Here is a 57,932-nt window from a genome sequence, read left to right on the forward strand (position 1 = left end):
CCAAACCGATCCAAATTAAACCGCTCATCCAATCCAATCCAAACCAAAATTCGATTAAAACCGCACTAATTCGGATTTGATTGGATTCTATTTTTTACAAACCACTGGATCGGATCGGATTTCGGATCTACTTTTCATAATCGATCCAATCCAATCCAAACCGCACAATGTACTATACTATTATTATTTTATTATTATATTTACAATTATACTTATAACATGTTCAATTTGTTATACATTTTTATATTATTCAGTATTATTATTATTTAATAAATATTTTATGTTCAAAATGTTATTTATTTATTTATTTTAACTAACCTATAATTTTATTTCTATTGTTATGTTATCGTTGGTTTTTAAAAATATTGTTGAGACTTGTTATGTTATTGTTGATTATTTAAAATTTGGTGTTAAGACTTGTTATATGTATTTAATTTTTTTAATTTACAAAATCGCAAATTCAATCAAATCCAAACGGCTTGAAATTGGATCGGATCGGATCGAATTTTTTTTAAAGTCATCTAATCCAAACCGCACTACAAGCAAAATTAGTGTTCGAATCGGATGAATTTTTGACTCAAAACCGACCCGAACCGCACCGCGAACACCCCTAATTTTGAGTAATATAATCAAAATAATATTTAATTTACTACAATTTATTTTAATATAAAAATTATTAAATATAAATAATATTAATACTAACTCACTCTTAATCAAAATTAATATATAAAATTATTTTTATATAAACTCTTATTTATAAATTTTAATCCAAACAAACATTGTGTTCTCTCTTACTTTGGGAAGGAGGAACACTATTTCAGGTACAAATTTGCATACAAAGTTTCAATTTCCAAACCCAAGAATAAGAATATCCTAAATTCCATACCATATATAAGAAGAGACCATCAATGAACTGATACCGTACAAGTTATAAAGCGCAAACACTTTTTTTTTTAATTGTGGTATTTGTATCTTGAATACATTTCAAATACATACTTATCAATATTTGTTGTGTCATGCGTGTCTTTTATCCAACTGTATTTTAATAAAAAATAAATTTTTTTTAGATATATTTAGACATACTTAAATATCATCATGTATTAATATATTCAATCTTATTTTTAATATATATTTTTAAATAAGTTTAAAAATAATATATATTAATTATTATAATAAAAAATATTTTAAATATTTTAAATAATTAAAAAATATTAAAAATAATAAAAAATTAATTTATATTTTAATATAAAAATATAAAAATATCATTATAATTTATTTAAAAAATATTTTATATTTTATATATATATCGAATATTATAAAAATTATAAATTGATGTCCATGTATTTTATATTGTGTTTGTCCTAAATTTATATCTGTATTTATATATCATAGAGTACAAGATATTGAAATATAAATACTGAAATTAACTAAAGAAGAAGAAGAAAGTGAAAGTGAAAAAACAAAAAGAAAAGAGTCGCCCTTAAAATTAATAATAATAACAACTATTCTTGCACTATTTAATTTCCATAGTCAACAATCTTTTAGGTGATTACTCTAATTAATAAAAGACAATTGTTTTTCTTTGGATATAAAGGGGTGATAATAATTATCTCTTGCATTTATATGTGCGGTAAAATACTGCTAAAGGATAAAGCAATGTGCCAGACCACATAAAACAAATAAAACAATAAAATAGGATTTATAGATGAAGGTCTCAATAACATTTGTTAAGAAAGTTAAGGTATAAAGTGATAAAATAAGCTGTTTTTTTTAGAGAAAATTTTATTCCTATTCTTTTAGAGAGGTTAAAATAATATTTTTTTTTATTTATAAAATATACTTTTTTTTTATAACTTTAAAAAAATTTTTTTTTAATCAATTTTAAAATTTTTTTAATCTATTTTACTTACCAAAATATCCTTTAATAAATTATTTTTTTAAGATTCTCTTCAATAATTTTTTAATTATTAAATTGTGAATTTACTAAAATTTTTGTTAACAATTATTTTTATATTTTATATTAATTTTTCGATATCAATATATATTATTTTAACATTAAATAAAAAAATCTTATCCCTATTAATATGTATAACAATTAATATATATTGATATCGAAAAATAATCTTACCAAGATTTTTTTTATTTAATGTTAAAATAGTATATATTGATATCGAAAAATTAATAGTAAAATATAACTATAATTGTTATAAAAATTTTGGTAAAGTCACAATTTAATAATTAAAAAACTATTGAAGGGTATCTTAGAAAAAATAATTTAATTATTAAATTTTAAAAAAATATTTTGGTAAAAATATAATTTAATCAATAAAAAATAATTTATTAAAGGATATTTTGGTAAGCAAAATTTAATGACAACAAAATAAAATTTTTGCTAAAGAATATTTTTATAAAAAATAATTTATTTTTTCTTGAAAAATAGATAAAGTTAACATTAGTTAACACAAAAAATTTAAAATGGATTAAAGAGGAAATTTTTTAAAAGTTATAAAAGAAGAAAATATACATTTTACAAATAGAAGAGAGAAGAGTATCATTTTAATATCTTTAAAAAGATGGGTGTGAAATTTTCTCTTTTTTTTAATTGTTGACTTTTGCGCAAATATTTATTTTCCATGAATACATATTAAATAGTAGTTACTATTAGTCACTTATTAATTATTATTGGATTATAGATTGACCTCTTAATTTTAATAATACAGTGAAAAAAAAATACAGAGTACCTTTATGGAGTTATGCATAGTAATTGATCAATGGCCAAATAAAAAACAAAAATGCTCTATCAATATTATAAATTAAGTATTTATTCGTATAGATTTATATGTACTTTTTTTTTTATTTTTATAGATTGATCAAACTATTAATCAACACAATGATATTATTACATAGATGGTGTGAATAATCATTTAAAAAAAATAGGCATAATTAAATAATTTTATAAAATATTTTATATTATTAATATATTAAAATTAAATTTTAATAAAATAATCAAAAAGTTCATTAGCACGAAAAAACTAACTATCTATGCAAATTTTTTTGTATTTTTATTTGTGTTTCTATTATAAATTTGAATTCGGTTTTATTATATTATTTATAAAATTTAATTATAAATTTGAATCAAGTTTAATTATATTGCTTATAAAACTTAAGAAATTAGATTATAAATGTGAATGTAGGACTATTTGGTAGTTCTATATAAATGATTAATTAATTGATAGTTGAATTTTATTATTCATATAATAAAATTGCAAATTAAATGTGCATGAGCTATTTTTTTTTTTTTCATTTCTTTTAGGGGATCTAAGTTTAAATTATTTTAATATTTTAACACACACTCGTATCGATGTGAAGTGAGTGCCTACTTAAAAAAAAAGTAATTCAAAAATTAATGTCTATTTAAAAAATCAGTGGCATAACATTTTTTTTTTCAATTATACACTTAGGACTTATTTAAGTGAGTTTTTAAGAAAAGATTTTTTTAAATTATTTTTTTAAAAGATTTTATAAAATAAAAATAATTTTATATTTAGATAACTCATGTAAAAAAATTTTTTTATTTATCAATTTTATATTTGTGTATAACCATATAAAAGTATTTATTTATTTATTTATTACGTGAAAAATATTTTTTAAGAAAAAAATATTTTAAAAAAAATATAAATTACAACTTCTCAAAATTTTTTTTTTCAATTTTATTAGTACTTTTACTTTTATTATTAGAATTTACCAAACACGCTAAAAAATAAAAAAATTTTTTTTTTTCATTGAAAAAGATATTTTTTTATCAACTTAAGACTTATTTGGGTGATTTTCTAAAAAAAGATCTTATAAAAAAGATCTTATAAAACGATAAAAGTAATTTTAAGTTTGAATAACTCATATTAAAAAAAATTTATTTATCAATTATGTTTAGATATAAATATATAAAAGTATTTTTTTTGTTTGTTTATTACGTGAAAAATAATTTTTTAAAAAAATATTTTAAAAAATAATGTAAATTGTAATTTTTTAAAAAAAGATATTTTTTTTATTATTTTTATTTTTACTATTAAAATTTATCAAATACTTTAAAAATAAAATTTTTATTGAATTTTTTTATTAATTTAATAATAATCAAACAAATATTTAATAGCGTCTAAACAAAAACACAGTGAACTAATGAATAAAGAAGGATAAAAATAGTAAAATAATTCAAAAAGAAGTAATTAATGCTATTAGACTATTAATCCGCTTTTTAACTTATCCTCTAATTAAAAGAATTTTGGTTTCAAATTTTAGAAATAATAACATATAATTAAGAATAATTTTTTTTTTGGTGACTATAATTAAGAATAATTTGTAACTCAATTTTTAATTTCTACAACTTCAATGTATTTTTAATAATTTTTTTAATCGACATAAAATATCAAAAGTATACACTTATTTTAAAAATGAAATTGTAACCAAAAAAAAATAAAAAAATAAATTGGTAACTAATAGCCATACTGCTTAGAACTTTGAAGCCATAAAAAGTGATTTGACAATTCCCATCTCATCTCAGTTAATAATAATTTTGAAGAAGTAAATGAATCTTGATTCTTGAATCCCCAGCAATTTTTACACACAGCTAAAAAAAAAAAAAAAAAAAACAGAAGCGTCACGCTCACACACTACCCTCTTCTCTCGTGCCCCTTCCTCTTCTTCTCTTCTCTTCTGAACGAAACAAAATAAATAAAACTCCTTAGGGTTCCTCTGTTCTTCTTCTTCGCCCCAAAAAAACCACGCTACGCGAAAACCAAAATTAGGGCACAGATTGAAAAACCACATATATACCTACCATTATTCGCCATTGCAGAAGCTCAAATCCCTCGGCATTCTCAACAACCCTCATTTTCCTTTTTCGCTCTCTAAACAGAGCTCAGAGGACCTTCTCGCATGGCGAAAACGAGACCAGGGAAAAGAGACTTGGACTCGTACACCATCAGAGGCACCAACAAGATCGTAAGAGGTAACCAAGAAAAAAAAAATCTCTACCCTTTCACCTACCTAGTAGCGTTAACTCTTTCAAAATCGTTCCTTTTAGGGGTTAGACTCAACTGAACGGTACAATATAGTCTTGGTATTTCTTCGATTGCTGAAAGGTTTCGATTTTTGTATCTCTTTTTATTTATTATGTTTTTGTTTTTTGTGTGTGCTTCGTTTTCGTTTTGTTAGTTGGTGACTGCGTTTTGATGCGTCCTTCGGACACATCGAAGCCACCGTACGTGGCGAGAGTGGAGAAGATCGAGTCCGATAGTAGGAACAACGTGAAGGTTCGTGTGAGATGGTACTATAGGCCTGAAGAGTCCATTGGTGGAAGGAGACAGTTCCATGGGGCAAAGGAGCTTTTCTTATCTGATCATTATGACATTCAGAGTGCTCACACCATTGAAGGGAAGTGTGTTGTTCACTCCTTCAAGAACTACACAAAGCTTGAGAATGTGGGTGCCGAAGATTACTACTGTAGGTTCGAGTACAAGGCTGCTACTGGAGCTTTTACACCCGACCGCGTCGCTGTGTGAGTTTTTGTTTCATTATTGGAGATTGGTGGTGATGGTGTCTTTTTAGTGTTTGAAATGTGGGGGGTTTGTGTTGTTGATTTTGTTTTTTTGTGTGTTTTGTAGGTATTGCAAGTGTGAGATGCCTTATAACCCGGATGACCTCATGGTGCAGTGTGAGGGATGCAAGGATTGGTAAAACAAGTGTATTTGGCTTTACTTTGTTTATTTTTCACTCAATTTGTGTGTGTTTGTATTTTGTCACTTTTTGATTCTAATTTGTGGATGAGTTGTTATTTCGGCTTGGATTTAAGACTAGCACCTGCAGAGGCAGTCTAAAGTTTGTTGACCATAAACGGAAAGGAGAACGATTGAGAGAATAGAAAGACTTCAAGAAGCATATGGATATGTTTTTGCTAAGTTTTATGAACTAGTTAAGTTTTTGTTATCTAAACTCTGCCTTGGCCTGAGCACCGATTCTGCATGTTATTCTTGACAACTGCTTCTATTTGCCAAGAGGAATTAAAAAAGATAGAAATAAGTGCAGAAAATACGGAAGACATAAGGGATTTATTGGGTTTGTCAAGTAGCTGCTCTTGCTAAACAATTTGAAAATTCAACAGCACATGCATTTTGGAGGGACTTTTAAACTGCTGATATCCTACTGCAGCCATTCCTTTGGCATAAATTTGCAATCTTGGATTTGTAATATCGTTTCTTCAATGTATTTATTTTTGGTAGCTTTTTCTTCAATGTATGTATGTCAGCTTATATATTCGAATATATAATTGTTAACATTTTATGCATCTGGCTCTGACCTAATTTGGATCACATTCTCAAATTGATTGTTAAAATTTTAACAATGCCCCAGAAACTACTCAACCTTAAATATTTTGAAAGAATCATATTTCAATTTTATGAGTTTGTTGTAGGTACCATCCTGCATGTGTGGGAATGACTATTGAAGAAGCAAAGAAGTTGGATCACTTTGTATGTTCTGAATGTTCATCTGATGATGACATGAAGAAACCCCAGGCTACATTTCCAGTGTCACCAGGATCTGATGGCAAGGTGAGATTTTTTTATTCTTTTTCCTACGAAGTTTCAATGCACTCTTACTTTTGTTCCTATTAATTTTTTCCCCAGCACATTTATGAGACATACTATTCCCACAATAGAGGGGGTAGGTAATGGGCACATGATAGACAGTGTTTGGAGAGTGATGCTATAGTGTGTTATTTTCGTCCAAAAAGATGGATGTATTCTTTGAAGCTAGGCTTGAAATTGGCAATGTTATGTTGCAGTTTGTGTGTATATTGGTTAGCATGGAAGAATGCTTGTTTAGAAAGTGAAATTCCATGTACGGGTGATATAATTGAGACATAAAAAATTAACAGACTGCAGACTATGTCATATGCTAATAAGAGTTTTATTTATTTATTTGATGGTATGTGTTAATTGTTTTTCTTGTCTGACAATCAATGAAGACTAGCATTTACTTTTAATATGTATTTGTATTTGAAAGGATTAATTGCTGAAATTATTGTTTTCATGTAAATATCTTTGAATAATGTTCCTTAACTTGGTTAACTTGTGCTGGTGAAGTAGCTTCTCCTCAAGCTCGTACTTTTATCTTTGTTCCAGTTATGAGCATGAAGTTATTGAAAGTTGTAATCTCAATCATTTTCTATATTTTTTTGGTACCGCTGTATATAATCATATGGAGGGATTCTTGGTCTGGATGGGTTTATATAAAAGATGCAAGTACACATTTTAGTTCTAACTGTTTTTAGTTGTGCTTTGGGGTATTTATGAAATAAGGATTGCACTTATAAAAACTTGTCATCCATGTTCATCTGTATTCATCTGTGTAACTTCTGTAGAAAATTTAGTTCTACTTGTTGAATTGGCTTAATTTTCCTATGCTTTTTTCATACATAGTCTTCTTATGAATGTTGTGTAGGACTTTTCTTTTTCTCCTTTTCAGACAAAAATATCCCCTCCGTTTCAAAACAAATGTCATTTATGACAAAATTAGTACATTGGAAAATTAATGTTTCAGGATGTAATTGTGTCTAAATATGTTAATTTTTCCCTTTACCGATTTAGTTAAAATGACATTTACTTTCAAAACGTATGGAGTATTTATTTTATGGTGTGGGGTTTTGTAAAGATTTCTGGAGATATCCAATATGTAGTGTCCACTTGGTTTCTGATTGATTTTCGTTTTGGTTAAATGTATTGTGCAAAGTGTGACCTGTTTTATTGTAGCTGTCATCCTCATTATAATAGGGGATGGATACTGTTGTCTGTTTACACAGCAACACAACTGATTAGTTTTCTTTTTTTCTTTTTTTTTTGTTTTTTTTTTTTGGGGGGGGGGGGGTGTGGGGATTCGTGGCCATGTTAGAACTGGAAAAAATAATTATATGGTGAATTGATAGCTTGTATTTTCTTGTCTGAGCATGTTCTCATTGGTTACATCGCGTTTCACATTGTCCCATATTTTGCTTTTTATGATGACAGATGAATGAATATTTTCAGGTGGAGCCGAAGCGACGGAAGAGATGACCATCAAGGTAGAGGATTTAGCGTGAGACGTGGCTTTTGCTGAACTTTGGCTGTGGTTTGTGTGGTAGTAGTTGGTGTGTTTGTACAGCTTCGACCAGAGGCTATAAAACATTTGATGTATTTGACTCAGCTTATGTATCTATTGGTGCTAGTTTTATGACTTATCAGTTTCTCCTTTTGCTGTCCAGAAAGAGTTAGCTCCGGTCTCAAGTGTTAATGTCTCTGAGATAACATCAAAACCTCAAACTATGGAGTAAAAAGAAATTATCATTAGTTTTCTAAAATCTTGGTTCATTATATGTATAATTCTAGGCTATTGTGTTTCTGGTAACTATGGTTGGATGGGAAAAGTACTTTCCTTTGTTTCTTTCCACTGGAACTGGGTAATTGTGTTCACATTGTTTATCTATAAATATTTGAATGATTAGTGTGGTTGGTTGAAACTGCTAGGTACTTCAAAAATTATCAAGTTTCAGTTTATATATGGGAACTTAAGAGATGGTTGAACTGGGGTTTAGTGGATGCTTGATAGTGATGGTTTAGGGAGAAAAATTAAAAAAGATTGACTATATTTGATTGGGAATTTGTTATATATTATCCACCATAACAGGCCATTTGCATTGTGAGTGGAGTTTTGGAGCGAAAATGAGAGAAAAAAAAAAGACTTAAATAATATTATGGGTTTTATGCTCTGATGCACGGAAAAGACATAATATGGGGGATACGAGGGCACACGAGTTATATATATTATATATAATGATATTTTGTTATTTTATTAATATTAAAATATATTTTTAATAATTTTTAATATTTTTTAATTATATAAAGTATTTAAAGTATTTTTTATTTTAATAAATAATAATATATATTATTTTTAAATTTATTTTAAGAATATATGATAAGAATAAGATTATATATGTTAATATGCAATAATATTTAAGTATGTCTAAATGTGTTTAGAGAAGAATTTTTTATTTTTTATTATGAAGGTTGGATATAGCAAACACTCATGTCGAATGAATGTTAATAAATATTATGTCCGAAATATATCTGACATATAGTTAGAATAACTCAGCGAAGTATGCTAGTAGGTTTTATGTTTTAAATTATTCTTTTTCCTTTTGTATTTCTAGTATACAATCAAACATACATAAAATGTTGCTCCTTAAAAAGAAAAAGAAAATTTTAAACATTGTTTAGCCAAATAAATGTGACTTGTCGTAATTTTTCTTTTAAAAATTGTAATTTATGATTTTTGAAGATGATGTAGCGGATCTTATTTTTGTTATTCAAGATTTTTAATGAGGATGTAGCGCTCTTTATAATGTTATTTCATGCATAATTTTTTTATTATATATTTGTACAAATTTGTAAAAAAAAAAAAAAAACTATTATCAAAATAACGATGACAATATCCATTCTCTTATTTTTAAGATGTGAAATAATAATTGATGCGAGATTAGTCAAAAGGACAAGTTCTTTAATCTCATAGATAGTTGCCTACGACTACGAGTGATTTGTTTTTCAATAAAAAGACCAAAACATGAGAAGAGACCAATTCAAATATCTCAATTCTCATTAAACAATTATTTTGAATCAAACGCAATAAAAATGTTTCATAAGTTTAGTTTTATCTTTTGATTTTTCACATACATTTGTTATTTTCTTATATTTTCTAAAATTTTTTATATTTTTTTTATACACGGATTAATTTAATTAGGTTAATGCATTCAATACTTTTAACGTATGCTTGCATCCGTTAATCTTGAGGCATAGAGACAACAGGAAGAGAGAAAGAGTGCCATGCATGCACGCCTGACGTAAAATGAACAATCCTAATAATCATCATCATCATGATGGTCATCATCTTGCATGATCATTATAAGGAAGCAACTAATGTGTAACGTTGAAAAATAAATCCTAATTGTCTCGTATAATTTATATCTTGCTTCAAAATAAAAGGTTATGGTCACAGCTACCACGTGTTATAGATAAAAGAAAATGCATACCTATATTTGGTGACTGATGGTATATATTACTACCATACAACTTAATCAGCAGGGAAAAATCTCCCACCACACCATTATCATCATCATTATTACCAGGTAGGTTTCCTTTGACTTTTTCGCACACCACCACTTAATCCCAAAGAAAATATTTGTACTATTATTAACTTATGTTACCGTTGAAAAATATCATATGCATATGCTAGCTCAACATATTCATTTTATCATTATTCAAAACTAGACTTCTCCTTTAATGTAAAATAGAAAAAAGATCTTTTAAAATAACAATATTAGTTAAAAAAAGTCCTAGCTCAGCATATTTTGTAATTTGTAGCTATTAATTAGTTATTATTAGTATTTTTAATGATGTGATATTACATTTAATGATGTAGAATTATTTACTTTTCTTTTGATGATTAAGTGCTGACCAAATTTTAATAAAAATACTAGTTCGTTAGACTTTTTCTTAGTAAAATAATAAAATAATATTTTAATTACTTTTAAATTTGTAATATTTATTATTTATGAGCTTCACTATCTTAATCCAAAAGTAATTTATAGTGTAAATTAACTCACTTTCTTTTTTAAAATGACTACATAACTTTAGAAGAACCGAATCCCTAAATAATATTCTAGCCAGCTATACCCACTAGACATGTATGATTATGAACACTACACACACTGGTACAGTTCTTGCGTGCATGAAAAGCATGATGCACATGCAAACAAAGCACGTAAGTTGTTTTCCATATGCTGAGTGCGTTTGTTATATTTATATCCACCCTTATTATTCCAGTTTTTGGGGATATATATACCGCAGCTTTTTTCGGGTGCAAAATTAAATAACTTGGTGATAGAACTATGTACTCTCTATTTGTTTTATCTACTTGTTATCTGTTTAAGTTTCGAAATTGAATTTGACACTAACAACTTTGCAATGCAAAATTATATGATATGATTTATTTCAAAAATGTTTGGGAGCTATATAAATAAACTTAAAATCATCCAAAGTGTTTTTGTTTTGTGTTTACTAATTACGGTTAAAATAATTAAATAATATTAAATATAATAATTATGTAATTATAATTGTTTTACAGAATAAATTCTTGTTAATAATTAACTTAGTTCAAATCAAATCGATTAGTTTTGAGAAACAACACAAAGATAAAACATATTTATAGAATTTTATTTATAAAAATGTTATTTATATATTAAATTTAACTATTAAAATAATTATTATATTTATGTATAAATATATATGTTGTTAAAGTTATTTTTAGTAATATATATTTTATAGAGGAGTGTTAGGGAGCTACGAGATTTTGTAATTTGTAGTAATTAATTAGTCATCATTAATATTTTTAATGGTGTGAGGTTATATCTAATAGTATGAGATTATTTATTTTTTTTACTGGTTAAATACTGGCCAAATTTTAATAAAAATAATGGTTCCTTAAAATTTTTTTATTTTATATTAATAATTAATTTTAATGTCTGATTTTATTGTACATGTGCACTTAACATAGTTGGTTAATTTAGTACCTTTTAAAATAGATAACAAAAGAGAAGAGAAGCAAAGAAGAAATAGAGAAGATATATAGGGATGAAATGATAATTTTAAATATTTAATATATAACCGCAGCTTTGTTCTTACGAATTTACCATTATGATGAATGCTTTGATTTGTAGGTGGGATTAATTTGAGGTTTTATTTTCAATGTATTTTTCCTAAAGAAAGTGTGTAAGAGATAAGGAAAGCAGTTAGCATCTCATCCTAACTAATAAGAAAAGCACAACAGTATAACTACCGTAACAGAAAATAAAGTAGTTAATGCAGTTATTTCCTAAAACAGAATTGTAATTGAGTAGCTGATGAAAATCATGAGGATGCATATAGCATAGGCACTATGAGGCATAAAATCCAAGTTTACTTGAAAGGTTGTTATGATTCATCTCCCGATTATGATACTAGTTTGGCCTTTTACAAGCCTACTAATACCAGGAGATAGGTAGAATTTTTAACTAGAGATTCATTTGAAGATGCTATGTTTTTCTCACAGAAGCAATATAAAAAAGTCGTCAAGTACCGTCGGATTTATTGACAATTTTTTAGATAAATTCGACGGTAACAAATTTATTGTTAGATTTAACGGTGGAATAAATATGACGGTATAAATTTTACCAGAAAATATTTATCGGCGGATTTTAGAGTTTGACGCTAATTTTCGTCGAATTTAGTGACAGAATATATAACATAATCTGTTAAAAGTTACCGTCGGATAAATCCGACTGTAACGTTGGTGCCATATTATAAGTATCTGCGCTATTTTACCGTCGGATTAATTCGACGGAAATACTGACAGAAAGTTTTATGAATTTTTTTTTTCTAAAAAATACTATCAATAAAATTTTGATAGTAATGTCGACGGAAGTTTTTTTTTTTTTTTAAAATAGTCATTTTCCGTCCATTTTTATCGTTAATATGTAACAAGCATAATTGAAACAGTGCTTTAAACATGAAGTGAAATATCAAGCATACAACGTAAAATTACGAAATGATAGTAATTGATATATCTGAAACAATGTTAATTACATTACATGCTTCTCAAAGTTTGGTAAAGAAATATACATATCATAGAACTATATTTACATGAACCATATTCAGATTCATCATCTTCTTCCTCTGATTCACCGTCCTCGTCTTCTGAGATAGTTTCCTGATCATCGAACTCGTCTTCCTCTTCTTTGTCCACATCGACCTCTTCTTCTTCTTGAAGATCATCGTCCTGTTGTCCATTGAGGACGAGCTAAGGGTAATCACCTCACCGATATCAAACACCGTTTTCGAAGGAGTTGTGTCATCAATCTGGCAAGGTTCTTGACCTTCTGTCCTATCATCAAACTCAATCCGGCCTCTTGCCTTTATCTTAACCACAACAACCCAACTAGACTTGCATGAATCCGGATAAGGGAAAAAGTACACCTATCGTATATTTTGAGGTAGAATAAAGGGATCGTAGTACCTATATTTCATGGTTACATTAACTTTAGTGATATCGTAGTCCTTGTGCTTTCGTGTTCTTTGTCGCGAACTTGGATCATACCATTCACATTTAAACACGCACACCTTGTACGTAGTGCGACAGAAATACTCTAATTCAATTATGTTGTGTAACACACCAAACCAATTAGAGTGACCCCTGCTTGAATCTCCACGAACCCAAACTTCAGTGTTATCTGTTTTCTTTCCAATCGACCACTGTAAGGTATGGAACTGATATCCATTAATAGTGTACATCGAGTAGCTAGTGCCCTTATTCATTGATCCCCGACTAAGTGCAACTAGTTCCGAATCCGTTGTGTCAGTTAGCTGCACGCTGATGTATTCTCTAAACCAACGTGGAAAGTTGTTCAATGAGGTATTAGGATTTGCCTCTTGGAATAACCTATATGATGGAATAGGATAAAGAAGTTTTGATTAGATTAAGAAGTTAGAATGTTACTGATTGTAATACTCACATGAGGTACGGTGAAATCTGGTCACAGTTAAGCAGCACATGCAGATGCACAATATCGATTTTCTTCTGCTCTAACCAATAGTCACTGTCCATACCCATTGTAGCTCATTTCGGAGCAAAGATTGGGTATGCTGTTCCACCCGACGATGATTCTCCCCTCTCATCGTTCCTTGCAACCCTTGTTCTACGTAACTCAACATGAGTTTGAAAATAGAATTAGCAAAATGTGGATGTTTGCTTAGCTAGGAATGCTTCGCAGATGTTGCCCTCAATTCGAGCCTTATTCTTCACGATATGCTTGAATGAACCAATCATCCTTCAAACGGGTAAATCCACCAAAATTGGACCAGCCCACATAGTAGTGCTTTGAATGGTAGGTGGACTGCTAAGTGTTCCATAACGTCAAAAAAGGATGAAAAGAATATCCTCTATAGCTTACAAAGTATTATGCGTATGTTCTTGTCTATGACTGTGAGATCATTAATGCTAAGTTTGGTTGCACATAACTCCCTAAAGAATTCACTTATTTTGTGAGAGGTTTCCACATAGTAATGCAGAAGTTGCACATAACGTGACCAGAAGCAAAGACTCTAAGAAAACGTGACAATCGTGGATCTTCAACTTAGCAAGCCTACCTTGTGACTTGTTTACACACCTGTTCAAGTAAGAGGCGTAACCATCACGAAACCTCAATCCCCTAATCCACCTACAAACATTTTGCCTCTGTTCATTTGTTAAAGCGAACAACTTCTTTGGTTTATCCCACCGTCCGTTATCAAGTCTCTTTAATTACATATATGGTCGCCTGCAAATGTCCATCAAGTCTAATCGTGCCTTATCGTTATCCTTTTTTCGCTCATCGTCTATTACTGTGTGCATGCATGATATTATCGAACACGTTTTTCTCAATGTGCATCACATCAAGACAATGTCGAACCAAGTTGTCTCTCAAATAAGGCAACTCCTAAAATATACTCTGTTTAGTCTAATTATGCTCTATGCCATATCCCAGAGGTCTCAAATCTGTCCCGTTTTCGACGATTGTTGGGATTCTACTAACGCGATTCCAAACTTGTCTACCATTCAACTTTGCTGGGTGCCTCTTCGTGTTCAGTTGTATTCTTTTTGAACGAGTCGCTATTGCGCCGAAAAGGATGATTAAAGTCAAGGAATCTTCGATGGCAATCAAACCATGAATTCTTATTGCCACTCAGCAACCAAAATGCCTTCGTATCCTCCATGAAAATGAGGCATATCATTTTGCCTTGAGTGAACCAACCTGACAACATGCCATATGCAGGAAAATCATTAATGTCCACATCAATGCATCCTGCAGTTGGAAGTTTGTCTTCGTCGAAATATCATACGTTTTTACACCATCAATCCACAACTCCTTAAGCTCATCCACCAAGGACCACAAGAAGACATCTATTTTCGCATTTAGATTGCTGGAACCAGGTATGATGCAAGTTAGAAACATGTATGGGTCCTTCATGCACATTTCGAGACTCATGTTATACGGTGTCACGACTACAGGCTAACAAGAGTACACGTTATCAAAATTAGAATTCAGTGCAAATTCGTCAGAGCACAAAGCTAGTCTAACATTTCTCGACTCGCTCGCAAATGTAGGATGCACCCGATCAAAATGCTTCCAGGCTTTTCTATGTGACAGGTTCATCATGATTTTATCATCCCTCTTATTGTTACTATGCTAGGTCATGTGAGGAGCCGAACTCATCGATGCATACAATTGTTTCAGCCTAGGGATCAAGGGCAAGTAGTGCATTCATTTCATCAGAACCTTTCTTTAACTGACATTTACCAATCTGTTCTCTCTCCACTTGGAATCTCGGTGATTTACAAAATCTGCATTCAGTTAGGTCTGCATCCCTCTTGTAATACGACATACACCCATTCAAACAACAATTAATTTTCAATGAATTTAGACCTAATTTTGAAACTGCCTTCTTTGCTTCGTAGTGGTTTTGGGGGATGGCAGAGGTCCTGACAGGTACTAGTTCGTTGCAATGGGTGGCCCATGGTGCACAAAATTGTGATCTCAACGGCGCCAAAAATATGGTACGCGCTTTCATAATCTCAATTCTTTTTCACAACTCCGCACAACTAACCAGCAAGTGCACTGGGTCGTCCAAGTAATAAACTTTACGTGAGTAAGGGTCGATCCCACGGAGATTGTCGGCTTGAAGTAAGCTATGGTCATTGATGAGCGGGTATTTTATACGCTTTTTGGGGTTAATTTCATATAGATTTTAGTTAGTTTTTAGTTTATTCTCATTAGTTTCTAGGCAAAATTCATATTTCTGGACTTTACTATGAGTTTGTGTATTTTTCTGTAATTTCAGGTATTTTCTGGCTAAAATTGAGGGAGCTGAGCAAAAATCTGATTCAGGCTGAAAAAGGACTGCTGATGTTGTTGGATTCTGACCTCTCTGCACTCAAAATGGAATTTCTGGAGCTACAGGAGTCCAAATGGCACGCTTCCAATTGAGTTGGAAAGTAGATATCCAGGGCTTTCCAGCAATATATAATAGTCTATACTTTGCTCAAGGATAGACGACGTAAACTGGCATTCGACGCCAGTTCCATGCTGTAGTCTGGCGTCCAGCGCCAGAAACAAGTCAAAAGTTGGAGTTCAACGCCAGAAATGGATCCAAAGCTGGCGTTGAACGCCCAAAACAGCCCTATGCACGTGATTAGCTTAAGTCTCAGCCCCAGCACACACCAAGTGGGCCCCAGAAGTGGATTTCTGCACCATCTATCATAGTTTACTCATTTTCTGTAAACCTAGGTTACTAGTTTAGTATTTAAACAACTTTTAGAGATTTATTTTGTATCTCATGACATTTTAGATCTGAAATTTGTACCTTTTGATGACATGAGTCTCTAAACTCCATTGTTGGGGGTGAGGAGCTCTGCTGTGTCTCAATGAATTAATGCAAGTAATTCTGTTTTCCATTCAAACATGCGTGTTCCTATCTAAGATATCCATTCGCACTTCAATGTGAATATGATGAACGTGACAATCATCATCATTCCCCCACGAACGCGTGCCTGACAACCACTTCCGTTCCACTATAGAATGAATGAATATCTCTTGGATCTCTTAATCAGAATCCTCGTGGTATAAGCTAGATTGATGGCAGCATTCAAGAGAATCTGGAAAGTCTAAACCTTGTCTGTGGTATTCTGAGTAGGATTCAGGGATTGAATGACTGTGACGAGCTTCAAACTCGAGAGTGCTGGGCGTAGTGACAGACGCAAAAGGATAGTAAATCCTATTCCGGTACGATTGAGAACTTGCAGATGATTAGCCGTGCGGTGACAGCGCATTTGGACCCTTATCACTGGAAGGATGGATGGTAACCATTGACAACGGTGATCCACCAACACACAGTTTGCCATAGGAGGACGTGCGTGCGTGAATCAGAAAACAGAGGAAAGCAGAATTCCAGAAGACAAAGCATCTCCAAAACTCCAACATATTCTCCACCAGTGCATACAAGTATAATTTGTGTTCTGCCCCTTTTATTCCTTGCAATCAAAATTGATAAGTGAATTATTTTATTGTTTTCCTGACTAAGAGTTACAAGATAACCATAGATTGCTTCAAGCCAACAATCTCCGTGGGATCGACCCTTACTCACGTAAGGTATTACTTGGACGACCTAGTGCACTTGCTGGTTAGTGGTACGAGTTGTAAAAAGTGTGATTTACAATTCGTGCACCAAGTTTTTGGCGCCGTTGCTGGGGATTGTTTGAGTTTGGACAACTGACGGTTTATTTTGTTGCTTAGATTAGGAAAAAATTTTCTTTTTGGTTTAGAGTCTTTTATTATTTATACATTGTTAAAACACTTTAAATTTATAGCTCAATTAGTTAGAGCGTGGTGCTTATGTTCTTGGTAATTGGCTATCCTATTTTTAAAATCTTTTTCAAAAATAATTTTTCTTTGAATAAATCTTGTGCCAAACTCTAAGTTTGGTGTTTTTTGGTTGATTTTTCTTTGTTTTTCGAAAATTTTAGTTTGGTTTTCTAAAAATTTTAAGTTTGGTGTTCCTTCTTCATGTTCTTGTGTTCTTGTGAGTCTTCAAAGTGTTCTTGAGTTTTCCTTGAGTCTTGATCTTAAAATTTTTAAGTTTGGTGTTCTTTGGTGTTTTCCCTCCAAAATTTTTGAAAACAAGGAGCATTAGATCTAAAAATTTTAAATCTTGTTCTATTTTATTATTTTTCTCTTTCCTCACTAAATTAAAAAATATCTTTTCTCTCTATTTTTAAAACAAATTTTCGAAAATTATTTTTAAAAATTCAGATTTTTTTTCAAAAATTTAAAATCTTTTTCAAATCATATCTTTTTCAAAACTTCCTGATCACTTTCTCTCTCCTCATTTTTTCGAAAAATCTTCACCTATTTTTATTTATTTTATTTTAATTTATTTTATTTTCGAAATAATTAAATAAATAAATAAATAAATAAAAATAAAATTTTTATTTTACATCATCTCCCTTTCTCCATCATGGATCTAAGTGGAAATGAACAGTCCAGGAGGACTCTGGGGTCATATGCTAACCCCTCTACTGCTTCATATGGGAGTAGTATCTGCATACCCTCCATTGGAGTCAGTAGCTTTGAGTTGAATCCTCAGCTCATTATCATGGTACAGCAAAGCTGCCAGTATTCCGGTCTTCCACAGGAAGAACCTACAGAGTTTCTGGCACAGTTTTTACAAATTGCTGACACAGTACATGATAAGGAAGTAGATCAGGATGTCTACAGATTATTACTGTTTCCATTTGCTGTAAAAGACCAAGCCAAGAGATGGTTAAATAACCAACCTAAGGCTAGCATAAGGACATGGAAACAGCTGACAGAAAAATTCCTGAATCAATACTTTCCTCCAAAACGGATGACACAGCTAAGGCTGGACATCCAAGGCTTTAAACAAGGAGATAATGAATCTCTTTATGATGCCTGGGAGAGATACAGAGAGATGCTACGAAAATGCCCCTCTGAAATGTTTTCAGAGTGGGTTCAGTTAGACATCTTCTATTATGGGCTTACAGAAAGAGCTCAGATCTCTTTAGATTGCTCAGCTGGTGGATCTATCCACATGAGAAAGACAATTGAAGAAGCTCAAGAGCTCATTGATACAGTTGCCAGAAATCAGCATCTGTACCTAAGCAGTGACTCTTCCATGAAAGAAGAGGCTAAAACAGTAACTGCTGAACTCAGTCCTGCAGAGGAAGCTGCTGAATTCAATCAGCAATTGGATTTTCTAACAAAGCAGTTAGCTGAATTCAAGGATAAACTACAAGAGACAAGGATGGCTAATATAAACATGGAAGTACAATTAAAGCAAACAAGGCAGCAGCTGTCAAAATAAATAACAGAAGAATGCCAAGCAGTTCAACTAAGAAGTGGAAAAGCACTAACTACCCCACTTCAAAGCAGCAGGAAACCAAGAAATGAGCAAACCACCCAAAATCCATCTGAGGACAGTAAGAGTCCAGGGAAAAATAATTCTGGCACTAAAACGCCAGAAGTTGGGTGGAAGGCTGGCGCTGAACGCCCAGACCATGCTCAGAACTGGCGTTCAACGCCAGAAACAAGCAAGGATCTGGCGTTGAACACCTAGAAGAAGCACAGTTCTAGCGTTCAAATGCCAAGAACAGATGAGGAGCTGGCGTCTAACGTCACTCCAGCTTCTACTTCTGGCACTCAATTGCCAGTGAGGGATCAGACACACACAAGTGCTGATAACAACCCATCTAAAAAGGCTTCTTCAACCACTTCTGTGGGAAATAAACTTACAGCAACTAAGGTTGAAGAATATAAAGCCAAGATACCTTATCCTCAAAAACTCCGCCAAGAGGAGTAGGATAAGCAATTTGCTCGCTTTGCAGACTATCTCAGGACTCTTGAAATAAAGATTCCATTTGCAGAGGCACTTGAGCAAATACCTTCTTATGCCAAGTTCATGAAAGAGATCTTGAGTCATAAGAAGGATTGGAGAGAAACTGAAAGAGTTCTCCTCACTGAAGAATGTAGTGCAGTCATTCTGAAAAGCTTTCCTGAAAAGCTTAAAGACCCTGGGAGTTTTCTGATACCATGCACATTAGAAGGTAATTGCACCAAGACAGCTTTATGTGATCTTGGGGCAAGCATCAACCTAATACCTGCATCCACTATCAGAAAGCTTGGTTTAACTGAAGAAGTTAAACCAACCCGGATATGTCTCCAACTTGCTGATGGCTCCATTAAATACCCATCAGGCGTGATTGAAGACATGATTGTCAGAGTTGGGCCATTTGCCTTTCTCACTAACTTTGTAGTGCTGGAAATGGAGGAGCACAAGAGTGCCACTCTCATTCTAGGAAGACCCTTCCTAGCAACTGGATGAACTCTCATTGATGTCCAACAGGGGAAATAACCCTGAGAATCAATGATGATGAGTTTAAGTTGAATGCTGTCAAAGCCATGCAGCATCCAGACACATCAAAAGACTGCATGAAAGTTGATCTTATTGACTCTTTGGTGGAAGAGATCAACATGGCTGTGAGTCTCGAATCAGAGTTGGAAGACATCTTCAAAGATGTTCAGCCTGATTTGGAGGATTCAGAGGAAATGAAAGAGCCTCTGAAATTTCCTCTGGAAGAGGAAAAACCTCCTAAACCCGAGCTCAAACCATTACCACCATCCCTGAAATATGCATTTCTGGGAGAAGGTGACACTTTTCCAGTGATCATAAGCTCTGATTTAAAGCCACAGGAAGAGGAAGCACTTATTCAAGTGCTAAGGACACACAAGACAGCTCTTGGGTGGTCCATAGGTGACCTTAAGGGCATAAGCCCAGCTAGATGCATGCACAAAATCTTATTGGAGGATAATGCTAAACCAGTGGTTCAACCACAGAGGCGGCTAAATCCAGCCATGAAGGAAGTGGTGCAGAAAGAGGTCACCAAATTACTGGAGGCTGGGATTATTTATCCTATTTCTGATAGCCCCTGGGTGAGCCCTGTTCAAGTTGTCCCCAAAAAAGGAGGCATGATAGTGGTTCATAATGAAAAGAATGAACTGGTTCTTACAAGAACAGTTACAGGGTGGCGCATGTGTATTGACTACAGAAGGCTCAATACAGCCACCAGAAAGGATCATTTTCCTTTACCATTCATAGACCAGATGCTAGAAAGACTGGCAGGTCATGATTATTACTGCTTTTTGGATGGCTACTCAGGCTATAACCAGATTGCAGTAGATCCCCAGGATCAAGAGAAAAAAGTATTCACATGTCCATCTGGAGTGTTTGCTTATAAAAGGATGCCATTTGGGCCGTGTAATGCGCCTGTAACCTTCCAGAGATGCATGCTCTCTATTTTCTCTGATATGGTGGAAAAATTTCTGGAAGTCTTCATGGATGACTTCTCAGTATATGGAGACTCATTCAGCTCCTGTCTTGATCACCTGAAACTAGTTCTGAAAAGATGCCAAGAGACCAACCTGGTTTTAAACTGGAAAAAATGTCACTTTATGGTGACTGAAGGGATTGTCCTTGTGCATAAAATTTCAAACAAGGGAATAGAGGTGGATCAAGCAAAAATAGAGGTAATTGAAAAATTACCACCACCTGCCAATATTAAGGCAATCAGAAGCTTTCTGGGGCATGCAGGATTCTATAGGAGGTTTATAAAGGATTTTTCAAAAATCACAAAATTTCTGAGCAATCTGCTAGCTGCTGACACGCCATTTATGTTTGACACAGAGTGTCTGCAGGCGTTTGAAATGCTGAAAGCCAAGCTGGTCACAGCACCAGTTATTTCTGCACCAGACTGGACATTACCATTTGAGCTAATGTGTGATGCCAGTGATCACGCCATTAGTGCAGTGCTGGGGTAGAGGCATGACAAGCTTCTGCACGTCATTTATTATGCTAGCCGCGTTTTAAATGATGCCCAAAAAAATTACACAACCCCAGAAAAAGAATTTCTTGCAGTGGTTTATGCCATTGACAAGTTTAGATCATACTTGGTAGGATCAAAGGTGATTGTGTATACTGACCATGCTGCTCTCAAATATCTACTCACAAAGTAGGATTCAAAACCCAGGCTCATAAGATGGGTGTTGCTTCTGCAAGAGTTTGATATAGAAATAAAAGACAGAAAAAGGACAGAGAACCAAGTGGCTGATCATCTGTCCCGGATAGAGCCAGTAGAAAGGACGTCCCTCCCCTCTCCTGAGATCTCTGAGACTTTTCCAGATGAGCATTTATTTGCTATTCAGGAAACACGATGGTTTGCAGACATTGCAAACTATAAAGCTGTAAGGTTCATACCCAAAGAGTACAACAGGCAACAAAAGAAAAAATTAGTTACTGATGCAAAGTACTACTTGTGGGATGAACCCTATCTCTTTAAGAGATGTGCAGACGGAATAATCCAGAGATGTGTGCCTAGAGAAGAAGCACAGAGGATCCTATGGCATTGCCATGGATCACAATATGGAGGCCATTTCGGAGGTGAGCGAACAGCCACCAAGGTCCTCCAATGTGGCTTCTATTGGCCCACACTCTATAAAGATTCCCGAGAGTTCGTACGTAACTGTGACAGTTGCCAAAGAGCTGGTAATCTGCCTCATGGTTACGCCATGCCTCAACAAGGAATCTTGGAGATTGAGTTGTTTGACGTATGGGGAATTGACTTCATGGGACCTTTTCCACCATCATACTCAAACACTTATATTCTGGTGGCTGTTGACTACGTATCAAAATGGGTAGAGGCCGTTGCCACACCCACCAATGATACTAAAACAGTGCTGAAGTTCCTCCAAAAATATATCTTCAGCAGGTTTGGGGTCCCTAGAGTACTAATCAGTGATGGGGGCACTCACTTCTGCAACAAACAGCTTTACTCTGCCATGGTCCGGTATGGGATTCGCCACAAGGTGGCGACTCCATATCATCCACAGACTAATGGACAAGCTGAAGTCTCTAACAGAGAGCTAAAAAGAATCCTAGAACGGACTGTAAGTACCCGTAGAAAGGATTGGGCAAGAAGCTTGGATGATGCTCTGTGGGCATACAGAACAGCATTCAAGACTCCTATAGGGACCTCTCCATACCAACTTGTGTATGGTAAGGCATGTCACCTGCCCGTGGAACTGGAACATAAAGCCTACTGGGCAACCAGATTCCTAAACTTTGATGCCAAATTAGTTGGAAAAAAAAGATTGCTCCAGCTAAATGAACTAGAGGAATTCAGATTCACTGCTTTCGAAAATGCCAAGCTTTATAAAGAAAAATAAAAAAAAATGGCATGACAGGAAGCTGTCATCTAGAATCTTTGAACCAGGACAAAAGGTTCTGTTGTTTAACTCTAGACTCAGGCTATTCCCCGGGAAACTGAAGTCCCGGTGGAGGGGACCATATGTGATTACAAGTGTATCACCATATGGTTATGTGGAGCTTCAAGATATTGATTCTGATAAGAAGTTCATTGTTAATGGACAGAGAATCAAGCACTATCTTGAAGGCAATGTTGAGCAAGAGTGCTCAAGGCTGAAGCTAGATTAAAAGCTCAGCAAGGTCCAGCTAAAGACAATAAAGAAGCGCTTGTTGGGAGGCAACCCAGCCATGGGGCATCACTTCCTCTAAGCATTTTGCCCTATTCTTGATTTTATTTGTTTATATAAAGTTCATTGATCCTAAGGGAAAGAGTCAATTGTATAAGTTCATAGGGTTACAGAAGGATTCTGCACGCAAAACAGAGAAAAAGAGCTCACTGGCAAGAAAACGCCAGTAAGGATAGCCATCTGGGCGTTTAATGCCAGATTTACAGCGTTCTGGGTGTTCAGAAAAACGCCCAGTAACAAAGGACTTCTTGGCGTTCAACGCCAGAAATAAGCAGCAGCTGGGCGTTGAACGCCCAGGAGAAGCAGTATTTGGGCGTTCAAACGCCAGGATGGTGGGAAGGAGGTAAATTCGTTTTTTCTTCATATTTTTCATTTTAATCCTAATTTTCATGTTTCAATTCATGATTTCTTGCATAAACATGTTAAGAACCCTGATTTCTAAAATCCCTAATTTCTAAAAACCCTTCTTTAAAAATATTAAATGTATCTTAATCCATAAGCACAAATCCTTTTTTTTTTTCAATCCAACTCAACTCTTTTTCAAAATTTTCAAAACAAATCTCTCTCTTTTCATTCAAAAATCTTTTCAACTAAGCAATATCTTTTTCAAATCTCCATACTATCTTTTTCAAAATTCCAAATCTATCTTTTTCAAATATCTTTCATATCTTTTCAATTTTAAATCATATCTTTTCTTATCATATTTTTTTCTAAAAATCATATCTTCTATCTTATCTTTCTCCCTATTTTTCGAAAACCACCCCCTCTCCCTTTAAATATGGGTTCGGCCTCCCTCCCCTCCCATCCACCATTGCACCTAGCTCTCCTTCTCTCCCTCTCCTTTCTTTTCTTTTTGCTTGAGTACAAGCAAACCTCTAAGTTTGGTGTGCTTATCCGTGATCACTAAGATCATGGCTCCTAAAGGAAAACAACCCACTCCAAGAGGCAAGAAAGAAAGCGTTTCAAAACCACTTTGGAATCAAGAGAAGTTCTTAACTAAAGAACATTCAGACCATTATTACAAAATAACGGGTCTAAGATCAGTGATCCCGGAAGTCAGATTCGATCTGAAAGAAGACGAATATCCGGAGATCCAGGAGCAAATTCGAATCAGGAACTGGGAGATCCTAGCCAATCCTGAAACGAAAGTGGGAAGGAATATGGTCCAGGAGTTCTATGCTAATATGTGGCATATAGACAGGCAAAGACTATCTGGATCTGCTATCTATGACTATCGGACCTTGGTCAGAGGAAAGATTGTTCATACCCACCTTGACAAGATCAGGGAGATCTTAAAGCTACCTCAGCTGAAAGATGATCCAGACTCCTTCAATAGGAGAATGATGAGAACAGACAAGGGCCTGGATAAGATTCTAGAGGACATATGCATCCCTGGAGCCAGGTGGACCACCAGCACGAAGGGTGTTCCAAATCAACTCAAAAGAGAAGATCTCAAACCAGTCGCCAGAGGATAGCTGGATTTCATTGGGCATTCTCTGCTGCCCACTAGCAACCGTTCTGAAGTCACTATTAGAAGAGCAGTGATGATCCATTGCATCATGATGGGAAAAGAAGTGGAAGTTCATCAACTGATTTCAACTGAATTTTACAAAATTGCAAACAAAAATTCCAAAGATGCCAGGTTGGCTTATCCAAGCTTGATTTCTATGCTCTGCAAGGACGCTGGAGTAAGGATTGGAATAACTGAGTATATCTCAATTGAGCGACCAATCATCAAAGCATCAATGGAAAAACAACAAGCACAGGATGACCCCATCAAGAAGAAAACACAGGAATTTCTCCCAGAAATCCCTCAATCTGAATACTGGGAGTATCTTGAAACATCAGTTACCAAGATGCAAGAAGCTATGGAACAAATAATGAAAGAACAGAAGGAACAAAGTAGCATTCTTTGCTATTTGATTAAAGAACAGGAGGAGCAAGGGCGCGACTTAAGGGAATTGAAGCGCCAGAAATTATCTCTTGAAGGACCAAGCACCCCGCAGATTAGAGGAACATCCACTCCCTAGAACAAAGGTTGTTAAATTCCAATCTTAGCCTTAACTCTGTGATAACTGTTCTTATTCTAGTTTTACCTTAGGAGTCATATAGTAGTAATTAGTATCTATATTTTTGATTTTATCTCCAATTAAGCTATAATTTAATTTTCTCATCATCATCAAATATGAATAAAATAGAAGAATTTCTTTAGAATAAGAGGCAATAATTTTCGAGTTTTTAATAAGAACATTCTAATTATTTATATGTGGTGGCAATGCTTTCTGTCTTCTGAATGAATGCTTGAACAGTGCATATGTCTTTTGAATTTGATGTTTAAGACTGTTAAATATGTTGGCTCTTGAAAGAATGATGAACATGAGACATGTTATTGATAATCTGAAAAATCATAAAAATGATTCTTGAAGCAAGAAAAAGCAGCAAAGAACAAAAGCTTGCAGAAAAAAAAAAAGCAAGCAGAAAAAGCCAAAGCTCTTAAAACCAAAAGGTAAGAGCAAAAAGCCAATAGTCCTTAAAACCAAAAGGCAAGGGTAATAAAAAGGATCCAAGGCTTTGAGCATCAGTGGATAGGAGGGCCTAAAGGAATAAAATCCTGGTCTTAGCGGCTGAACCAAGCTGTCCCTAACCATGTGCTTGTGGCGTGAAGGTGTCAAGTGAAAACTTGAGACTTAGCGGTTAAAGTCAAGGTCCAAAGCAAAAAGAAGAGTGTGCTTAAGAACTCTGGACACCTCTAATTGGGGACTTTAGCAAAGCTGAGTCACAATCTGAAAAGGTTCACCCAATTATGTGTCTGTGGCATTTATGTATCCGGTGGTAATACTGGAAAACAAAGTACTTAGGGCCACGGCCAAGACTCATAAAGTAGCTGTGTTCAAGAATCATCATACTGAAATAGGAGAATCAATAACACTATCTGAATTCTAAGTTCCTATAGATGCCAATCACTCTGAGCTTCAATGGATAAAGCGAGATGCCAAAACTGTTCGGAAGCAAAAAGCTACTAGCCCCGCTCATCTAATTAGAATCTGAGCTTCACTCAAAAACTCTGAGATATTATTGTTTCTTGACTCATTTGTATTCTATTTTATTTATCTAGTTTCTTGAGGACAAGCAACAGTTTAAGTTTGGTGTTGTGATGAGCGGGTATTTTATACGCTTTTTGGGGTTAATTTCATATAGATTTTAGTATATTTTAGTTAGTTTTTAGTTTATTCTCATTAGTTTCTAGGCAAAATTCATATTTCTGGACTTTATTATGAGTTTGTGTGTTTTTCTGTAATTTCAGGTATTTTCTGGCTGAAATTGAGGGAGCTGAGCAAAAATCTGATTCAGGCTGAAAAAGGACTGCTGATGTTGGATTCTGACCTCTTTGCACTCAAAATGGAATTTCTGGAGCTACAAAAGTCCAAATGGCGTGCTTCCAATTGAGTTAGAAAGTATACATCTAGGGCTTTCCAGCAATATATAATAGTCCATACTTTGCTCAAGGATAGACGACGTAAATTGGCGTTCAACGCCAGTTCTATGCTGCAGTCTGGCGTCCAGCGCCAGAAACAAGTCAAAAGTTGGAGTTCAACGCCAGAAATGGATCCAAAGCTGGTGTTGAACGCCCAAAACAGCCTTATGCACGTGATTAGCTTAAGTCTCAGCCCCAGCACACACCAAGTGGGCCCCAGAAGTGGATTTCTGCACCATCTATCATAGTTTACTCATTTTCTATAAACCTAGGTTACTAGTTTAGTATTTAAACAACTTTTAGAGATTTATTTTGTATCTCATGACATTTTAGATCTGAACTTTGTACCTTTTGACAGCATGAGTCTCTAAACTCCATTGTTGGGGGGTGAGGAGCTCTGCTGTGTCTCAATGAATTAATGCAAGTAATTCTGTTTTCCATTCAAACATGCGTGTTCCTATCTAAGATATCCATTCGCACTTCAATGTGAATATGATGAACGTGACAATCATCATCATTCCCCCATGAACGCGTGCCTGACAACCACTTCCGTTCCACTATAGAATGAATGAATATCTCTTGGATCTCTTAATCAAAATCCTCGTGGTATAAGCTAGATTGATGGTAGCATTCAAGAGAATCTGGAAAGTCTAAACCTTGTCTGTGGTATTCCGAGTAGGATTCAGAGATTGAATGACTGTAACGAGCTTCAAACTCGAGAGTGCTGGGCATAGTGACAGACGCAAAAGGATAGTAAATCCTATTCTGGTACGATTGAGAACTTGCAGATGATTAGCCGTGCGGTGACAGCGCATTTGGACCCTTATCACTGGAAGGATGGATGGTAGCCATTGATAACGGTGATCCACCAACACACAGTTTGCCATAGGAGGACGTGCGTGCGTGAATCAGAAAATAGAGGAAAGCAGAATTCCAGAAGACAAAGCATCTCCAAAACTCCAACATATTCTCCACCAGTGCATACAAGTATAATTTGTGTTCTGCCCCTTTTATTCCTTGCAATCAAAATTGATAAGTGAATTATTTTATTGTTTTCCTGACTAAGAGTTACAAGATAACCATAGATTGCTTCAAGCCAACAATCTCCGTGGGATCGACCCTTACTCACGTAAGGTATTACTTGGACGACCCAGTGCACTTGCTGGTTAGTGGTACGAGTTGTAAAAAGTGTGATTTACAATTCGTGCACCAGTCATCCTTGTAAATCTCAGTCAAACAGATTCAAATGGTTATGAGGTTTTGATAATTAAAATATAAATAAAATATAAAATAAGATAGAAATACTTATGTAATTCATTGGTGAGAATTTCAGATAAGCGTATGGAGATGCTTTGCTCCTTCTGAATCTCTGCTTTCCTACTGCCTTCATTCAATCATTCATACCCCTTTCCATGGCAAGCTGTATGTTGGAGGATCACCGTTGTCAATGGCTACCGTCCGTCCTCTCAGTGAAAATGGTCCAAGTGCGCTGTCACCGCACGGCTAAACGTGATCAATGATCAAAAAGTGATACAAAGATAGTCTCCAAATGATCAAAAGATGTGAAATAAATTACTAAAAGTAGTTTTTATACTAAACTAGTAGCTAGGGTTACAGAAAATAAGTAAATGATGCAGAAATCCACTTTTGGGGCCCACTTGGTGTGTGCTTGGGCTGAGCATTGAGCTTTACACGTGTAGAGACTTCTCTTGTAGTTAAACGCCAGGTTGCAGCCTGTTTGTGGCATTTAACTCTGGTTTGTAACCTGTTTCTGGCGTTTAACTTCAGAATAGGGCAGGAAGTTGGTGTTTGAACGCCAGTTTGCATCGTCAAAACTCGGGCAAAGTCTGAACTATTATATATTTATGAAAGCCCTGGATGTCTTCTTTCCAACGCAATTGAGAGCGCGCCAATTGGGTTTCTGTAGCTCTAGAAAATCCATTTCGAGTCCAGGGAGGTTAGAATCCAACAGCATCTGCAGTCCTTTTTCAGCCTCTGAATCAGATTTTTGCTCAGGTTCCTCAATTTCAGCCAGAAAATACCTGAAATCACAGAAACACACACAAACTCATAGTAAAATCCAGAAATGTGAATTTTGCTTGAAAACTAATAAAAATATACTAAAAAGCAGCTAAATCATACTAAAAACTACCTAAAAACAATGCCAAAAAGCGTATAAATTATCCGCTCATCACAACACCAAACTTAAATTGTTGCTTGTCCCCAAGCAACTGAAAATCAAATAGGATAAAAAGAAGAGAATATACTATAAATTCCAAAATATCAATGAAACTTAGCTCCAATTAGATGAGCGGGACTAGTAGCTTTTTGCCTCTGAACAGTTTTGGCATCTCACTTTATCCTTTGAAGTTCAGAATGATTGGCATCTATAGGAACTCAGAATTTAGATAGTGTTATTGATTCTCCTAGTTCAGTATGTTGATTCTTGAACACAGCTACTTTATGAGTCTTGGCCGTGGCCCTAAGCACTTTGTTTTCCAGTATTACCACCGGATACATAAATGCCACAGACACATAAATGGGTGAACCTTTTCAGATTGTGACTCAGCTTTGCTAGAGTCCCCAATTAGAGGTGTCCAGGGTTCTTAAGCACACTCTTTTTGCTTTGGATCACGACTTTAACCGCTCAGTCTCAAGCTTTTGGCTTGACACCTTCACGCCACAAGCACATGGTTAGGGACAGCTTGGTTTAGCCGCTTAGGCCAGGATTTTATCCCTTTGGGCCTCCTATCCATTAATGCTCAAAGCCTTGAATCCTTTTTATTTTACCCTTACCTTTTGGTTTAAAGGGTTACTGGCTTTTTGCTCTTGCCTTTTGGTTTAAAGAGCTCTTGGCTTTTTCTGCTTGCTTTTTCTTTTTCTTTCTTTTTCTTTTATTTTTGCCATTTTTTTCGCAAGCTTTGTTCTTCACTGCTTTTTCTTGCTTCAAGAATCAATTTTATGATTTTTCAGATTATCAATAACATTTCTCCTTTTTCATCATTCTTTCAAGAGCCAACAATTTTAACATTCATAAACAACATTCATTCAGAAAATAAAAAGTATTGTCACCACATCAAAATAATTAAACTAATTTCAAGGATGAATTCGAAATCATGTACTTCTTGTTCTTTTGTAATTAAAAACATTTTTCATTTAAGAAAGGTGATGGATTAATAGGACATTCATAGCTTTAAGACATAGACACTTAAATACTAATGATCATGTAATAATACACAAACATAAATAAACATAAAGCATAGTAAATGAAAAACAGAAAGATAAGAGCAAGGAGATTAAGGAACGGGTCCACCTTAGTGATGGCGGCTAGTTCTTCCTCTTGAAGATCCAATGGAATGCTTGAACTCCTCTATGTCTCTTCCTTGCCTTTGTTGCTCATCCCTCATGACTCTTTGATCTTCTCTAATCTCATGGAGAATGATGGAGTGCTCTTGGTGCTCCACCCTTAGTTGTCCCATGTTGTAACTTAATTCTCCTAGGGAGGTGTTAATTTGCTCCCAATAGATTTGTAGAGGAAAGTGCATCCCTTGAGGCATCTCAGGGATTTCATGATGAGAAATTTTCTCATGCTCTTGTTGAGGTCCATGAGTGGGCTTTCTTATTTGCTCCATCCTCTTTTTAATGATGGGCTTGTCCTCTTTAATGAGGATGTCTCCCTCTATGACAATCCCAGCCGAATTGTAGAGGTGACAAATGAGGTGAGGAAAGGCAAACCTTGCCAAAGTGGAGGACTTGTCAGCCACCTTGTAGAGTTCTTGAGGTATAATCTCATGAACTTCCACTTCCTCCCCAATCATGATACTATGGATCATGATGGCTCAATCCACAGTTACTTTGGATCGGTTGCTAGTAGGAATGATAGAGCGTTGGATGAACTCCAACCATCCTCTAGCCACAGGCTTAAGGTCATGCCTTCTCAATTGAACCGGCTTGCCTCTTGAGTCAATTTTCCATTGAGCTCCTTCCTCACATATGTCCATGAGGACTTGGTCCAACCTTTGATCAAAGTTGACCCTTCTAGTGTAGGGGCGTACGTTTTCTTGCATCATTGGCAAGTTGAATGCCAACCTTACATTTTCCGGACTGAAATCTAAGTATTTTTCCCGAACCATTGTAAGCCAATTCTTTGGATTCGGGTTCATACTTTGATCATGGTTCTTAGTGATCCATGCGTTTGCATAGAACTCTTGAACCATTAAGATTCCGACTTGTTGAATAGGATTGGAGAGAACTTCCCATCCTCTTATTCTAATCTCATGTCGGATCTCCAGATACTCACTCCTTTTGAGTTTGAAAGGGACCTCAGGGATTACCTTCTTCTTGGCCACAACTTCATAGAAGTGGTCTTGATGGACCTTTGAGATGAATCTCTCCATCTTCCATGACTCACAGGTGGAAGCAATTGCCTTCCCTTTCCTCTTTCTTGAGGTTTCTCTGGCCTTAGGTGCCATTAATGGTTATGAAAAAACAAAAAGCAATACTTTTACCATACCAAACTTAAAAGGTTTGCTCGTCCTCGAGCAAAAGAAGAAAGAAAGTAGTAGAAGAAGAAGAAAATGAAGGAGATGGAGGGAGATATGTGGTTCGGCCAAGGGGTAGAAGTAGTGATTGTAATGTGTGAAAATGAAGGAGTGGTGAGGGGTTTATATAGGGGTGGGGGGAGGGTTAGGTTTCGTGTATTAGGGCTGGGTTTGGGAGGGAAAGAATTTTGAATTTGGAGGTAGGTGGGGTTTTTGGGGAAGAGTGAATGAGGTGATTGGTGAAGGGTATTTGGGAAAGAGTATTATGAAAAGGTGTGAAGAAGAGAGAGAGTGAGTTGAGATAGGTGGGGATCCTGTGGGTCCACAGATCTTGAGGGGTCAAGAACTTATCATCCTTGCTCCATTTAGGCGTGTAAAACGCCCTTAGAGTGCACTTCTGGCGTTAAACGCCAGATTGCTGCTTGTTTCTGGCGTTTAACGCCAGCTTTTCTCCCTTTATTGGCGTTTAATGCCAAGTTGATTCTTGTTTCTGGCGTTAAACACCAGACTGTAGCTTGTTTCTGGTGTTTAACGCCAGCTTGATGCTTAGTTCTGGCGTTAAACGCCAGTCTGATGCTTCTTACTGGCATTTAAACGCCAGTAAGCTCTTCCTCCAGGGTGAGCTGTTTTTAATGCTATTTTTCATTCTATTTTTGATTTTTCAGTTGTTTTTGTGACTTCACATGATCATCAACATAAAGAAAATATAAAATAGCAATGGAAAATAAATATATATAATTAAATAACATTGGGTTGCCTCCCAATAAGCGCTTCTTTAATGTCAATAGCTTGACAGTGAGCTCTCATGGAGCCTCACAGATAATCAGAGCAAGGTTGGGGCCTCTCAACACCAAACTTAGAGTTTGGTTGTGGCCTCCAAACACCAAACTTAGAGTTTAAATGTGGGGGTTTTGTTTGACTCTGTATTGAGAGAAGCTTTTCATGCTTCCTCTCCATGGTTACAGAAGGAGAACCTTGAGTCTTAAATACAAGGTAGTCCTCATTCAACTGAAGGACCAACTCTCCTCTGTCAACATCAATCACAGCTTTTGCTGTGGCTAGGAAGGGTCTGCCAAGGATGATGGATTCATCCTCATCCTTCCCAGTGTCTAGGATTATGAAATCATCAGGGATGTAAAGGCCTTCAACCTTTACTAGCACGTCCTCTACTAGTCCATAAGCCTGCTTCATTGATTTGTCTGCCATCTCCAGTGAGATTCTTGCAGCTTGTACCTCAAAGATTCCCAGTTTCTCTATTACAGAGAGGGGCATGAGGTTTATCCCTGATCCCAGGTCACACAGAGCCTTCTCAAAGGTCATGGTGCCTATGGTACAAGGTATGAAGAATTTTTTGGGATCCGGTTTCTTCTGAGGTAATGTCTGCCTCATTAATGCATTCAGTTCATTGGTGAACAATGGGGGTTCATCCTCCTAAGTCTCATTACCAAATAACTTGGCATTCAGCTTCATGATTTCTCCTAGATACTTAGCAACTTGCTCTTCAGTGATGTCTTCATCCTCTTCAGAGGAAGAATATTCATCAGAGCTCATGAATGGCAGAAGGAAGTTCAATGGAATCTCTATGGTCTCTGTATGAGCCTCAGATTCCCTTGGTTCCTCAAAGGGAAACTCCTTTTTGTCCAGAGGACGTCCCATGAGGCTTTTCTCACTGGGACTCACGTCCTCTTCACTCTCTCCAGGTTCGGCCATGTTGGTCATGGTTATGGCCTTGCACTCTCTCTTAGGATTTTCTTCTGTGTTGCTTGGGAGAGTACTGGGAGGAGTTTCAGTAATCTTCTTACTCAACTGACCCACCTGTGCCTCCAAATTTCTAATGGAGGACCTTGTTTCATTCATGAAACTTAGTGTGGTCTTGGATAGATCAGAGACTATGGTTGCCAGGCCAGAATGGCTCTATTCAGAATTCTCTGTCTGTTGTTGAGAAGATGATGGAAAAGGCTTGCTATTGCTAAACCTATTTCTTCAACCATTATTATTGAAGCCTTGTTGAAGCTTCTGTTGGTCCTTCCGTGAGAAATTTGGATGATTTCTCCATGAAGGATTATAGGTGTTTCCATAGGGTTCTCCCATGTAATTCACCTCTGCCATTGTAGGGTTCTCAGGATCATAAGCTTATTCTTCAGAATATGCTTCTTTAGTACTGTTGGATGCAGCTTGCAATCCATTCAGACTCTGAGAAATCATATTGACTTGCTGAGTCAATATTTTGTTCTGAGCCAATATGGCATTCAGAGTATCAATTTCAATAACTCCCTTCTTCTGAGGCGTCCCATTGTTCACAGAACTCCTCTCAGAGGTGTACATGAACTGGTTATTTGCAACCATTTCAATGAGTTTCTAAGCTTCTGCAGGGGTTTTCAGATGAAGAGATTCTCCTGCAGAATGGTCCAATGACATTTTTGACAACTCAGACAGACCATCATAGAATATATACATATGATGCTCCATTCTGGAAGCATGTCAATAGGACACCTTTTGATCAATTGCTTATATCTTTCCCAAGCTTCATAGAGGGACTCACCTTCCTTCTGTCTGAAGGTTTGGATTTCCACTCTAAGCTTGCTCATCTTTTGAGGTGGAAAGAATTTGGCTAGGAAAGCACTGACCAGCTTTTCCCAAGAGTTCAGGCTTTCCTTAGGTTGTGAATCCAACCATGTTCTAGCTTTGTCTCTTATAGCAAAAGGGAAAAGGATAAGCCTGTAGACCTCGGGATCAACTCTATTGGTCTTGATAGTGTCACAGATTTGCAAGAATTCAGCCAAGAACTGATAAGGATCTTCCAATGGAAGTCCATGAAACTTGCAATTCTGTTGCATTAGAGAAACTAATTGAGGCTTAAGCTCAAAGTTGTTTGCTCCAATGGCAGAAATTGAGATGCTTCTTCCATAGAAGTTAGAAGAGGGTGCAATAAAGTCACCAAGCATCTTCCTTGCATCTCCACCATTGTTATTTGGTTCGGTCATGTCTCCTTCTTTTTCGAAAATTTCTGTCAGGTCCTCTCCAGAGGGTTGTGCTTTAGCTTCTCTCAGTTTCCTCTTAAGAGTCCTTTTAGGTTCAGGATCAGCTTCAATAAGAATGTCTTTATCTCTGTTCCTACTCATATGAAAAATAAGAGAACAGAAAAGAAGAGGAATCCTCTATGTCACAGTATAGAGATTCCTTTATGTGAGTAGAAGAAGAGAAGAATGGAAGAAAGAGAAGAGAAAAATTCGAGCACAGAGAAAAAGAGGGGGTTCGAATTATGAGTAGAAGAGGAGTGTTAGTAAATAAACAAAATAAATAGAAAGAGATGAGAGAAAGAGAGAATTCGAATTTTTAAATTAAAATAAAAGGAAAATATTTTTGTTTTTATTTTAATTATTGGTTAATATTCGAAATTTAAAAAGAGAGATAAAATGAAATTAATTGAAAATTAAATAAATTAATTAATTAAAAAGATTTTTGAAAAAGGGGATAGTAGTTTTCGAAAATTGGAGAGAGAAAAGTAGTTAGGTGGTTTTGAAAAAGATATGATTGAAATAGAAAACTTTTAAAATCAAACAAAAAGTCAAGTAGTTAATTGAAAAGGATTTGAAAATCAATTTTGAAAAGATAAGCAGTTAGAAAAGATTTTGAAATTAAGTTTTGAAAAAGATTTGAAAAGGAAATTAAAAAAAAAAGATTTGATTTTTGAAATTAAAGTTGATTATTTGACTAACAAAAAACTAAAAGATATGATTTTTAAAATTCAAAGATTGAACCTTTCTTAATAGGCAAGTAACAACTTGAAAAATTGTTGAATTAAAACATTAAATGTTAGTGAGATTTTCGAAAATATGAAGTAAGAATAAGAAAAAGATTTTGAAAATCAATTTGAAATTTTCAAAAATATGAAAGAAAAAACGAAAAAGATTTGATTTTTTGAAAAAGATTTGAAAAAGATAGAATTTTTAAATTGAAAATTTGACTTGACCCATAAGAAACAATTAAATTTTAAAATTTTTTACTAAATCAATTCAAATTTTCAAAATTTATGAGAAGAATAAGGGAAAGATAATTTTTTTGGATTTTTGAATTTTCAATGAAGAAAGAGAAAAACAACAAAATGACTCAAAACATAAAAATTATGAATCAAAACAAGAAAAATATGCAAGAACACTTTGAATGTCAAGATGAACACCAAGAACACTTTGAAGATCATGATGAACATCAAGAACATATTTTTGAAAATTTTTAAGAAAATAAAGACATGCAAGACACCAAACTTAAAAAATTTTTATTCTTTAGACACTAACAAATTGAAAATGCATATGAAAAACAAGAAAAGACACAAAACATGAAAATGCAAAGATCAAATAAAGAAGATCATCAAGAACAACTTGAAGATCATGAAGAACATATGATGAATTTTCGAAAATTAAAGAAAATTATAAAAGCATGCAATTGACACCAAACTTACAATTTGACATTAGACTCAAACAAGAAACACAAAATTATTTTTTTGTTTTATGATTTTATTAATTTTTTTTGGATTTTTCGAAAATTAATTTGAAAAAGAAAAATAAGGATTTCAAAATTTTTAATAAGAATTCCAGGAATCATGCAATGTTAGTCTAAAGCTTCGGTCCAAAATTTTAGACATGGCTTAATAGCCAGCCAAGCTTTATGTGAAAGCTTCGGTCCAAAAATTTAGACATGGCCAATGGCCAGCCAAGCTTCAGTAGAACATTACATACAACAGCTAAATTGCTGAGAAAGAAAAAGAAGTTCTTCTAAGGATAAGTGAAACTTCAGTCCAAAAGATTAGACATGGCTTAACAGCCAGCCAGGATTCAACATATCTCATGAAACTCTAGAATTCATTCTTAAAAATTCTGAAGAACATATAATAATTTATTTATATATTTTTTTCAAAAATAAAGTAAAAAATAAAAGCTTAAAATAAAATAAAATTACGTAATCTGAGCAACAAGATGAACCGTCAGTTGTCCAAACTCAAACAATCCTCGGCAATGGCGCCAAATACTTGGTGCACGAAATTGTGATCTCAACGGCGCCAAAAACTTGGTACGCACTTTCATAATCTCAATTCTTTTTCACAACTCCGCACAACTAACCAACAAGTGCACTGGGTCGTCCAAGTAATAAACCTTACGTGAGTAAGGGTCGATCCCACGGAGATTGTCGGCTTGAAGCAAGCTATGGTCATCCTTGTAAATCTCAATTAGGCAGATTCAAATGGTATGAGGTTTTGATAATTAAAATATAAATAAAATATAAAATAAGATAGAAATACTTATGTAATTCATTGGTGAGAATTTCAGATAAGCGTATGGAGATGCTTTGCTCCTTCTGAATATCTGCTTTCCTACTGCCTTCATTCAATCATTCATACGCCTTTCCATGGCAAGCTGTATGTTGGGGATCACCGTTGTCAATGGCTACCGTCCGTCCTCTCAGTGAAAATGGTCCAAGTGCGCTGTCACTGCACGGATAATCATCTGTCGGTTCTCGATCATGTTGGTATAGGATCCATTGATCCTTTTGCGTCTGTCACTACGCCTAACACTCGCGAGTTTGAAGCTCGTCACAGTCATCCCATCACAGATCCTACTCGGAATACCACAGACAAGGTTTAGACTTTCTGGATCTCAAGTAGGGGTGCACATGGGCCGGGTGAAGCCGGGTTTGATGTGACCCAGACCCGGCCCGAAATATACACCGAGTCTATTTATTAGACCCGAACCCGGCCCTAGACCCGATGAAACCAATACACTTTCGGGCCACAATTATACCAGGTGAAAACCGGGCCGTTAACATTACATTACGTTGATACCTTCTTGTAAGCTAACATGTAAAAATATCCAAATTTTTAAGACTCCAACCATTAGTTAACATAGTAAAATTCACTTAAAAAAATATAACAAGAACCAACCCTTCTTCAAAATTAAAGTATAACCACAATCAATACTAATATTGTCTAATAATACCAAATATTTAAATCAATACAAATAACACAATCTTATGTATTAGTCTAAAGTCTTATGCATTCTAAATATAAAACATTAACTTATAGTCTTATAATGACCAATAACACAAAATATTAAGGTTTACAATACTTATATTCCACATAAGAATAGTCATGATCCATCACTAATAACACAAAATATTAATTGTGTATGATGACCGGGCCACCGGGCCGACTTCGGGTGACCCGAGCTATGGCCCGGATCCGACCCGAAATAATGACCGGGTCTATTTTTGAGACCCGTACCCGACCCTAAACCCGATGAAATAACACCAAATTAGTCCCTAAAGTGTTCGGGACCGGGCCGGGCCTTCGGGCCGGGCCGGGTATGTGCACCCCTAATCTCAAGAATGCTGCCAATTGATTCTAGCTTATACCATGAAGACTCCAATCTTTCGGAATGGAGGCTAAGAGATACACGCTCAAGCTATTGCAGATAGAACGGAAGTAGTTGTCAGGCACGCGTTCATAGGTGAGAATGATGATGAATGTCACGGATCATCACATTCATCAGGTTGAAGTGCGAGTGAATATCTTGGAATAAGAATAAGCTTGAATTGAATAGAAAAACAATAGTACTTCGCATTAATTCATGAGGAACAGCAGAGCTCCACACCTTAATCTATGGTGTGTAGAAACTCCACCGTTGAAAATACATAAGTGATAATGGTCCAGGCATGGCCGAATGGCTGATAAACCCATATTTTATGATATATTTTGTGCTTAATCTGAGTGATTTATTCAATCCTTCACCCACTTATTCATATTAATTGCATGGTTTTACTTTTCCTTCCTTATTATGTGATGTATGTGAAAAACATGTTTCCTATGCTTTAAAATTAATTATTTTAATTACCTTTATTTCCATTCGATACCGTGATTAGTGTGTTGTGTAGTTTCAGATCTTCTAAGGCAGGAATGACTCAAAGGATGGAAAGGAAACATACAAAAATGGAAGGAAAGCACAAAACGGAGTCCTTGAAGAAACTGGCATCCACGCGATCGCATGGACGACGCGATCGCATGCCAAGCGCGAAGAAGCGGCGACGCGGCCGCATGACTGATGCAACCGCGCGCCTTAAGCACAACACATATGACGCGGCCGCATGACTGACGTGACCGCGTGACAAGAAAAGCTCCGAATGACGCGACTGCTTGATCCACGCGGACGCGTGACAGAGGCCACGCACCAGAAATTGCAGAAAACGCTTATAGTGAATTCTGAAGCCCTTTTTGGCCCAAATCCAAGTCCAGAAGGCATAGGCCAGAGGTTATGAAGTGAGGGAATGCATCCATTCAAAGAGAGCTCTCACCAATTTTTACTTCCCATGAATTAGAATTAGTTTTGAGGGAGGCTCTCTCCTCTCTCTTTAGGATTAGGATTTAGACTTAGGATTTTTATTCGCTTTCAGGATTATCTCTTTTGATCAAGTTCAATATTCCTTTTATTTACTTTTGCAAGTTACTTTATGAATCCTTTCATATTACGGATTACTCTTTTATTAATGTTATTTGAGGTATTTCAGTTTAATATTGATTTCTTTTATTTATGCTATTGTTGTTTTTACTCTGAAGATATTTTTATTCCAGTAGATTTACTTCTCCTTTTGATTTTGGTTAAGAAATCAGTAACTCTGGAGTTATCAAACTCAAACATGATTGATAATTGTTATCTTTGTTAATTAAATTGAACTTCAATAATCCCAATCTTTTCTTAGGAAACAAATAGGATCCGAAGATCAACCCAATTAATCTCTTGACCTTCCTTTATATTAGTAAAGGCTAACGAAGTAATTATTATCATCATTGATAAGGATAGCCAGGATAGGACCTCTAATTTCTCATACCTTACCAAAAATTTATTTTACAGTTATTTATTTATTTTTAATTGCCATTTAAATTATTTGTCATATTCGTTCCTCATCTTGAAATCCCAAATCTACAATCTCCATAACCAATAATAAGAACATACTTCCCTGCAGTTCCTTGAGAAGACGACCCGAGGTTTGAATACTTCGGTTATCAATTTATTTAAGGGGTTTGTTACTTGTGACAACCAAAACGTTTGTATGAAAGGACTTTTGAAGGTTTAGAGACTATACTTGCAATGAGGATTTATCCGCAAATTTCTAGACCACGCAAAAGTTCCTCTCGTCAATGGCCAGCCCCCTAAACGTGATCAATGATCAAAAGTGATACAAAGATAGTCTCCAAATGATCAAAAGATGTGAAATAAATCACTAAAAGTAGTTTTTATACTAAACTAGTAGCTAGGGTTACAGAAAATAAGGAAATGATGCAGAAATCCACTTCCGGGCCCACTTGGTGTGAGCTTGGACTGAGCATTGAGCTTTACACGTGTAGAGACTTCTCTTGGAATTAAACGCCAGGTTGCAGCCTGTTTGTGGCGTTTAACTCTGGTTTGTAACCTGTTTCTGGCATTTAACTTCAGAATAGGGCAGGAAGTTGGCGTTTGAACGCCAGTTTGCATCGTCAAAACTCAGGCAAAGTATGGACTATTATATATTTTTGGAAAGATCTGGATGTCTTCTTTCCAACGCAATTAAGAGTGCACCAATTGGGTTTCTGTATCTCCAGAAAATCTATTTTGAGTGCAGGGAGGTCAGAATCCAACAGCATCTGCAGTCCTTTTTCAGCCTCTGAATCAGTTTTTTGCTCAGGTCCCTCAATTTCAGACAGAAAATACCTGAAATCATAGAAAAACACACAAACTCATAGTAAAGTCCAGCAATGTGAATTTGCTTGAAAACTAATAAAAATATACTAAAAAGTAGCTAAATCATACTAAAAATTACCTAAAAACAATGCCAAAAAGCGTATAAATTATCCGCTCATCAGCCCACTTATCTAAAGAATCTTGCGTATGATTTGACTCCGACTTAATAGTCATCATTCTAACAACTACAGACAACTCCGAATGAATGCAACCCTTAAACAATGGTCACGCAACAGATTCTAATAGATGATAAAATATCCTTGCCTCTGGGTTAGGCTCTTCTTCAACCTCTTCCAATTCTGTAACACTTGTTGCATCAAACACCATCTCTTTATATCTTTCTTGGTTACTGTTCATGCCCTGGGTCGAGCTGTACGACCCGGGCTGACTGAAGACAAGTCGACCAGCCTGTGCAGACCAGGACTACTTGACCTCTTTAAGAAAGTGGTCGGCCAAAACCGCTTCAGAGGCCCAAGAAGGCCCAAATAGAGGAACACGACCCAAATCTAAAGGCAGCCCAAGCCTAGAAGGATAAGGGCGGTTCCTTTAAAGATAAGATGACTTCACTCAAAGATAAGATAAGATAACTATCTTATCTCAAAAGAAGATCACTCCACACCATTATAAATACACTGGAGCACCCAGGTATAACTCATACTCTGATTCTACTAAATACCTGCTTAATACCCTTGCTAACTTAAGCATCGGAGTCCCTTGCAGGTACCACCACCCTCCGGTGACAAAGGATCAGCAGCATTGTCAGTCCAACAAGTCGGACGCGACAGCTCCGGCCACCATCCACAAGCCGGACACGTCATCTCCGACCAGCACAGAAGATCTCGTCCGAGATCGACCTACAGTTTTAGGTAACCCTCAGAACAGTTATCCTCCCAAGTCATGTCTTACATGTTTAGATCTCTTTCCATCTGAACCCTCCTTGACCGACAGTCAGACCTATTCAAATTAGATGCAGACCTGTTAATTCCTTATTCGTCAACTTCTTCGTGTTCCGTCCACATCCAATATCCATCATTGAACTCGATACAGTAAAGGCGAAGCATTATATCCATAGGTTCTAACCACTTAGTCATCCGACACTTTTCACATGGACACTTAGATACCCCTTCATACCTAAACGGTTTTATGCTGATCACATGCTCGACAAATGCGTCAACCCCCTCAAAGAACTCAGGTTTTAATCCCTCTGTCTACCGTTATCCCTATTATATATCCATAGGCAATGACTTGGAATCATATTAAATCATACACCCTAGAATTTAATGAATAAAACAAAACTATTAAATTCTTTTACAAAATCCGGTAGAGCATACTGATGCGTGAGCATCTCTCCTATCTTTTCCTAGTGAATTTACATCTAATTTGTTGAGTTTAATCAAGAATTAATTATCTTTTAGCCACTATGGATGTTACTTTGAGTCGTGTGCAATTCTGTTTATTTTAGATAGCATTTGGCTGGATTTGATGGAGTTTCCACAGAAAAAGAGAAGAAGGCGAACGATGCTGTCAACCCTGACCTCTCTGCACTTAAACCTGAATAACTCAAGCTACAGAGGTCCAATGGACGTGATTTTAGTGGCGTTGGAAAGTTAACTTTCAGAGTTTTCCAATGATATATAATAGTCCACACTTCTCTCCCACCAATTTGGCCAAGGCTGCGCCTAACTTGAGATTTCTCAAGTTAGGCACAAGACACCTCAACAACACGCATCAATTAGCAAGACTCCAAGTAAGGCGCAGGAACCCTTGAGTTAGGCGCAACCTCACTCACTCAAACTCCAATCCATGCGGCCATGATCAAGTAAGGCACATGATAACTCAAGTTAGGCGCATGATCTAACAATTCAAGTGGTCCCAGCATCCAAGTTGAGGCTGTTCGAAGATTTAATTAATTCTGATTTAAAATTTAATTTTTATTTTAAAAAAACAGGGAAAGATATTATTTAGTTTTTAAAAATTATAATTTAAATTAATTAGGATTAGATATAAAAGGAAAAAAGAAACTTCTCTTCGGGGATTATTTCACCTCATTCCAAATTTACAGTTTAAGAGAATCCTAGTTTCCACTCTGAACCATGAGCAACTAAACCTCCACTATTAAGGTTAGGAGCTCTGTCTATTGTATGGATTGATTCTATTATTTTTCTATTTTAATTCATGTATTTATTCATATAATTCAAGAATTATTTTCGTTCTTTATTTTATAAAATTGGGTGGAACGGAAGTATGACCCTCTTTCTAATTGAGTTCTTGTATAACTTGGAAAAGCTCTTTACTTGAACAACAGCTTGAAAACATAGATTTAACGGGATACGTTACATATAATCCTCTTATATTTGGGTAATTAGGATTTCTGTGGCATATAACTAGAATTGAACTTCACCCTCTAATTGGAATTAAGTGACCAAGGAATTGGCAGTTGATGAAAGTTAGAGTAGACTAAGAAGGTCTAAGGAATTAGGGCTTAGTCATATATAGTTTGTCATGAGTTAAATCTTGCATGATTAAAATAGTTAGTAAGAAAAGTCAATCTGGAAAATAGATATCTCTGAAACCTTAACTGTTTCTCTATATATTATTCACAACTCCATTACTGCTTGCTTTCTAATATACTGAATTTACTGTTGATGCAATTGAACTCTCAAACACCATTTTCTGCTTGTCTAACTAAGTAAATCACTTAACCATTGTTGCTTGATCTATCAATCCTCGTGGGATCGACCCTCATTCACCTGAGGTACTACTTGGTACGACCCAGTGCACTTGCCGGTTAGTTTGTGATTTTAAATTCCGCACCAAGTTTTTGGCGCTGTTGCCGGAGATTGATAGTGATTAACAACTATTAGTTGTTTGATTGCTTAGATTAGGCGCTTTAGTTTTAATTTTATTTAAATTTTGCTTTAGTATTTTCGAAAAAAATAAATAAATAAATAAATAGCACTAATATTTTTCTTAATTTCTGAAATTAAGTTTGGTGTTCCCTAGTTAGTCTTATTTTAATTTTTCTTATTTAATTTGCCTAATAATTTTGAAATTTTTTGTCTTAATTTTAATAGTAATTTTTGAATTTTAGTGTTTATTTTATTTAGTATTTTTTATTTTATCTCTTTACACAGGTTACCTCACTGGGAATTCTCTGCACTCTGACGCAGAGAGTTCCATCTTTTCTTGTCTTCTGTCTATTTATGTGCAGGAACAGAGACAAGGAACTTCTCTTAGACTTTGATCCTGAACCTGAAAGGACTTTCAGGCGGCGTTTGCAACAAGCAAGACTTTACAAGGCTGCAGAATCCACTATGGATCATAATAATGCTGCTAATGCCAATATGGAAAATCCGAATGGGAATGAGCAACCCACGAGAGTGATTGGCTCTTACTCTGCTCCTACTGCAGATCTTTATGGAAAAAGCATTGTGGTGCCTCCTATAGCTGCAAACAACTTTGAGTTGAAGCCACAATTGGTCACCCTGGTGCAACAAAACTGCCAGTATCATGGTCTTCCCCAAGAAGACCCAAATCAATTTATTTCTAATTTTCTGCAAATTTGTGATACTGTGAAGACAAATGGAGTGAACCTTGAGGTGTACAAACTCATGCTTTTCCTGTTTGCTCTGAGGGATAGAGCAAAGCTATGGCTAGATTCCTAACCCAAGGAGAGTTTGGATACTTGGGACAAGGTTGTTGCTGGGTTTCTTACTAAATTTTTCCTACCAAAGAAGATGACTAAGCTTAGGGTGGAAGTTCAGACTTTTAGGCAGAAGGATGGTGAAACTCTTTATGAAGCTTAGGAGAGATACAAGCAACTGACAAGGCAATGCCCTCCGGACATGTTCTCCAAATGGACCCAACTAGATATCTTTTATGAAGGCTTGGGTGAAATGTCCAAGATGTGCTTAGATAATTCTGCAGGTTGTTCATTGCACAAGAAGAAGACACCGGAGGAGACTATTGAGCTTATTGAATTGGTTTTTAGCAACCAGTATTTATACTCATCTAACAGGAATCCTGTGAACTCTGAGACTCCTCAGAAGAAGAGTGTTACGGAAGTAGAAGCTCTTAATGCTATTCTTGCTCAGAACAAGCTTATGTCTCAGCAAATAAATCTACTTACTCAACAGATGGGTGGCATACAAGTCTCAGCTATCAACACCCAAAATTCACCTCAAGAGGTCTCCTATGACATGACAGGTAATTTTGTGCAAAATGATAATTATGATTATGCTCAATCCTTTTCTGAACAGGTCAATTACATGGGGAGTGGTCCTAGCAATCCTAATAATGATCCATATTCTAAGACATACAATCAGGGGTGGAGAAATCACCTAAATTTTGGGTGGAGGGACCAACCTCAGAGACCTCAGAATTTCAACAATAATTCTAAGGGTGGCTTCCAATAGAACAATCACAATAACCACCAGTTTCAGTCATCTCAGCAAGCAACTTCTCAGCCCCAGCAGAACAATGATTTGGAAGCAATACTGGCAAGTTTTAGACAGGAAACCAGAGCATTAATCAAGAATTTGGAGATTCAGATGGGTCAATTAGCCACAAAAGTTAATGAAATTGATCAGAGGACCACTAATAGCCTTCCTGGTAACACCATTCCAAATCCAAGAGAGGAATGCAAGGCTATCACCTTGATAAGTGGACAAGTGGCAAGTATGGAAGCACAAGTTAATGAGGAGCCAGTTGAAAAAGAAGCTCCAGAAGAGAAGAAGGAAGAAGTAGAGCATGTCCCTCCAAAGCGTGCAGACAACCCATTCCTAGACTCTCTTGACACTTATCCTACATTGCCAAAGGCTCCTGAGTACAAGCCTAAAATGCCATATCCGCAAAGACTTCAAAAGGAGATCAAGGACAAGCAGTTTTCAAAGTTCTTGGAAGTCTTCAGAAAGTTGCAAATCAATATTCCTTTTGTTGAGGTTTTGGAACAAATACCTTTCTATGTCAAATTCATGAAGGAGTTGTTGTCAAAGAAGAAGCCTTTAAAGGGAGATGAGATAGTGGTCCTGACTAAGGAATGTAGTGCCATTATTCAGAATAACTTGCCAAGGAAGATGCCAGATCCAGGGAGCTTTCAAATTCCATGCACCATTGGGAGCACAACCTTTGAGAAAGCACTATGTGATCTGGGAGTAAGCATCAATTTAATGCCCTTGTCTGTGATGAAGAAGTTGCAAATCCAAGAGGCACAACCCACAAGGATAGCATTACAGATGGCAGACAAGTCTATAAAGCCTGCATATGGATTAGTGGAAAATATCTTGGTCAAAGTGGGTAAGTTCTTCCTCACAGCAGATTTTGTGATTCTTGACACGGGGAGGATGAGAATGCCTCTGTAATTCTAGGAAGACCATTCTTAGCCACTGGAAGAGCTCTGATTGATGTGAAAGAAGGTGAATTAGTGCTTAGAGTGCATAATGAGTAACTAGTCTTTCATGTCTTCAAAGATATACATTCAGCAGGTGAAGAAGAGAGGTGCATGCAAACTGAGCTTATTGATCCAAATCTTCAAGAACTCCCTGATGATAATACACAACAGAAATTGCAACTCAAACCTCCTTTGGTGACAACCAATAAAATTCCTCCTGATATCAAACCTAAGTTTGGTGTCGGGAATGCATCATCCACCAAGGCGGAGGTTCCCAAAAAGAAGAAAGTACCCAGGGGATGGAGAAACAAAAAGATTCCCACTGAAGACTTCTCCCCAGGAATGAAGGTGGTGTTGACTAACAATCCAGTGTTCACTTATACAGTAAATAGAATCCTCTCTCTGGAGCATATTGAGCTACTTTATGAGGACACAGGGAGAAGATTCACAGTGAGGGGAGAAGAGCTAAGCCCCTATGATCCTCCTCCCTAGAGGAGCTAACCGTCAAGCTAGTGACGGTAAAGAAGCGCTTGTCGGGAGGCAACCTGATGTTTTCGTATCCTTTAGTTGATTTCTGTTGGTTTAATTTTGTTATTTATTTAGTTTTAGTTGAGTTTTTACTGTTTTTTCTTTGTTTTACGTGTGTTTAGATCATGCAGAGTTATTAAAACAGAAACAGGTTCCTGAATACAGCGTTTCGGACACCCGAGAATATATTGAGTCGGATGAGGTAACGCCTAACTTGAAAATCTCAAGTTAGGTGCCACATGCGACGTGCAAAGAAGCATTCTTCTCGGGATGGTTGGCGCCTAACTTGAAGTTTCTCAAGTTAGGCGCCACAATGAAGCGTACAACGAATATTGTTGTCTGCCTAGTCTGCGCCTAACTTGAGAATTTCAAATTAGGCGCAAGGTGTGAAGACCCAACACAAGTCAGGCGTAGGGAGAAGCAAGTTAGGCGCCGAGGCAGCTAGCACACTGGGGAGTCCTCAAGTTAGGCGCACCATTACATCAAGTTAGGCGCTGTATGTGTGGAATAAGCCATCAAGTTAGGCACACAAATACACAAGTTAGGCGCACCAATTATCCCCCCTCCCAAATAATTCCAAAACTATGACCCCACCCCATTCCTTCTACACCTGGAAAACCCCACACCCCCCCCCCAAAATTCCTTATACATACATTAACCCCCACTCCATTATATATATATATATATATATATTATCCCCCTCCCATACTATATATTTATATACCTATATAATCCGTCCCCCTCCCCCCTTATATATATAAATAAATAAATCAATAAATAAATACCTATATATAGAAAAAAACGTAAAATAAAATAAAAAACCTAAAAATAAAAATTAATACAATACAAAAAAAAGAATATATATATTTTTTAATTATATTAATCTCTCTTATCCTTTTATCATTTTATTCTTCTTTTGCACTAATATTTGTTTTTACTTCTCCGTATGTCTTTTTATGTCCCTTCCTATTTTCAGTTTTTCTTTGCTTGAGGACAAGCAAACTTTTAAGTTTGGTGTTGTCGCTTCACTTGTGGCTTTTTTGTTTACTTTAATGGCACCAAAGGGAGGCGAATAATCTTCACGGAGGAGCACAGCTTGAAGAATGAGACGGCCACTAGGATAACTGAGGTGGTTGAGTTCCTTTCATTCTATATTTCCTCTCATTCTTATTATGTTATATTCCTATTTTCTGCTGTTTTACTTGGTTTTTGCATGATCCTTTGTTATTTCAATTCCTAGGTTCCAGTTTATTTTGCTATTTTTTTCTGTTATTTACTCTTAATACTGAAAAGTGTCTCATGTATTGCTCGCTGAATTTGAATTCAAAAGAAAAAGAAGAAAAAGATGTATTGTATGAGAAATAGAGTTTATAATAAAGAATAGTCTTATTTACTTAATTGTGGTGGTATTTTCTGTGATTTTGAATGCATGACATGAACAGTGCATATTTAAATTTGAATCAAAGAATGTTGCTGTACAAAGAACAGGAATTTAGAGAACTATTATGAATTCTCTGCAATAAGTGAAAGTTTAATCCTTGAAGTAGAAGAAATAGCAAACGAAAAATAAAAGCAAGGTCCAAGGCTCTGAGCATCAATGACTAGGGAGGTTAGACATGATTAAAAGCTCAAAGAGTTATTTCCCTGGTCACATGCTTGTGGTGTGGTTGTGTCAAGTAATCCTTGAGACAGAACACTAAGAGTCGAGATCAAATGCATTTAACAAAGTATGCCAAAGGTTTTGAGTACCACTATCTGGGAGTAACTGAAAGGAAAATCAGAACTTAAAGAGAGTTCCCCAGTTAAGTGCTTGTGGTGTTTTTGTGTCAAGTGAAGCTTGAGACAAAACATTTAAAGTCATGACTAGGCTCAAGGTACAAAGCACCAAAGAAAAGAGAATCAAAGGAAATTTGCTGCGTTCAAGGATTAAATTGAAGTACAAAAGATTAGAGAATTCATAATAGAGTAAAGTATCGTTTTTGTCCCCAACATTTGGGGTAAGTCCTATTTGTGTCCCTAACGTTTAAATCGTCCTATTTCTATCCTTAACGTTTATAAAAGTGATTCAATGTTATCATACTATCAATTATACTAACAAATCATATTATATTTTTCAATTATTCTCACTTGGATGTGGTCGATGTTAATATTATACCCACTATTTGTGTTTAGATTAAATTATGTCCCTAGAAAAGTGAATTATGTAAATGTTATAGGAATTAGTTTTAACATTTGATGAACTATTTTTCGGAGTAGATCATCGATTCTATCCCAGACATTTGTATTCTAACTTCAAGAAGAGATTTTTAAAACTCAAACTAAAGCGCTCATGATGTGTAATTGACGGCAGGATAACATTGAATCACTTTTACAAACGTTAGGGATACAAATAGGACGATTTAAACATTAGGGACACAAATAGGATTTACCCCAAACGTTAGGGACAAAAACAATATTTTACTCTTCATAATATTATCCGGATTCTAATTCCGAATGACAATGACATCCTTCTAATTCAAAGGAGAATGGGATGCCAGAACTATTCAGGATTGCAGTTGTAAACTCCACTATAAGAAGAGACATGAGCTTAATCGAACTCTCATTCTCATGCAAATTCACATCCTAAGCCTATATTAGTTTGGTTGCTTGAGGACAAATAACAATTCAAGTTTGGTGTTGTGATGCGTGAGCATCTTTCCTATCTTTTCCTAGTGAATTTGTATTTAATTTGTTGAGTTTAATCAAGAATTAATTATATTTTAGCCACTATGGATGTTACTTTGAGTCGTGTGCAATTTTGTTTATTTTAGGTAGCATTTGGATGGATTTGATGGAGTTTCCGCAGAAAAAGAGAAGAAGGCGAATGATGCTGTCAACCCTGACCTCTCTGCACTTAAACCTGAATAACTCGAGCTACAGAGGTCCAATGGACGTGATTCCAGTGGCGTTGGAAAGCTAACTTCCAGAGATTTCCAATGATATATAATAGTCCACACTTCTCTCCCACCAATTCGGCCAAGGCTGCGCCTAACTTGAGATTTCTCAAGTTAGGCGTAAGACACCTCAACAACACGCATCAATTAGCTAGACTCCAAGTAAGGCGCAGGAACCCTTGAGTTAGGCGCAACCTCACTCACTCAAACTCCAATCCATGTGGCCATGATCAAGTAAGGCGCATGATAACTCAAGTTAGGCGCATGATCTTCCAATTCAAGTGGTCCCAGCGTCCAAGTTGAGGCTGTTCAAAGATTTAATTAATGCTGATTTAAACTTTAATTTTTATTTTTAAAAAATAGGAAAAGATACTATTTAGTTTTTAAAAATTATAATTTAAATTAACTAGGATTAGATATAAAAGGAAAAAAGAAACTTCTCTTCGGGGATTATTCCACCTCAATCTAAATTTACAGTTTAAGAGAATCCTAGTTTCCACTCTGAACTATGAGCAACTAAATCTCCACTGTTAAGGTTAGGAGCTCTGTCTATTGTATGGATTGATTCTATTATTTTTCTATTTTAATTCATGTATTGATTCATATAATTCAAGAATTGTTTTCGTTCTTTATTTTATGAAATTGGGTGGAACGGAAGTATGACCCTCTTTTTAATTGAGTTCTTGTATAACTTGGAAAAGCTCTTTACTTGAACAACAGCTTGAAAACATATTCTCCTAAATTTCTAATTATCGGGATTTAATGGGATACGTGACATATAATCCTCTTATATTTGGGTAATTAGGATTTCTGTGGCATATAACTAGAATTGAACTTCACTTTCTAATTGGAATTAAGTGACCAAGGAATTGGCGGTTGATGAAAGTTAGAGTAGACTAAGAAGGTCTAAAGAATTAGGGCTTAGTCATATATAGTTTGTCATAAGTTAAATCTTGCATGATTAAAATAGTTAGTAAGAAAAGTCAATCCGGAAAATAGATATCTCTGAAGCCTTAACTGTTTCTCCATATATTATTCACAACTCCATTACTGCTTGCTTTCTAATATTCTGAATTTACTGTTAATGCAATTGAACTCTCAAACACCATTTTCTGCTTGTCTAACTAAGTAAATCACTTAACCATTGTTACTTGATCCATCAATCCTCGTGGGATCGACCCTCATTCACCTGAGGTACTACTTGGTACGATCTGGTGCACTTGCCGGTTAGTTTGTGGTTTTAAATTCTGCACCACATACCCTACAATTAGAGTCTTCTTCAAACCAAACAAGTTTTAAAATAAATCACACGAAATTTTGATAGAACTTTTCCTTAATTCAGAGACATCCATCAAATAAATATAACAATTTTCACAGTAAAAATAACTGCAAGCATATATTAGAATAAACACAAATTCAAAAACATATCAAATCCTAACCATTCTTGTGCGCAACCCCTTGTAACTCCACAATTTTCTAACAAATAAGGATTTCGAGAAGGCGCCTCTACGCGAATTTCTCCCACTTCCATCCTAAAACGCTATCCTAGGAAAAGTAAGTCTAACATAAAACTTAAATAATTGATTATAGTTAGAGATAGAAAACCTACCTGAAACATGGATGCACAGAATATGGAAGAAGCAAAATCCAATTAATATCAGAGAAATACCACTGTCCTAGCTAATAAAAAAGAAAACTTATTAAACTCACAAGGTGAAACTAATTAAGTCAACAAACTTCACAAAGTCATCCACCAATAATGTCGAACACTCTTAATCTCACCCTACTTAACCTACATTAATAACTTAATTATAATTTCTATTTACGTTAAATTAACATAAAAAATTCTAATCACAAACTTCATTACCTTATTTTAATAAATTTTTTTATAATAAAATTTCTAAACAAAATCCTCGACTCACAAAAAAACCTGAAAAAACTAAAACTACAAATCAAACCCAAACCACTAACTTTGTTACCGTAATTTAATCAATAATTTGATAAAATACCTAACAAAATTCTAAAATCACAAAAAAAATCTGAAAAACAATAAAAATACTAGACCAAATCCTATTTACAAACTTCATTACACTAATGTAATCAATAATTTCATAAAGCATTTAACAAAAAATTCTAAACTCACATAAAAATCTTAATGAAATTAATAAACTATGCCAAATTACCTTTCTTAGTGGCTGCAGGATGCTGAAATTGTGGTGGTACTAGTAGTGACGGCGACACCAACACCAATGGCCACTAAGAACATCGGCGGTGTTTCCAATCTTCCCATCGGTGACCGACAGCTCCAGCAGCGAGACCGACTAGCGGCGGTGGCACCAGAGTCTCTGGCAGGTGACGGCGATGCCAGCAGCACCTCTGCCGACGAGATAACACGAAAGGAGAGAAAGAGAGAAGAGAGAGAGTGAACTCGAACAAGTGAAGGAGAAAGGGTTCGCATTTGAATTTTAAACAAGGTTACCTCGGATTTACCGTCTGATTACTCCGATGGTAAATTGGTCAAACACAGCGTTTCACTTAAGCTATTTATCGTCGGCAAAATCTGACGGTAAAATCGTCGATAAATTTGGTGCCCATAAAACAATATTTTGCACCACTAATCACCGCCGGATTTATTGTAGGAATATAAAATCTTATAGTAAACATTTTGGAAAATCCAAGTTGCCTTGTATACTACGAAAAATCCGTCGCTAAATCCACCGATAATAGATGTCACTAAACTGACGGTAACTCCGACGATTCTCAACATTTTTCTTGTAGTGAAGATTAGTATAACCAAGGGCGAAGCTAGGTATATTTAGCCCGGGAGCCAGGTTTTTTTTGAGTTTTTTATTTTAATAAAAAATAATTAAAAATATATAAAAAAATTAATTTAAAATAATAATTAAGACTTAAACTTACTCCTTACAAGATAATGGAACATATCGTATATCAAAATAATTAAACTCAAATATCTCAAAACTAACCTCAAATATTGTAAAGATAGATTGTTGTATTTAAAATCTACAAATATTATTCAATTTCTTTTTATACGTTTCTTGCAAAATTATAAAAAAAATATTAACAAAATGTATCTATGCTTCATTTAAATAATTTAAATCACAACTATAACTTATACAGTGGAAAAATCAATAAAAATATTACTAGATTTGAAATGAATTAAAATTTGCAATTTACATAGACAGTTAGGCTCGACGTTTTTTCCTTGATTCAAAGTCATCTATTATTAAATCCGTACTAAAAGTAGCTGTAATTTCTTTCTCAATGTATGTAAATGACTAAATTATCTATAGAAAATTCATCTGCCATTTTACTCCGAAGTCTTGTTTTAACAATTTTAATTACCGAGAAAGCTCTTTCTGTTGTCGCTATAAATACCAAAAGTGTCAAGACATTGCGAATCAATCTATCAACCTAATGTTAAGTTCTTAATTTTTCTGTTTTTTCTATCTTTGACATAACTCTGAAAGTGTCCCGACATCTTTTAAATGATTCGGTATATCAAATGCATAATGTTGCAATTAGCATTCAAAAGAATTCTTTATATTTGAGAGTTAATTGCGGCCAAAAACACATCTTTTTGATAATGATGCTTAACTATTATTTTTGGTTGACGAGATCGACCTCTTCTAACCGTGTACTGTGCACTCATAGCAGGGATGTCAATTTCACACTTCTCACAAAACTTTTTAATAGTCTCAATTAAATTACACCAACCGTTATATCTCAATTTTTAAAGAAGTAGTTTTGATGTGGAAACAACGTGCATTGCATTTAAAATATCTTGGAATTTTTGTTGTAATGCTTGGCACAAAATATTAGTAATTCCGATAATTCTCTTCATCAAATGTAATGTAAAAACAAATTCAAACGAAGATAGCACTTTGTTGACACCATAAGTCTCACATCTTTTAGCAGAAGTTGTACCATCCTCAATAATATTATTAAGAATGATATGAGTAGCTGTAAACATTCTAATCTACAAATAAAATGAAAGTAAGAACTCCATCTTGTATGTCCAGCTCTTTGCAAAGTACTCACTTAATAATTTGCACCTTGACTTGTTTCTAGTTCATCATTAGTAATCAATTTTGCATTTTCAATTTCTTAAGCTTCTTGTAATTGATTATGTCGTTTGCAAGATACACCAATAATATTGACAATAGCAGTTAATTGTGTGAAAAATTCATGAATTTAAAGTACTTCTCTTGAAGCAGCCACCAGTGCTAACTGCAATCTATGAGCAAAACAATGGAATAGTATGCTTGTCGGCAATCATTGAGAAATAAAGCTTGTAAACCATTCCATTCCCCTCTCATATTGCTAGCGCCATCATACCCCTGACCTTGAATGTTTTCAATTTGGAGATTATAAATAGAAAGAACAGACACTAATTTTTTTTAAAGTCAAGACACTGGTGTCACTAACATGTACAAGGTCAAAGAAGCGTTCACGAACAAAACCATCCGTATCAACAAATCTTAAAACAATAGCCATTTTCTCTTTTTTAGATTTATTATGATTTTCATCAATAATAATACAAAATTTGGCGTCTCCAATATCTTTTGTAATTGAATTTCTCACCATTGTAGCAAGAACATGTAGAATTTTTTTTATCGTTTGAAGTATATTTAGCAAATCTAGGAGCATTTTCCAAAATAAGCTTTTGAACACTACTATTGTAAGACCCCAAAAAATTTAACAATTTAATAAAGTTACCTCGATTATATGAACTCAAACTTTCATCATGGTCCCTATAAGTGCAACCTTTAAAAGTCAATTATCTAATACAATCAATAGATGCTCCAAGTCTACATCAATTATTCTCAACTTTCTCTGATATTTGCCACTTCATAAGTGTATCAACATGTTGTGATTGCTTTATCAAATCATCACAAAATTTTGTTGCCTTGTGATGGAATGAATTAGGGCCTTTGCCAATGTGATTTAAAAGAGAACAATCATTTTCGCTATTTACCTTCTTCCAATTCTTGAAGCCGTTTTCAGTGAAGGCATTTGAACCTGTATTGATTGAAGATTCCTTAGCTAATAGATATCATGGTAAACAATATCCAATATTTAATATTATTTTCAATAGAATACTCTAACCATGAAGAGTATAATTGAAATTTCAAACTAAGAAGCTTGAAAACGACGACGATGACTTGTATCCTTCGAGAATGGATATCGTCAAGTATTGGTTAATTCGGTCTAGCTTTAATATAAGTTGGACGAATTTCGTCTCTTTTACTTGGATGAAGCTTCCAAATCATTGGTTTGATTCCCAGATCTCTTACCAGATAACATACGTCTATTTGTTTAGAATAGTTGTGGGCGCTTTGACTTTGAACTATCTTGTTGAGCATCTAAAGTATTGATGTTTGATGCCTCAAGTGTTGAAGAAGTTGGTGTTTGACGTAACAATATTAGAAACATCTTCATTCTTTTGCCTAGTCTTTTTTAAAAAAGTGTCTATTAGTTTTATCTTATCCATGATTTAACTAAAATCTTACAATTAAAAATTTACACAGATAAATATTATGCAACTTAGTAAAATTCAATTAATTTTATTTTTTACAAATCAATAATATCAATATCACAAATAATTAATAGTGAGAGAAAAAATTAAGAAAAGATATGCTAGGTTAACATTATAATTGTATACTTATCATCTTCAATTTTTTTAAAAGAATTTAAATTATTATAAAATTATAAGCTAAACAAATACATAAACTTAAGGGTGAAGGCTAAAGTTATCAATTAAACTTTTAGAAAAATAACAAACTTTAGATTTTAATATATATTGATATTTATTGATATATTTTAATAAAAATTTATGATAATAGTGTAACCTTTATAACTCTCGTTGCTCTTTATTTTTCAATGATAAATACTATATGTTCCTTTACAGTATAAACATTGTTGTGTCAGTATTCACAAAAATATGGAATCCTCCTTGAAGAAGATATGTTATTTTCCTTGTGGTGAAATCACCGTAGTTTTTGCATTTTTTTTTCTATGCCATTCTTCTTTCTCTTTTGTCACTCCTTTGATGTTTTTTCACCTCACCGACTAGCCTATTTTCTATGTCTTGTGTTTTTTGAGTCGAATGATCAAACACCATTGTCATATGCTGCTTACCTATTCTCATGAAGAAATCATATAGTTTTTGCTTCCTTTCTGGCAGTTCCATTTGCATTCTCTCGTGGCAGTTCCATCTGCGTTCTCTCGTGGGAGTTCCATTTGTGTTCTCTCGTGGCAGTTCCATCTGCATTTCGTCTGTGTTTTCTTGTGGCAGTTCCATCTGTGTTTCTTTCTGGCAGTTCTGTCTGCTCTTCCTTCAGATAGCGGCAGTTCCGTCTGCGCTTCCTTCAGACATGCGGCAGTTCCTTCTGCGCTTCTTTCAGACAAGCGGAAGTTTCGTCTGCGCTTCCTTCAGACAAACGGCAGTTCCGTCTGCGCTTCCTTCAGACTAGCGGCAGTTCCATCTGCACTTCCTTCAGACAAGTGGCAATTCCATCTTTGCTTTCTTCCGGCAGTTCCGTCTGCACCCGTTTTATCAGTTTATGCAGTTTTTTTTATTTCGTTGTTTTAAATAAGTTTGAGGGAGGATGTTAGAATATAATTAGGATCAATTAGTATATCTGAATATTTATTATAGGAGATTACGTCTTTATTATTATGATTCTCTTAGTACCTATAAATACCCTTTTATATTGTATCATTCTAGACAACTTGAACACACAACTCAATAATACACAAATTCTTTCTCTAGTTTAGTCTCTTGTTTCTAACACAGAGGACAACGAAAAGAGAAGAATAAGTGAATAATTGTTCTGCTTTTTTTTTTATCAAAAATTCAAAGAGTGACACTAAGAAAAAGAGAAAAAAAAAGAAATTTTTAATTTTTGATTCAATTTAAAAATAATAAACATGTACAATTGTAAATACTATATGACTTATTAGATTTTTTTTACTTAAAGCTATAATTAGTCTATGGCCTAATCCATAGAATCTAAGGAGTGGAGGAGGCCATACATTTTACTTATTCATGTTTGGTACACAATATTAACAACTATGAAAAACAACCAAGAGACCAATGCAAATTATTAAAACATAACAAATTTATTAAAAGAAGGATTGATGTTTGAAATTTCACGGAGTGGAATTGGAAGATAATATATAGGCATGATTGTTTTTTGAGTGAATACCCCATTCGACCCCTGACAATTATCTCGAAAGAACAACGAGGCCCCCAAGAAAAAAAAACACCCAACCCGGTCCCTAATCTTTTTTTTTTAGGATTGATTAACCCCTGTGCAAAAAAAAAACAACATTAATTTTTTTGGCACAGAGGCTAATCAGTCCTATAAAAGTAAATCTCAGGGGTCGGGTTGGTATTTTTTTTTTTGTCTCAGGGGCCGGGTTGGTATTTTTTTTTTTTCAAGGGCCTCGTTGTCTTTTGAGGTAATTGTCAGGGGCTATTTTGAGTTTTTCTCTTGTTTTTTTCTACTAAAACGAAAGAAATATCTTTTTAAATAAGAAGTATTTATTTTATTTCTTGAGTCATATTTTTATACTTTTAAATGAATGCAAAAGTAGAAAATAAACAATTTTTATGTGTTTTCTGAGACTTACTTTTAGTTAAAGTTAAAAAGAGAAAAATTTCAAAAAAATTACAACTTTATCTTCATATAATTTTAGAAATCAATTTTAGACAGATATCCTGAATAGGAATTGATTATACCCCTACCCTAAATAGATCTATATAAATCGAATAAGACAAACTCGATTTAAGCATTTACATGTAAATCGAATTAGCCCAATTTAATTTAGTATGCATCCAAGTAAATCGAATTAGGCCGATTCAATTTATTAGAATAGAGACTTTAAATCTAATCAGCCTAATTCGATTAACTTGTATAGGATATAGATAGTATATCGAATTAACCTACTTCAATTTAATGCAATACATATTAAGAAATATATAAAAAAAAATCAAAAGAGAATACGAATGTTTTTTTTAATGTACTCATTCTCTTTTTACAATAAAATAGTCTTTTTCTTTTTTGGTGTCTTAAGAAGAAGAATGAAAGACAAAAAGAAATATATGAAAAAAGAACAAACTAAAATTTAGCAGTAGTAGTATCCCTAATCAAATATTCTTTGAATTCCTCCCAATGTTCTATGAGTTCAACAAGGTCCTGATTTGTTGTTAGTTCCCTTTTCGCTATGATGTCTGCCATCTTATTTGTCTCTCTCTGAATCAGTCTTAAATCTGTCCTTCAACTCCACTGCATGATATTGTGGATCTTTTGAATCAAGAAGTGTTCAGAACTTTATAACTCTTCTCTATTTTGAATAACAGTGTATGCCTGACCTCCATATAATCAGTCTCACATATAACATCAATATGTTCATCATCCCAAGCAAGAAGAAGAAAGCCTCTCTAAATGATAAATAATTCTCTGTGAAAAATACTATTACTAGTTAAAATTCCTTTGCAACCTCACTACTAAGTACTACTTCAATCTCTACTCACACAGACAAAACCAATTTTGTCTCCACTACCACAAAAAACTGAAACCATAATAATCTTATACGTATTATGAGAAGGTAATATCCAACTATTACTAATAGAAGAGGACAAAGAAACACAGTTCATCTAAAAAAAGGACTTAAGTTCCTTTTCTAAAACTAGAGCCAAACCTGTAACTTTATCCGATGACCAAGGTTTGTTTGGATTGAAAATATCATTAGTCGTTACTCGCCAAATCCACCAAAGACCCGTTACTATTTTTTCAAGAACCAAGAAAACATATCTTGAGGCGCAAATTTTGCCAAATAATCTTAACATTCACACAATCTCTAATACAATGTAAGACAGTTTTTTGGATAGCAAGTCACCTAGGCAAAGATCAGAATTTGCTATATTTCTCTTGTACCTAAACACAATCGTAGAAAGAGCATTCCTAAGATAGAGCCAAACCAGCAACTTATGCTTCTCA

General features: G+C 34.9%; 1 protein-coding gene and 2 non-coding genes across 4 annotated transcripts; 2 read left to right on the forward strand and 1 right to left on the reverse strand.

The window, feature by feature from the left end:
* The first annotated feature begins 4,504 nt into the window (after nucleotides 1-4,504).
* Nucleotides 4,505-8,389, forward strand: EBS (PHD finger family protein / bromo-adjacent homology (BAH) domain-containing protein). 2 transcript variants are annotated; one of them, XM_016315765.2, is made up of 5 exons: nucleotides 4,505-5,005; nucleotides 5,212-5,554; nucleotides 5,661-5,729; nucleotides 6,467-6,605; nucleotides 8,079-8,389. In XM_016315765.2, the coding sequence occupies exons 1-5, from the start codon at nucleotides 4,933-4,935 to the stop codon at nucleotides 8,103-8,105; spliced, it is 651 nt and encodes a 216-aa protein (XP_016171251.1). In that variant the 5' UTR covers nucleotides 4,505-4,932; the 3' UTR covers nucleotides 8,106-8,389. The 2 variants fall into 2 exon arrangements, with proteins under 2 accessions (XP_016171251.1, XP_016171250.1); XM_016315764.3 differs by having other exon boundaries at nucleotides 4,592-5,005; nucleotides 8,061-8,389.
* Nucleotides 8,390-33,765: 25,376 nt separating this feature from the next.
* LOC148547548 (small nucleolar RNA R71) lies at nucleotides 33,766-33,873 on the forward strand. Its single transcript, XR_015897317.1, has one exon. It is a non-coding gene; the product is annotated as a small nucleolar RNA R71 (small nucleolar RNA).
* Nucleotides 33,874-43,800: 9,927 nt separating this feature from the next.
* On the reverse strand, nucleotides 43,801-43,906 carry LOC148547549 (small nucleolar RNA R71). The gene has a single exon (XR_015898133.1). It is a non-coding gene; the product is annotated as a small nucleolar RNA R71 (small nucleolar RNA).
* Nucleotides 43,907-57,932: the final 14,026 nt, after the last annotated feature.

Source organism: Arachis ipaensis, chromosome B8 (assembly GCF_059453495.1).
Source record: "Arachis ipaensis isolate K30076 ecotype BB chromosome B8, ASM5945349v1, whole genome shotgun sequence".
In the NCBI taxonomy this organism is placed as follows: Eukaryota; Viridiplantae; Streptophyta; class Magnoliopsida; order Fabales; family Fabaceae; genus Arachis; species Arachis ipaensis.

Bases quoted from the DNA above. Each gene is read 5' to 3' on its own strand.
- EBS (XM_016315764.3), top strand. From the start codon at position 4,933: ATGGCGAAAACGAGACCAGGGAAAAGAGACTTGGACTCGTACACCATC. The intron at 5,555-5,660 runs GTGAGTTTTTGT...TGTGTTTTGTAG, and splicing joins ACACCCGACCGCGTCGCTGT to GTATTGCAAGTGTGAGATGC. The intron at 6,606-8,060 runs GTGAGATTTTTT...TTATGATGACAG, and splicing joins CACCAGGATCTGATGGCAAG to ATGAATGAATATTTTCAGGT.